A 72,089-nucleotide genomic window follows, 5' to 3' on the forward strand; every position below is an offset into this window, starting at 1 on the left:
TATTAGCCTTTCATTTGTGGTATGAGACCTTTGCGAATAAAAAATTTATCTTACACGTTGACAATAAAGAACTTGTTCATATCTGGAATTCTAAAACGTCTAGATCAAGAAGGGTAATGCATGTCGTCCTTTAGTCTTAAAAGCTATGGTTTATAATATTCAGTTCAAAGCAATGCATATTACATCAAACAAAAACTGTATTGCGGATGCAATTTCTCGTCAACAGTGGCCATGGTTTCGTCGCATGTCTCCAGAGGCTCTACAAGAACCAGAAAAGGTCCCACAGTTTCATTTTACAAGTGATCTCAAATTTGAATGCAACAAGTTGTTAACGGCGTCAATCTAACCAAACACAAGTGACACTTATGAAACTGCTGTCAGGTCATTTGATCAATTTAGATCTTCACACGGACATGCCACTGTTTGGCCACCCTCACTTATTGTTATCTGTAACTTTATAGCATATTTATTTGTGCGAGGTTATGCTTCGTCTACTGTCAAGTCTTATATTTTTGGTATAGCCTTAAAATGTAAAATGTTATATATTACTGATAACACTCAAAATTTTACAATTAAGAAAATGTTAATTGGAATGGAAAGGCTTGACAAACGAGCGGATTCAAGATTGCCAATTACGCCACAGATTTTAGATAAATTGATTTCACTATTACCATCTGTATGTCTCTCACAGTATGAGACCTTATTGTTTTCGGGGTTGTTTTGTCGTTAGATGATTTTTGTTTTTCGGAAAAAAACGTTTCTATCAACCTTAAATTTTTTAAAACTGATCAGTTAGGCAAAGGTAGTTTAATAATTATACCTTCAATTATTTCTGATGTATGTCTTGTTTATTTATTAAAGAAACATTTTATTGCCAGGCCCAAAAGTATTGGTCCTGCATTCATACACTTCGGTGGAAACTATGTTACACGTTATCAGTTTAACGCTGTTCTAAAGAAAGCTCTGAATGTGGCGAATATTACATCGGATAATTCTCAAAGTCATAGTTTTAGGATCGGAGCTGCATCTCAGTCTTCGAAAATGGCGTTTCCTGATGATAAAATTCAGGATCTTGGTCGTTGGGAATCGAAAGCTTATAAAAGATATATCAGAATATCAACGCTAAAGTTAGCAAGTCAAACTTAATATGTGTCATCATTTATTTGTTTGTATATATCATGATATATTGTACATTATTAATTTAAAATTTGAATACTCGCCTGATCGTCACTTTAAGACTTTCCGGTCAACAAAAGAGTGTTTGGTTGGTGGGTTCTTCAATCATCAAACATGCATTTGCACATGCTAGAAGGTCTGTCGATGGTGTAAATTTAGGTTTGGAACGAATAAAAACTACGGTATACATACAATATGGTGGCATGGAAAAAGTGGAATGAGGATTTCTGAGATAATACCCAAAGTCAAACATTTGCTTACATTTGAAGAACCACCGCAAGTATTAGCATTTCACTGTGGTGGAAATGATATCGGACAAAAAGTGTCATGTGTATTAGGACACGATATTTTAAAAGTAAATGATTGCCTTCGGGTCTTACTGCCACAGTCAAAATTTGTTTGGTCTCAAATTTTACCCAGATTGAAATGCAGGAATGAGATTGTACACAGATATTTAAACAGAACTAGAGTTAGATAAAATAGTTTAGCAGCTACATATATCATCAAACATGGCGGTGCTTATATTAGATATCCAGAAATATCCGAAGACAACCCAGATTTATTTTTAGACGGTATTCATTTATCAGATATCGGAAATGATTTGTTTTTGTATAGGTGACAGCAAGGTTTATTTGACATTATAAAATTTTCACATACAATTTGTCAACAAAACGGCAAAGTAGGTCCATGGCTTCGGGAATCTGTTAGCTTGTAGTTACGGCGGTCAGATTCCTTAACATACAGGTTTTTTTATTTCACCTTCATAGTACTGGTTGGCGGTAACAATTTTCGAAACATTCTGTTATGACAGAAAATTTCGAATTTGTTTAGTAGCGGACTTTATAGGCTGCACCAGTACCGATAAACTTGATTTATTATTATCTAATTTAGAACATCAATCCATGTAATCTTCATTTACACTTAAAACGTAGTTTCTCATGTTGATTTAGACATCTGTTGCCAGGGTTCAATTCAGCAAACTATCAATTCATAATTGCATTACATTTTAGTTTTATTTCAATTTTAATTATCTATTCTATTTTAAACATTTTAATTTACGGTTACCAAAGGCCCTTTGTTCATGGGTTGTTAACCGACAGAAGCCGTGATCGTACTTCGCCAATAAATATATATTATTCTTAACATGTGTTATCTCTTATAATTCGATTTAAAGGGCTCGACCATTTAATCGCGTTATCAGAGGAAGACCAGCAATAGTTCATTAGCAGGTCAAAGCAGACGCGCATGTCTAAATTTATTACACTACATATAAATTAACTGCTCTTGCACTCCTCATCACAAATTTTGCAAACGCTATCGTCAAGGATTTATATTGATTTTAGGTCAGATTTTTGAGTTAATTTAGTATACACATGATTACTTGATACCCACCCAGCCTCTCCCTTTATTTTCGATACTGCTGTTTTTGTTTTTATTTTACAGATTTATGTGTGTTGTCTGTACATATACTTCAACATTAAAGAAAACCTGTTCAATTCCGCACACTATTAATTCATTATTTCATTACATTTTAGTTTTATTTCAATTTTAATTATCTATTTTATTTTAAAGATTTTAATTTACGGTTACCCAAATACCCTTTGTTGATGGGTTGGTAACCGATAGAAGCCGTGATCTTACTTCGCCAATAAATAAATATTATTCTTCTTGCAATGCCTTCTTGAAAATTTACAGATCAAGCATTTTCTAGAAAATTGAAAGCATTTGTTAACAGAGAATGGACAAAACTAACTAATGGTTTTTATCTGTACTTGACTGTAGATGACTTTAAAGACCCCTGTATGCACATAATTGAATGACAGAACAATTTTGCAATTCAAACTATTCTGTTATTCTACTTATTTTTTTATCATCTTTAACACTGCAAAATGTATCGTACTGATCAATTTAAATTTCTGTAGTCGATCAATTATATTCGTTAGCTAAAGATTGCCTTTGATCTAAACGATATTAATAGCTTTGTAAAACGTCCATTGCCTACTATCAGCCAATTTACTCGGTATCATTAACCTTTTATTTATCCACAATGTATTCACAGTTATGAAATATGATTAATGTTATAAAAATTAGAGACAACCAAGCATATCTTATAAGGTCACACACGGAAAAATATACTATTGATATTGTAGCTAGCATAAATCGGACAAAAAGTTCAGATTAACATTATCTTATAATTCTTCTCTGTTTATTGAGTGCATTGTGTTACTATATTTCAACTATTAAATTGACTGCTGCAGAAAAAAAATAACATGTAAATTGTCTATTAATCGGAATTAATTGAGATCTTTGTGTTTGTACTTACCATCATACACTAAGACCACTTGAACTGTCTATGCTACTATCTGTATTCCATTACGATAGTGAAGAACTCAAATACAGCTACGTAGATTTGGTTTAACTTTTATGGAATTTCTTTCAATATAATTTAATTCTTAACTGGAGAAGCGGGTGATAATTATTCACTATGTATGAGTATGCTGATGTTACACCAAAAGACAGGAACAATAAAAAATATTTCAACTGCAATTGCAAAACAGGTTCTTCAGCAAAAAATAGGCGTCTTTTTTTCCAGTCTTAAAATATTCCGGGTCTGAAGAGTTAAACATCTCATAAATATCAGTAATTACCAAAAATTATAAAATTATAAAAAAAAGCTATAATGGATATATAAATACTGGACTGTAGAAAATGATACACCACAATATGTAGTACACCACTTTAGACATTGACGTTACCAATTTAAATTTAAAATCTTTTTTGTCTTTTGCAAAAAGTAAAATCACAAAAATACTGAACTCTGAGGAAAATTCAAAAAGAAAGCCTCCAATCAAATGGCTAAATCAAAAGTTCAAACACATCAAACGAATGGATAACAACTGTCGTATTTCTGACTTGGTACTGGCATTTTCTTATGTAGAAAATGGTGGATTGAACCTTGTATTATAGCTAGTTAAACTTCTCACTTGTATGACAGTCGCATCAAATTCCATTATATTGACAACGATGCGTGAACAGACAGACACAATAGGTAAAAATGTCAAACATAGGGGTACAGCAGTCAACATTGTGTTATCATCTTAATCACTATAAAAACAAACAAATGTAACGAAGAAGCACAAAAAGGCATACATCAAATTTAACATCCTTATTTTGCTTATATTATACGATTTTATTTATCTATGTAAAATCAACCCATAAAGGATGGAAGGTTTTAAGTACTGGCGTAAAATCGCGCGTTTGAAATTCGCACAGGTAGACATAAAAATAATTTTGTCGTTCAAAGTATGACGGGATACATAAATACAGAGTCACGTAACATAGTAATCACAAAAAAACAGACTTAACAGTAAAAGTAATATTAATAAATAAAATAATTGTGTGGTACAAAGTATGACGGCATACATAAGTACAGAGTCACGTCAAATGTATATCACAAAAAACAGACTTAACAGTAAAAGTAATATTGATAAATAAAATAATTTTGTCGTTCAAAGTATGACGGGATACATAAGCACAGAGTCACGTCAAATGAATATCTCAAAAAAATTTGTAGATTATCACTTTCCACTGCAATGGAAATAAAATCACCTTATCTCATCAGGTGTGGCTTTATGTATATGATTTTATCTTTAGAACACTTTAAAATCCTTGTTTAAAGACTAATGTTATAAGGAAGAAAATGTGTCTTTTTAAAAGATATGTGGATCAATATAATTAGTGTATTTAGAAATAGTATATCAATAAGAGAAACAAAAATCTTCCTGTTAAAATCAAGTTTTAAAGATATCGTCTTTGCGCTTTTTGATCGATGTAAAACGAAAAAAAATAAGAGTAAAAGAACAAAATCCTATTACAATGTATACATCAGAAAATTAAATCACAGCTGTTGATAAAATTCCGGCATTTTCTTTATAGTTTGAATGTATTTCAAGTAATTCAATTTCAACAAAACAAAAGTGCGATTTTTACGTTTATGAATATCAGAACATGTATCGCATTAGTAGAAAATAATAGTTGTGGAAATGAAAATGGAACAAATAAAAAAATTACAAAATACTTAACTCCCGCTAACCAATATTTGAGGCTCATTTATCAGAGCAAATGATTTGCATTTACATAATGGTTTCCTCCACTTCTTGAATAACAAGAATGACTTGCACGTATTTTGCTTGCTAATTAAAATTTACGTATCCAGAGATTCATCATGTGGTTTTTCTTTCTATTTTTGGTCTGATATTTGAAAACTATCGCAACTCAAGAAAAGGCGTTTAAATTTTACAAGAGAACACAAGGTGAAATGTCGCCTGCTTTACTGATCATGATTGAATTTCTGTTGGAAGTCTAAGATGAAGGTTTTACTTCAAGTATCACGTCAACATTATCAATCATCCATGTACATGTAAATGAGGTCAAGGTCAGATGGATTCTCCCAGACGGAAATATACACCATACAATAATAGCATACAACAAATATAGTTAACCTATTGCTTATTACACATAACCATACATGTTTAGTATCTGAGAAAAAGACCTAACCATGGACACTGAGGTCAAGGTTAAATGAACTTAAAAGACAGATATATATATATATAACATACAAACATTCCATATATCAAATACTTTTGACCTAAAGCTTTATTATCTAAGAAAAGGGACCTAACAATAAAAAAAACTTAGCATGAACCAATGAACCATGGACATGTAGTCAAAGTTTGCTTAACCATAAATATGAAGTCAAGGACAACATATTACAGACGGAAAGCTTGTAACAGAAGGCATCCGAATACAAGGTATAACACATTTAGGTCTTCTACCTTCTGAAATATAAAGCTATATTATTCCAATTTGTCACCACCTTGCAAATAAGCAAATATTTTACATCCATATCAGTAGTGTCAGTCTATTACAAAGGAGGGCTTATATATTCAAGTTTCAATCATGGTATGCATGTGATATTTGCGACTGGATGTAATACACCACTCTATCCATCAATGGCATCTTGTCTACCTTGATAGAAGAAGTATTCCTTACAGAAATGATATAAAGATTGTCTTGGATACTGTTTTCCTACATAACCAAGTTAAAAATAAGGACCTATGTGTGGTATGAGACAACAATCCATATGGTCTAAAGGACGAAGATGTGAACTATAAAAACATACAGGTTGTCGTACAGTATTTTACAATAAGCAAAAAAAAAAACAAAATAATTCGCAACAAAAACAACATTTCATTGAGTTGTATGTTAGATTCAGTTAAATGTTTTGTAACTACCAGAAACCATTTATTTTAGATCAAAACCAAATATATCATCTTAATTGAAATATACAGATTCTTTGAATTTTTCCATGATATAGTAACCTTTATCATACAAGAACCTCTCTACGTACCGTAAAAGTGATTTAAAGCTTATCTTGTCAAATTTATTTATACAGTCATATACTACTGTTTAAAAACAAAATAAATATTTAAGAACTGGAAATTTTGTTGAGAGAATTAATCACTAAAGTCTTTTAACACTATACAAGTCAATATATGGATATGATTTATTGATTGCTCCCTTAGTGTCCAGGGGCTAATATGTCATGCAAATTCTGGAGCCCGTACAAAGATGGGATCAAAAGGGATCAAGGGTTTCAAAGTAAGAGTGACTGATGAAAAAAGTATATCGTAAAAGAATAAAGTTAAACTTTAGCCCATATCCCAAGGTCCTCTTAAAAGTCCTTCCTTTCTCCTCGTGGTATACGGATGCCAAACAAAAACAAAAACTAAATAAAAAAAAATCCAATAACGGCTATCCTCAATTCAATAAGATATGTACTTTTTTTGTTTATGCATTTTTATTGAAATCAACAATTTCGGATTTGGGCATGTTCGAAATTCAACTATAACATCGTTTGGTTTTTAACAAGAGGTGAGCAATGCAATGCACTTTAATTCTTCTCTAAAGATTTGTGTCTAATTAGTCCTGCCAGATGTACTTTTATTAAACATAACCGGGTTAATAACCTCGGAGTACAATGAGTAACCACAAGCGATCCTTTATGAAATGAGATTGTCCTGTGTATTGTAGATCATAATTTTTCATTGGAATACAGGTAATAATTGCACGACATGATTTGTAACTAGTGATAATTCACATACCGCTAATAGTACACCCGGAAGAAAAGTACGCTCATATAAAACCATTGTTTTGTTGAAATGAAAAGTTAATAATTTCCTTTAACAGGTTTCATTAGCCAAAAAAAAAAAAAAAAAAAATGGCAGAAATGGAAGTAAACGTTTGTTTTTGTTTATTTGTTTTAAATCAATGCAGTCTACTGGCATCATGTAAGTAATATTTCGTAGTGTATGATATAGAAATTAAAACAAATTTGTAAAAGGGCTGTGTTCTTTAAGATTTTCGGATTAAAACCACATCATTTAGACATTGGTGGATAGTTGTCTCATCGGCAATCATACCACATTTTCTTATTTTATATTTAAGGAATCTCGAAGATAAATTATTAAATTGAGTATAAGTACGTACACTTTATAATAGATGGATATTTTGAAACGCCTTTATAAAGTACAGATTCAATTGACGTTTTACAATCATTTGTATATGTCTTGAATATTTTCCTTATTTTTGGGGGAACATCTTTTATATTGAATCAATCTACAAAACATGTATGCGTAACGAGGATGACCATTGTCTGTACTAGAGGGTCATATTAAAAAAGATTTTTTTTAATTTCGAATATGTATCGATGTTTGACCACGGAGATTGTGACATAATGAAAATAACTGACCGCATTGGAACACAGTCTACCAAGTATAAAGATAGTTCGAAGGCTTGAATTTTGAATCGGTCTGCGCAGATTTTTGCGCAATGATATCGTAAGTTATGCTTATTGTCGAAATAAGCCATTACAGTTAATTTTGATAATTTTAAATGATCGATGTTATCTAAATACATATAGGAAGAGGTGAATAATTGAAAACTGCAATTTCATAACTGTATAAAGTTTATTGTTGCAATTTTCATTGTTTCAAATGCACTTTTGTTTTGGAAAAAAGGAGCATTTTCTCGAAGTCTGGGAAGACACAAAGATATTGATAACTCATAATAAACGAACACGATAGCTGCTTTTCATGAATTCTGTAATGCAGATCCAAACCTATAGATAGCGATCTTCATTCTGTTAGGAAATGAAGCAGTTTAGTCCTTGTTATACATTAGAAAAGGGCTTGCAAATATGCGAAAGAGGCATGTGAACAAAATAGGAAATATTGTAAAGTAAGCAGTTTACATCGTCTGCTAATGAACAAGTGCTCATCAGAGCGATACAAGATAACAAAGACAATCATTTGCTAGTGTAACATTTGCAGAAATGATTTCACAGCAAAATCTGAGAACAAAATGTATACAGCCATAGCTCATGGTATTTCACTACATTGTACTTGTGATAAATGTTTTTTTTGACAGTTTGTGGACCTTACAGCCCAGGTGCGTTGTCTAAATTTTCATAAAGGAAAGACACTTTGTTTTTCTGGGGGAAAAGTTAGGTAATTTATTTTTTGGCAACCCGAATGATCATTTCCCTTGTTATTGGCCTCGAATAATTGAATTCTAGTCATTTAGCCCTGACTCTCGTTGTTACATCAGTTTGTTTCGTTAAAAGTTTTTTTTTGTTTTGCACCGCTTCCTGTTTGAGCTGTGTCATTTCATCAAAATCTTATATTATAAAATAAAATATGTATGTTGTTTGAACACAAACATGTCATTTTTCATTAAAATCTTAAACACATTTCAAGGACTTTTTTTTATATGCACCGTTTATTCAAGCCATTTTTGGTTAAGCATGTGCACTGTTATAGACTAGAATTTATTTCCTTATATAGGCTGTACAATTTGGTTTGAAATTAAATCTTTTACAAAGCTACCTTCCATTCCATGTCTGCTCGTCTGAATAAAATGGAAAAGAAGCGGTGGGGGGGGGGGGGGGGGGGGGGGAGGGGGGGGCAGCGGCGGCGAGGTATGGGGTGTTCTTAACTTTTTCATTCTTATATTTTTTTTCAGATCATTTTTTTGCTATTCACTATTTCACTTTTCAATCATTTTTTTTTATTTATAAATTAACACCCCAATAATCTTTTTTTTTGTTTTGTCTATTCTTGTCTATTCTTTATTGATTTTTTCCCATTAAATATGTTTTTATCTAATATGTAAACCCAATACAAACCTTCCTATCTATTCCCGCAGAATCTTAAGGAAAGAAACAAAAACTTTTTGACAGGAACATTTGTCTTTTCATAAAATTTATATCAATTTGTATGGCTTATATTGCCTCTTTTGATGAGATTGCTACTGACTGATCAGAATTGTCATGGCTTGTTCCACATGTAAAGTTTCATATTCATTATGATAAATTTTAAACAATTTGATATTGATTAGAATTGTATTCACTTTGCAGAATTGATTATAACTACTAAAATTATACCGGTATGCGTTTTACTAGCACAGTTTACTTTTCATGGACAGAATTAAAAAGTCTGCAATGAAGAATAATTCTAATCTTGCTAACAGTTCAGATTGACAAATAGTTCTTACATAATAAAAATTATATGATTACCCTATTGGCAAAATATAAAATGCTTTTCATGTTATTTGGTGCAATTATTTCTTCATCACGTAATGAATGTACATTTAACATTAAATATAACTTATTTTGGGCTTAAAGAACCAAAGAAAATACGTGGTATACCAGCGAAGAAAGGCCATTATACAGAAGGCATACACATGTTGAAAATACATATAAACATACAATCCTAAATACAACCGAAATAAATAATCATGGAAAGTGAAAATTTGTGATCCCTCTTTAGCTCTACATTTATATGCCCACAGGCATGTACAACGGATCTGCATACTAGAGAATATACATGTATAAGGCACTAATTTAGCCAAAAACACAGTATGGAACACAACATAGCTTTCTATTTTGATAGTTAAATGTTTATATTAATAAGATACCAGTAAAAGTAGTTTTGTAAAGTTTAACCGGACATGTTGACAGAAATATCTTAATGAGTTGACCTACATGTCTGATATGTCCACTAAATTGTAAGAAGTTTTGAAAATTTCGTTTTGTTTTAAACTTATTTTTATATCTCTCTAAACGAAAGTATACATGCCTAGTAACATAAAAAAAAAAATGTTTTATTCTGTGAAGGGAAGAAGACAGATTTTGCTTTTACATTTACTATAATTGTTTATAGAAAACTGTTTGATCAATTTCCATTGCTGTTTATTAAATTGAGCACATCTAACATATGTTAAGGCAATGACAAACTACTACTGCAAAATAAGGTCTTACAACATGTACAATGAGAAGACAAAAATATATCTTCTCTTTATATTGATCACTGATATCTAGACAAACATATATGTATATCTGCACTGGTAAACAATGACAAAAACATTGTTAGCATGCAAAGACATATAACGTATCAAGTGTGACTTTGGTTAGTGATGGATCAAAGAATATAAAAAAGAAGATATGGTATGATTGCCGATGAGACAATTTCTCACCAGAGACCACATGACGTAGATGTAAGCAACATATGTGTTAAAATGACATAAATCTTCCATCTAGAATACCTTAAAAAAAATATATACATATAAGTCATTATCAGTGATTGGTCAAGGATGGTAGCAACACATTGGTCTTGCCAACCATTCACATACTTACAGATTTATAAACGGTGAACTTAATTATCTCATAATTTTAGTGAATGTCATAAACATTGAAAGTGAGTTCTCTTTTAAGGTCACTTTTAATCGTATGGCTCTCAACGTGTTTGAGTTCACATCAATCCTTGACTTTCAATTTGTTTGTAGTTTGATCATTTATGACGGAGATTAATCCAGAAAACGCACTGGAAGCATAACTTTCAAAAGCTTTATTTGCATTTAAAAAAGGAAATGTTAACATACTTGTCTTAAAGCGACCACAGATGATTGAATGTAGTCAATAATTGACACGTACTAAACACTAACAACTGATACAAGGCCACTTCGCAATACCAGAGGTTCTAAGACGCAAGCTCTTTTTCTGGTTAATTTTGTAAAGCTTCACACAATTGTTTTGTGTAAAATAGACATCTTGTGGGATCTTGCAGATCATTTTTTAATAGTTCCTATCTTTCTATTATAATTAGAAAAAAAAATAAAAAAACACGTAATGACGAAAATCGATGCACTACTATTGTATATAGTTGATTAACGATTTCACAAATTTTTTTTCATGATTCTTTATTGTTTCTTTATTTCAATGTTCAAAGAACAATACGCTTAATTGGTTCAAGGACGGTTCGAAGTTGTCATTTAAGGATAGTAAAGACCACTCGACGACAACAATAATTATGACTATGCTGCAGTTATGTGAAACTGCATTTTGTACTTCAGGCTTTTGTTTTCCAGGAGGTTATTTGGTCGAAAACATGATTTATAGAACTTGACATATAAAGATTATACAGACCATATTGTCAAAGGAAGTTTTATATTTTTGTGTTTCTTTCAAACGAAATTTCCGCATTTTGTATTTACGTTCATATGAAAATTGTCCTGTACTCTTTACATAGACGATAGTTAGCCCAATTATTAAGTCATTTTATGTTATAATGACAGATGTTTTGATTTTATATTTTCAATATACTTTCTTTGCATTCACACCTCTTGATTCAAAAACAAAAATGTATTTATAATAATTTGGATCATATTTGTACAACAAACAGTGTTAGGTGAAGTGGGGACATTTTACTTGAATGTTTTTAAACTACAAGCATTTTTTTTCTGAAGAGAACGATTAATGGAAAATCATTTATTTAAGAGCAAGCCTACACTATATTTCAATATATATAAAACCATGGAAATATTGATATATGTAAACCGAAACAAATATGACTTCTGTTGTCAAGATTTGTGTAAAACTTTTTAAAACGTCCGTTTTCTTTATTATGAGCCCTCTCCGTATAGCTAAGACACCTCGTCCCATTGTGGTGATTACTGACTAAAAATCAGTATTAAATCCTGAAAATATATAGTGCAAGACTGTGCATGTGTTTTCTTTATACATAATCAGATGTTAAAATGTGTATGAAAAGGAAGAAAACAAGATCCATAATTAGTTGATCTATAATTAGAGCCCTAAGCTGGATTAAGGAGTGGGGCGTCCCCGATGTGTCTTCTCGGAAAACATATTTCTAGCATCCTATTCTTAATCTCCGCTTTGGTCTATTGTTTGCACAAATTTAACAGAAACAGATACATTTTAACCATCCACAAAACCTAAGTTTTCCAAGTTTTTGTTCAGTATTACTTGGTGCCTGTTTGTCTTTGTTTTTTTTTTTTTTTTTTTTTTTTTTTTTGCTATTTAATGCTTGTTATACAGTGTGGAATATGCAACGTCCATATTGAACTATATTTGAATTGATGTTCATAATCATCTATTTGCATGTTGGCTATTGTCTCGTGGCCATTCATTGTTCATCTAACTGCTAGTTTGCGACAAACAGTTTGGGATGAAAAAAACGTATCACTGTGCAAAACAGAAATCTGACCGATATCTTTCTCTCCAATTCCTATAGTTATTTGACATTTTAAAACGCAAAACAGTACCGGGGCATACACTATTTGAACAACTTTTAGCAAGTATATTTACTGTTAAAAGAATGTTAAAAGACTAGTGCTCTAACTCTTCAGTAATTCCGTAATGACCCCATAAGAACATACATTTAGGTCTTTCACACAGCTTTTGTCCAATCGCCTAGTTATGTTGTCACAGCAAGCTTTGCAATGACTGATTTAATACAAACAAGTTATGTCCAGACTCTTGTTGTGAGATTTGTAATATGTGTGCTATACATGCATCGATGAAAAGCTTACAATGAATCGAACACATGGCAAAATCGTCTGATATAATTTGTAATATGGCTTGTCCATTCTTTAGGCTGCATTTTGTAAATTCAGCTAATTCACAAAACACCCCTCTTTTTGGATATATTTTTAAAATTCATAGATATTTTGTTTTGTTTTCCTACTGGCTCTCATTTATTTTTAACTGATGTTTATAGTTTGTTCTTATGTTGTACTGTTACTCCACAGTCCCAGGTTAGGAGAGGGTTGGCGCGCCTTCAAACTAGTTTAACCCGCCATATTTTGTATGTGTCTGTCCCAAGTCAGGAGCCTGTAACTCAGTGTTTGTCGTTTGTTCCTGTATATAATATTTGTTTTTGTTTCTTATTTCTTATTAAATACACGTCATCTGGATTATTGTGGATAGTTGAATCATTTATAATCATTTCACATTTTCTTATTTTATGATAAAGGAATCTTGAAGGTAAGTTAGTTATGAGTACGTGTTATTTATAATAGGTGTATATTGAGATACGATTTTGTCAAATTCAGAATGTACGGTTAATATGCCCTCATTATGTATGCATGTTTTGTTATAGTGATTCGATATAAAAGATGTCTAAAAAAAGACAGGGAAAACTTCCAAGACACATACAAACATGAACGCATAATGAGGTTTTACATAACCATATTGATCTTATTACATGTGGTCGAACACGCATTGGCAGATGATACAAAAACATTTTACATACAGGTTGTTAATCTAAAAGCTACTTTTCTGATTTGAACGAACAATGGATTATCGTCAATTTCACATTATCCAACTTATAAATATTAACAAAAAATAATCTTGTTCAACAGAAGAGTGTTACAGATTAGACGAGTGACATTAACCATGAAGTCAGTTTCTAACGGATATTATACGGAATTTGTTGAATTGTCTTTATTCTCCATTCTCCATTTTTAACAGTAACATACTTATGATCATCATTTTAAAAAAGGGCAAAATCTTCTTTGTGCATGTTTTGTTAAAGGTTTATTGTTGTTATATAACGCATCAAGTACTACATGAATTCATACAATCTTGGCTTATTTTGTTTTTGAGCGGTCCTGATGGCCTTAGTGGCCTTGCGCTGTTAACTGTTTTTTGCTATTGGTCAGTTTGTTGTCTCTTTGACACATTCTGCGTTTCCATTCTCAATTTTATTTTATTTTTAAGCAACTATATGCACAGGATTTTTTGTTTATACACCATTTTGATTTAGAAGAAAACCGAAATTGTTAGATAATACAAATTATAACACCATTACAAACACAATTCCATTGTAATATTCTTGTCATGGTTAGAAAATGCATAGAATAACACCATTACAAACTCAATCCCAATTCAATATTGTTGTACGTGTCTATAAATAAAACAAATCTATTTTATTTTTAGAAATTTACCTGTGATTATATAAATGTCATATAAAATACGTCACTTTTTTTAGGTTGATCCATTCATATGACGCGCAGTTTATTTTTCGTTTCTGGTGTCCTGGTGTACTGTCGTAAAATCATTGGAGGAGTCCGTTGTTATTCTGCGGTTTACATGTTGTAATGTACTATTACAGTATTTATTTATGTGTTTCTCTGTGCGGAGTGTTCTTGGGTTTGTTTGTACTGTATTCCTGTCACTAAGTGTTGTCATGTTAGCGGTATTTTTAACACTGCCATATTAGCGGGAGGTTTTGGCTAGCCATAAGACCAGGTTCAACCCTCTACTTTTTCTTAAAATGTCCCTTACAAAGTCAAGAATATTGTAGTTGTTATCTGCAGTCCGTTTCTATGTATGTTGACGGTTGCTTTTGTTATAGTTCTCTGTTTCTGTTGTTGTTTTCCTCTTATAGTTGATGTGTTTCCCTCGGTTCTAGTTTGTTTTCCGGATTTGTTTTTGCTTAATAGAATTTGACTATTAAACAGCGGTTTACTACTGTTGTCTTTATTTATTATGATAAACAAAAGCTTCGGACTGTCATAATGTATGCAGTGTATGAATCTTGAAGATAACGATGAGGTTTTTTTTTTTAACAATTACTGCTACTTAAGGATTTTCATTTATTTTTCGAATTGTTTTATTATTCAAGCCTTTTGATAGCAAACACACAATTAATACTTTCATTTTACCCTGACGAAAGTCAATGTAGTTGTATATACATGTTTTGGATGATTTTGAGATTCCTCGAAATTACGATGTTGCCATGGAAACTGATCATAAAAACAAAATTTTCAAAGTTCTCTAAACTTTATGAAACTTTACACAAATGTTGACTGGCAATTGTAGATGTGGAATTTAACTTTGCAATTTCCAAAATGGCTGCCGTTACCATGGAAACAAGGCGAAAATTTTCAAAATGCTCGAATCTTAATAAAACTTTACAGAAATGTTAAACACCATACGTCGATGTGTCATTTGACTTTTGAATTTTCAAAATGACCACCGTTTGCCATGGAAACAGCAATATTGTTTATAATTGAAAAACGCGCCTTACGATATCAAAACTAACAGACAGATCTGTTGTCATGCATATATCTGCATTCACTGTTTGAAAATTTCAAAATGGCTGCCATTTAGTATCAATTGGCAGACCAGGGTGACATCTGCTATTGCTTGCATTGGCAATTCTAGTTATATTTATATTTGGTGGTCATCCTATGTTTACCTGTTGTACATTAATAGTCTTAATGCTGATTGGATCTTAAAAAAAGAATATTGACTATTCTATCTTAGCAAGTTTTTCCAACGGAATATGGTACACTTACGTGTACACATGTAGAATATTCATATACTTACATGTACACTTACACATGTAGAATATTCACCCCTCTTTTAAAAACAACGTCAGGAATAAACACACTAGTTATAATTCATTCCTAGAGTTTCGGATAAAGCGAATCCCCTTTCATCCATGCGTTAATACAGATACGATGCATATCGTCATTACGGAATATTACTGTCCTAAAGTATCTATATTAACTAAGGATGTTAAATATTCCATGAAATAACGAGAACCTACTGTAGTGTTTTTATCGCATATTTGTTTTCTTCTGTTGTGAATTAAAGTAATGACTTCGCTTTATTAAAAATTCTAGACACCATTTGTTTACGATTTAGATAAGATAGAATGATCGCGACTATGTAAAACTGTAGGCTATTGTCATGGCTTTACCCCGTTTAGTGTATTGTAGTATAGCTTTTAATGAAATAACTATGACAATTATCGTAACATTTTTTTCAGCTTTTTCAGGAAAACTTTTGTATTCAAATGACACTTCAATTATGGAATTTGATATTGATACACGCAATTTGACTGTACTGGTTGAGCAGGGAAGTAGTGTGTATGGCATGGACTATGATTACAAAAACAGATTCATTTATTTTCCAAGATACAATATCTATGACATCGCTCGGTATGTAAACGTTTATTCTGGTACGTCAATATGAAGGGTAACATCGAATGAAAGTGGTAACATCACGTATAAAGATAAAAACAACATTTCTATCAAATATTTTAAGACTTCTTCCGATGTTACATATGGGCATCTCCCTTCTCATCTAACCCAAAAAAGAACGAACAATGTTACCTCAAAATAGGAGACAATTTTAGATCAATCTGTAAAATTCTACATACAATTCTAAAAAATTGTAAATTAATTCGATTCAATTAGTGATACAGATTTTATCAGTCTTATGTCATGAAAGATTTCTTTTAAAAACATCAAAAACCATTGCTAATAGAATTATTAATATCACATATTTCTGACATTTGAACGTATCATTGAAACATTGTTTGGCTTTCAGTAGCTTCAATCAGAGTTTGTCTACAGATCCCGAAGGGGTTTGTATAGAAACTACATCATCTTTTGTTCATGTTTTGTAATCATATTTCAAACACGATTTTACATAAATAAGCTTGTGCTATATTCTTTATAAACATTCTGCAAAAAGGTAAGCTTGAGAATGCTCCAAACGCAATTTGCTATAAAATTAATATTTTCAAGGGCATATGTCTTACACATACACATGTACAAGTATAATATAATTCAGCGGATGAAAGCAAAGTTTAAATACAAGAATATTTCTTAAAACAAGTACACAGTGTAGATCAAAGCTGTATTGGATACAAATGCAGAAACAAAAAACCGAAGAATATTTTAGTGAACAATTGGTTACCCGTAAGATACTAAACTAAATGATTAAACAAGATTTATTATGAAAAAAAAAATGTTTTTATTTAACCATGTGCATATAGAACAAAAGGAAAAACGTTAATTTCGTAGTAGTCATTTATTGTTACAATATCGCAATTGAGCAGTAACAAAACGATTATACATTTTTGAATATAATCGTAAATTTTGATATCAAGTTTTAAAAAGGACATCTGTAAATGTTTAAGGTGAATGTAGAACAATATAATTGTTTACAGGTTTACTGTATGTCTACATGTATTGTTCAACATAGCCGTAGCGTGTTGTTTAGTTTGGTTTTTTAGAAAGTTAAATTGTCATTCACAATTTTTCTGTCGCACAACTACTCTGCAATGCAATAGTTAATTACAATCAAAATATTCCTCAAAGTTACTTTTTTTCTATAAATCGAACAGATTACATGAAATATTGTGATAAAAAACTTTAAAACTGTATTTTTGTAGTATCATTTAGTTGTATTAAAAGAAATGACATAATGAAATATTCGCGACTGCAGCAGATACAGTATCATCCGGATTTATCAAAATGTCTTTTTATAAAATCGGACACATTAAACTTTGAGAATACGTAATTTGTAGTTAAAAGAGTGATAATCATATCTGTAAACGGAGCCTTTTTTCAAAGTAACTTTGATTATCCAGCACATTCAAAAGATTTCTTTATCTTAAAATACCACTATCATTATCAACATCATGCGGATTTAAATATGATAGGTTTCTTCTTTTATTTAAAAGTTGGAACCTCATAGTGTCCAGAGGCATTAGCCAACTCACATTTGTTTATCATTTTATTATAGGTCTGACGACAATGAAGACGTTGTTGGCTATTTTGTAACCAAAAAAAAAATACAAACCACTTTCCGACGATATTTAACATGTTTTTTAAGTCCAGACATCGTTTAAATAGAGATTTTTCATAAAGTTACATTTTAAATATTTCACGTTTTTTTTTGAAATAAAACAAGTAGACTGTACATGACAGCTATCCCATTTAACTTGAAAAAAGTCTCAGCGCATACATTTAGGTATGTTTGATATCTCAACCTACAACTGACAGACAGGGTGTGTTGCAAAACTGAAAATCTTCACAAAAGAAATGACTTCTAGTTTATCATTATTACCTGTTATAATGTAGTGTTCAAGTTTGCAATTCGATATAATTAATGCATAAAGGAAGCTACCGAACGAAGAGGCTATTCAATTGATCTCGTAACTTCATTATCTAATTAATCTTTTGCATTCTTTGTCTGGTTTTGTGCAGTAATTTTAATTTAACATCGGCATGCTTTACTATGGTGTTGTTTGTCTTTTTTTAATTATAGGTTCTGATTTTCTTGGGTATCTTATCATTTATCAAGGCGTCTGACTACGTGTTTAGACATTACTAATGTTATAAAATTTTCAGGAAAAATACATGTTTTTTTTTAAATCCTTGAAGCACAAATATCAGGCTTGCGACATTGCGACATTGCCAATTGTAGCAAAGATTTGTATAGATTATGTTTTTCATTGCAACAATTGGAAATTCATGGGGAAAAGGACTAACACATTTATAAATACTAGTACGTTAGTTTATTAATGTCTTATTTTAGAAAACTTGATCCGTTAATCTATTGTTTACATTGTACCTTTCCGGAGCATCTAAAATCACCTCCGGTTTTTTGGATGGGTCGAGTTGCTTAGTCTGTAGTTTTAGATGTTGTGCTTTGTATGCAGACTGTCTTTTGGTAATTTTATGTCATGGCATTTTTAGTTTGTTTTTCGACTTTTGAGTTTGAATATCACTTTAGTATCTTTCTCCTCTCTTTCACTGTGTATTAACAATTTGTCGTCATGTATCAAATGTTTAGGGTATTGGGTTATCCACGAATTTCATTGTCCAACAAAATATGTTTCCTCTAGACTTTACGCTTTGTGTAATATGTCTAAAGCAATAAATCAATTGTCAACTTAATTTTTATTTTTCAATCATACGACAATAACAATCCACAGTCAGATATCTTTCATACCGATATATATTGATCAGCATTTTCCGAACAGCATCGTTCTTATTTCTTGTTGAGCTTTTGTAGCATTTGATGGAAACAAATATTATCTGTATGCAGTGGTACGACTGCAACTGATGTTACAGTTGGGTGCAGACCAAGCATAACATAAAGTAAAAGCACGTTAACGCCGCGTGCACATATTTCATCTGTCAACTCCAATTTTCGCGTTTACCAGTAAACGCGCGTTTTCTACAATTGCGTTAACGCGGTCAAAATGAAAATATCAAATGTCTACTCGAGTAAACGCGCGTTTACTCTGTGTCCGTTTAGTCAGTAGTAAACGGGCGTTTAGTACAGATTTTACATCTTTACCTGTACGTGTACTTACAAAACACGCGTTTACTATTCCCGTTAACTATTTGTGGAAATTATAAATATACTTTTTTTCTGGCTTATTCATAAATTGCAAATGATATATAAATAAAGTATCTCTAACCAAATATTTTCAGAAATTATTTGGATAAGCAGATACTGCAAAACATAAAAAAAAGTTTTATATGCTAACAACAATATTCATTACGGTAGATTTAGCTAGGCAATGTTTAAAGACTTGAAATAAAACAGACGACACCAAATGATCTATAATGTTTTGTTTTCATACAATACACTTATTTTAAAATATTTGCCGTAGTTCATGGTTTACTGAATTTAAAAATGATTTACTTGATCGACATTTATACGATGTATAATGTCAATTTTATTAAATCAGTTCATCCCTGCAGACATAAGGAATTGTTTTTAAAAACAAAAAATCGTCGAAATAATTCCCTCCCTTTTATGTCATACAATCCATCCAAAGGTACAAAAAGAGAATTCTTCCTGCCAGTACAACGGTACAAGCTTTAATTATATATATAAAAAAAAAATTGCAATTTTTATTTTTGTAAACGCGGAAATAAACGCCAATTTACTATGAACAAAATTAGAAGACGCGCCTTTTTCACGTTAATGCGGAAGTAAACGTGAAAGTAAACGCCCGTTTACTTTTTATGTTTACTAAAATTTTGGAGTAAACGCAGACTTAACGCGGCGTATACATAAAATGCACGCGAGTAAACGCTGCGTTAACTTTTTTCTGCGCGTCTACATGTTATGCTTGGTCTGCACCCAACTTTAAGTTTGATCCGTATGAAAAAATATGTAAGTAGAACTCAAATAGAACACATGTATTTTAATTCCAAATACGTTTATCTGATTAATCTATTGTAAAGTATTGTTTACATGTCTTTAATCAGTAAGTTAACATTTTATAAGAATTGTTTTGAAGTTTGTCATGTTGATATATATATATATATCTATATATATGTTTTATTTAGTCACCAAACAATGATTTTGATTTGCAGACTTTTAGGGAATATTCATACAAAATCGGTCATTTAACAGTATTGAAAATTATTATAAGTTTTAAAACTTTGTCACCCAATAATGACAACAGTTCATAAAACATAACAAAAAATAAACTCGAAATAATACTTGCTCTTTTCTTGTTGTTGTACTTTTACATTTTAGACATCTATTGGATATTGTCCTAACCAATTTAGGGTCAAACTCTCCTTGTATCTGTTTTAAATGACCATCAATTCGCCATTGAATATTATTTACATTGTTCCCTAATATGACGAAACAGATTTGATACATTTTGTATGTAAAATACTACATCAGTATAGTTTATGAAACTATGTAATTTCGGAAACTTTTATAATTTATATAGATTTCCGTATCCCTCAGAGAACAGAACATTACAGACAATTGTCCAGACAGAGCAATATCCAATAGGAATAGCTGTCGATTCAGCAAATGGTCATATCTACTGGACTGATATTAGTACACATGAACTCTCAAGATGCGTTCTAGACGGAACCAATGTGACTATCATATCTACTATAAGTAATTCTTGGGCGATACGACTTGACGTTACAAAGGGGTAATATGTTTTAGCTATAAAGTGAGCAAGAAAATAATATTTTTGTAAACCGAACCAACTTTGTTGTTTTTCCAGTTACATGTCAAGAAAGCAATTTATGCACTATTCCTAACTATATGTGTGAAAGGTTATATATTTTTTGTAAATCATTTACAAATTATGTAACCACAAAGTTTGTCATTGAAATGCATTAACAATTATTCATTTCTGTCGGAAGTTACTGAACACGAATCACCCATTCTTACAGGTATAACAAGCCTCATTCACGGTATATCGACAACCTAAACTGTATGTTCTTAGGATATTTGTCGATTTGCAAGGGTTGAAAGATGGCACGATTTTATGTTTCATTAAAAGACGACGAAATGGCATATATTGCGTTGTTTTGAATAAGGCCGTTATGACAACAACTGATCTACAGGCTCATAGCTTGGGACGGGCAAATACAAATTGTGGATGGATTTGTGAACTTTCAACCCTCCCTTAGCCTAGTTCTGTTGATTTTAGTAGGTCAATATAATAGTTTAAAGTTTCCTTAGTGTTTATTTTATTTTTGTTTTGTGTAACATTAAGGACTTTCTTTTTTTGTAAAAAGTATTGCACTTTTCTGTATGAATTTTTTTTTTATAATTGTTTTTTGTGTTCTTTTGTTTTTGGTTGTTTTGTGTCTACAGTTGTTTGGTATATGTTGTACTTACATTATGCAGTTTTAAGTTCAAATCAATTATGAAGTGGAGGAGCATTTGATAACAAATAAATCATTATGTGCGAAATATTGCCATCTACAATCGATACCATTGGGTAGAAAACATAAAAATGAAGATGTAAAAATAATTTCTTTTATCGATGCATTCGAATTTTAATGTCCTAGTATATACTACTAGATGAATTTAAAACCAACAGATGTTAGGCGAATATTAGTGAATCATATATCAGTGGAACTACAAGCATATTTTGATATGTGCAACAAGTTTTACTTGGACCTTTGAACTTCTTGTATTTTGAATACTAAAGACAAAAAACCCAAACATTACGAATTGATCTATTTTTGAAAATGATGATTTTGGATGTTAATATCGGTCATTTAGATTATTTACGTTGTTCTAATTGATACGTATGCTTGCACTATATACCATTTGTTCCCTTAAACCAATGATATTCACTCGACATTTACGTATATCAAAATAATCGTATATGATAAGCCATTTTAGTTTTAACATGCATATAATTATATGTATATTGGTGGAAACAGTGACATCTCCAATGACGTGTGTGCACTGAAATGACCATACTGTATTTGTCAAATCATGATAAAAAAAAACAAGGATGGACTGAGATATGCAAACATGGTCTTGATGATTTATACATGTTGCATTTGACAGTAAAACTTGTGCCTCAGAGCATCGTCTGTTTTGTTGTGCAGTATGTATAAACTAGCATTCTAATATGACGTGCTGCTTTCGCTTCAGAATTGTATATTTTAATGGCTGTTACTATTTACCCCCTACGCAAATCAAAAGATTCGTAACCTATGTACAAACACTATGTGGATTTCGAAGTGTTCAAATTGAAATTGAAAAAAGAAACTACAAAACCGCAATTCCTATTCTAGCAAAACAATAAGAATTAATGCATAAGATCTAAAAAAATGTATAAAATAAAAATTTAAATTAAATTCTGCGAAATTTCATGAATGATCTTGGTGCATTCACGACTTGTCAAAACATGACGTCATACGAATGAAAATTCTTAATTTGAAGATTATTCCGTTACGTCTACGCTCTAAATTCAGATAATATCGCATTAACATGGAGTTTTGAGGTAGGTGTTGTTTCATTTTGTATTCGATAGCATCATTCGCCCATTCATGGATTTCAGCAAGTCAACATGGCAGCCCATTCCTTAGTTATGACATGTCAACTATGGATTTGACAGTAAATAGTAGCCAACGTTTGGGTTAAGAATTATAAGGATTGAACACATTTTTCTAGTGGTTATGTAAGAAATAATTAATGCAAGCCTTAGATTTATTTGAAATTATTACCTTTTATCATACAGGGGGTACAATAGAACAGCCATACACACGGCAATCTTATCTTTTTCAAATTACCGTATTTGTCTCATTAGAATCGAAAATATTAATGCAAGCCATAGATTTGTTATCATTTTAACATGGCCTGTGCCGTAATATTTGTTAATCTTACCCCTCGCTAACGCTCGAGATAAAATTCGAATACAACGGCCCAGGCCATGTGAAAACTTCCAAAAAAATTATGGCTTGCATGAATTATGTCTTAAATTACAACCGATATGAATATGATGCTGAAATACAATGTCTTTTTACGGGAGAGTGTCACGCTTCTGTTGACCATGAACCATTGCAACATCCACTTTAGAGGTCAATAGGTTCATCGTTGCAAAGAAAACAAACCATTAAGTCTAATTCAGTATAGCATTTAGGTTGAAACACTTCAAATATACAGCCGTTTATCCCAGTCGACCCACAACAATAACCTATCTATTGGTTTATTTTAAATATGTTTACGTGCACAAAATACTGGGTTTTTTTAACACAAAATGAAAACAACAATCAATCATCCTTGAAATTGACAAATTTAAGGAACCAACAAAGGCATACATCTCCATCTTCATGGAGGAGCGGTAGCCGCTCTCTTAATTGTTTATTAATAAAGTAGGGACGCATGCATACACATAAACACACTCAACCTGAAACTTTAATTTCCTAAATTTGTAATACTTTCATTTTTTATCAGGTGGATGTATATTGCTGAATACAATTTAGGAATATTTAAGTCCAGATTCAATTTAGAGGAAAAACAGACGATAGTTAGCTTTACATCAGGAGGTGCTTATTGCATGGATATAGGTACGTTGTCAATAGTTATTTATTTTTTTTTGTAATGTTGTTAAAAATGTCACTCTTTGTCATTTTTTAATTTACAAAATACTATAGCTATATTCTTAATTTTGGATAACTATGTGCCAACACTGTAATGATAAGACTTCCTATTTGTACAAAGACGGAAAACAGGAGAGAATACAACAGAAGGTGTAATACCACCAAATCATAGTACGTCACATCCGGTTGCATACGAAAATAGGTCGAAAAAAAATATTCCCTTGAATTTGACAGTTGTAGGTAATTGATCCTACATTTCATTGCAGTAAAACATTTCTGAGTCATAAACATATATCTTGGGTATTTCAAAGCACCATTATTTCTTTATTTGGGGTTTCTATAGAATATTTTGGAAACTTGAGGTTACATGGTTACTAAAGCTTGTACACAGGTTAAAAAAGGGGGAAAATTTGATTGGTTAACTTCCAGTGATGGTTATTTTCTTATATGCAATGAAATGTTATGTGAATTTTTTTCTATAGTACTGGACAGGATAAAACTTTACTCATGCCAAGTATTTCTTTATTTGAAACAAAGATAAATTCTGCACAATTTTTTGAAAAGTGCAAATTTAACAAAGACTAATAGGGGAAAATCAATGGTGGTATTACACCTAATATGGGAAGCTGAACATGCACTTTTGACCTTGTGAGTACTCTCATGTGTTAAAATTTCTTGCTATTTAAGTGAAATATTACAAATAATGAAATATTCTGAGTGGATTGAGTCTCCAAAATACATTTTATGAGAAAATTTCCTTGAAATAGGACTTTGCGATGAATATTAGTTGACAGAACAAGCCATACTTAGAGTCTTGGGGAGCTTTTTCTCCTTATTTCTTATATTCTGCTATACTAGAAAATTTTTCCTAAGAAATACTTTAATAAATATATAGTTTTAAGTAAATGAAATTATTTTTAAAGCAGTAACAACAAATTATTCACCAAAAGAGAAGTTTTTTATGTCCCTCTCTGGAACGCAGCATAAATTTAAGTTTTACGCAAGGACTTATTGAAACCTCCTTGGAGACAGTAAACTTTTATACGGATAGTTCAAGCAGCTTGAATACTTCAATTAATCATTTATAATAACATTTCTATCATAAATGAGTGAAAGTTACCCCAAAATTTTTATTTATTGGCCTAAAAAGTAGAAATTTTGAGGAAATGAGAGGTATAAATGGACCAAAAGAGACTTTATAAGGAAGAATAAGAGGTCCATTAGTAGTATTTATCATCCTAAAGTCATCTTTTGTATCATATTCAACTGTTTGTAGGCAGATGAGATAAATATTTGATCATTTATTGGTCCACACTATATTCTATCATGATGCGGCTTGGTTTGAATTTTTCGAAGAAATTTTGCTCGAATCGCTGTAGATGTCGTCTTACATTATACTAGATTTTTCTCAAACTATTGAACTGATTATGACAAAACTTGACAGGAATGCTTGAAATAACCAGTATTACAAAGGAAAAAAGTCACATTCAGTTTATTCAACAAAAAAGTCTTCTTTAGGTGTAATACCACCAAATCATAGTACGTCACATCCGGTTGCATACGAAAATAGGTCGAAAAAAAATATTCCCTTGAATTTGACAGTTGTAGGTAATTGATCCTACATTGCATTGCAGTAAAACATTTCTGAGTCATAAACATATATCTTGGGTATTTCAAAGCACCATTATTTCTTTATTTGGGGTTTCTATAGAATATTTTGGAAACTTGAGGTTACATGGTTACTAAAGCTTGTACACAGGTTAAAAAAGGGGGAAAATTTGATTGGTTAACTTCCAGTGATGGTTATTTTCTTATATGCAATGAAATGTTATGTGAAATTTTTTCTATAGTACTGGACAGGATAAAACTTTACTCATGCCAAGTATTTCTTTATTTGAAACAAAGATAAATTCTGCACAATTTTTTGAAAAGTGCAAATTTAACAAAGACTAATAGGGGAAAATCAATGGTGGTATTACACCAGAAGGACATACAGCTGTTCTTATGATTAAAACCTTGTCAGCTATCTAGAAATTTATTTTTGTAAGAAGATATCATTATAAACAGTTCAGTAAGATGACAATCAACAACCCAAAGTAATGTATGAGGGTTTCTTAGAAAGAAATAGCATTTCTATTGTATTGGGTAGTAAGGGTTATGTCGTCTTAACTAATAAAAAAGATCGTTTTTTAATTAGAATATATATTTGCCGTAATCCACAGATATTTTTTCCTGTAGATCAGAATTCATATAAGCCTAAAACATTGGAAACTTTTCGTAGATCTTGCGTTAAGGTTTGAAACTTTAGAAAAAAAAAATGGACTAATACAATGTATAAGAAACTATAAATATTCTAAAAAAAAATTCTCAGACAAAAATGTCAGATTTATCTTAATCATGTTAAATTGCACATTTTTAGGTTGTTATTATAGGCTTTCAAATGTGATATTAAATGGTCCATTTGAAAAGGCTAAAATATAGGCCTCAAAACTTAGCTTATGTTAATATGTCCAAATACCTGTCAATGTATTTTTTGTTGTTTGCATGCATATGATTCTTCAGTAATATATTTATTGACCACATGCATCAAAGTCAAAGTAGCAAGTAGGCTACCTGTATGAACTGCATTATAATATTGAGTGGTGAAAAGCAATTAAACATGTTTTCACACATTGAAACTTAACTCTTTTGGAATGCTCATAGCATGACAGCTCTGGCGATGACGATATCTATGTATCAATTCTTGTAACCACTATCCCGTCCTCGTTTTCTCGATTGAGACCTACCAAATTTTGACTTATTACATGGTTTGTACTTACACGAACAACATGAACTGTGCCAAATGTAGAGCAGGATCTGCTTACCCTTCCGGGGCACCCGATATCACGCCTGGTTTGTTAAGAGATATGTGTTACTCAGTAATTAGTTGTCCATGTTTTGTGTACTGATGTTGTCGATTTTAGTTTTTTTGCCATGGCATTCCCCAGTTGTCAGTTTGATTTCGACTAATGCGTTTGAATACCCCTTTGGTATTTTTCGCCTTTCTGATAAAGCAGAATATATTCTGATCAAAAAGGAAAACATTAAAAGGCTTTAGTCGTTAGTCTGCATCTTGAGCATAATGTACATGTCATGTATAATAAGCGTTTTGTCAATTTGGTAGGGTCCTTTTTAACGTTATTGCTTTACGATAGTGGTGAACTTTGTAAAAAAGGGGTAGAATGAACTTCAACAATATGATTACGTCAGCATTATAACCAGTCACAATAAATGTACACCATATGAAGCAAATAATGAGCTTTGTAGTTATATCAATATTCCACTAATGAATCCTTGATTCCTTAGTAAATATAGGTCCGACAATAGTAGTACTCTAAGCAACCTTGGGGGGGGGGGAATGCTAGTAATTATTACTGCAGTCCCATTGTTTGTCGGCTACTTACCTGTTGATAGACAGAGGGAGATGCATACCGGTAGAGAACAGATGTTCTAAAAGCATATAATATAATTTTCCCATATTTTTTTTTTTAATTCTCTATCATAAATAATTAACTATTTACCAAAAATGATATATTTTTTTTGGCGAATAAACAATGCAAATAATGCAATTTTATGCAACTTGCAGCATCAAAAATAGCAAGGTGACCCATACTTCATTTTCTTTTTATATATATTTAACAAAAGAATGGTAAACTTTATATTTTGGCAAAGTATAAGAAAATGTTATCTAAGGAAATACTTAGGGATGATCCACCTTAAAACCATTTCATCAAGGTTTTCTCCCTTTTTGTGCGCTTGTTGCATATAACTTATTAAGGTGTGTTGACTATATTTTGTCTCTATGAGAACATTGTGTAGTCACAGAAAAAAAAAAACATTGTCATATTAGTAAACGATCAGATATTTCAAATGCTGTGTCGTACATTAATGAACTTGGATGTATGCCTTCAACGTCACTAGACAAACTTTTTGAAGAAGTATGGTCTTGGTGTTAAAATGACTAATTTTCAAGGATAAGTATATTCCTGGTACAGAACATTCGAACTGAAGATCAGATGTGATTACTGGTTTCTAAGATTGGAAATTAAAACAATTAATAACATTTGAAATCATTTCTTTGTTCGTGATATTTATATGTTTGCTTCACGGTTTACCAGAATCGATCAGTCGTAAAGTATACACAAGATTTGTAAACAAATAACTGCAATACACTCGTATATTACTAATGTAAGAACGAATTATTATTGTTCCACCATTAGTTTCTCAAAATTGTAGACACTGATGGAAACAGACTGTATTGGATTAATGTCGATGGTGACATGAACTCAGCAAAAGTCGATGGCTCTGATGTTAAAACAATCCTTTCAACAAATGTTCATAGCAACTACTACGCTATCGGGGTTTTTGGTAGTCAAATATATTATGCCAATGAGTACCATCAGTTGTTATTGGTAACTAAAATACCAGGATCCAACCCGACTGTTCTTTATAACGATACCAGCGAAGTCCACAGTATATTTGTGTTTAATCAAGCAGGTATGCACATTATCAATTAAAATAAGTTGTTACGATAAGCAATTACAAAAAAACGACTTTGATTTACATTTTTTGTTATTCAATGTAGTAATATATTCAAGTATTATACAAACATGTTCAGAACTGTATTCATTTATTAATTGTCTGATGTGTTACCTTATATTTGAACAAAAAGGAAGCATTATAAATGGGTGTATACGTCGAAGGTCATCAATAATCTCGATTTTCAAAAAAAAAAAATAAAATATTCGTATTTAACTTTCACTTTCAAAATAAACCTTGTGAACTTTCTTTTAATGAGAATAAGTCTTTACGATTTACGCATTATGTAATTTAGTATAAAACAGATGCTAACATTTAAAAAAAAACCACCTCACTGGTATGTTTTGTGACAAGTAAGAAAATAAAATGTTGAACACACATTCTCATTAAATTGAAATATCCATGTATATTATTCGTTACTATATCATTGCAAAGACGTATACTACACAATTTATAAAAATTCTGAGTTTAAAGTCACTAAACGCGTAAATTAAAGCATACATGTTTTGGGTGTTTTGAAGATGTGTCAATTAATGGGATGAACGTCTATGAAAGCAATCCAGCATCACGCTTGACGTAAAAAAACAATCATTTCCAAGACCTTTCTCCTTTGCAATCATTTGTGAAGTGTCATTGCTAAAACACCAGTATTTAGAATTATAATTAAAGTCAATCCTGCAAATATTTCATTTTATTGCATTACATTTTGTTTTCCAATTTCTAAAGTCAGTTGATGATGCATCATTGTCCTAAAATGGTAGTTGTTGTTTATTTCGAATTGCTTTGCATTATTTCATATTCAGCTTTTACTTAGTACATAAATAGCTTGTTGTTCTAATCCACCAAGTGTACCCGTTTATTTTTTTCCTAACGTTACCTTCATTGTGTTGCATGTATTTTGTGAATGTTACCATTTTATTATATATATTTACATTGTCTTCACAGATAAACACATTTTAGCAAAGACATTTTTGTTTATCTGAATACATAAATTTGTTTTATTTTTTTACATGTTTTCAACCTTATTTCATTATTACTAAATATATGTTTTTTAATAAAAAAAACCTGTGTAATACATGTTACTATTGTATCACCGTTTGATTATTATAATACAGTGATTTTTATGTTTAAGACATATATTCCTATTAATGAATTTATACGAAACAAAACACGAGGTAAGTAATTTAGCTTTTAAATCTAAATCAATGAACTGTACTATTTAGCCCTATTTGTATGAATATAAAAAAGATGTGGTATGATTGTGAAAGAGTTTATGATTTGAACTTTCTGCTAAAAAACAAATGACGAAGAAGTTACTCTTTTCTAACTGTAATATTATTTTGTTTTTGAAACTAATTTAACTCACCTAATTCCGTTGTTATTATCATTTTATTTCCTTCTATTTACAAATATACTTTCTAAAGTCGTGTACCACGCGTACAATTTAAAAACTGAACAAAACTCTGAGAGATACATCAATACTGTTTGTTTTCCATAGAAAATAGAACTCACCTGAGTATGATCCATCGACGGCAATACAGGACGGACTTAAAGAGGCAGCGAGTAAATATGGGTAAATTGTTTTATAATACGGAGTTGTACCACCTACATTTTTGTTAATTTTTTCATCACGCTACCACCTCTGATAAACTACTATAATTGTAGTTTATTTGTTCTTTTAATCAATGAAAACAAATGGAGATTGATAAGGTAAAACACAAATGACTTACTAAATCAATAGTGAAATGTGAATAAATGAAATGAATGCGCATGTTCCGAGCAAACTAATTTAGCACTTATAAACAAAGAGTGGTCAACACAATACAACTGAAAAGAAACCTTTTGAAAAACGCAAGACATCGACATTTAGCATGTCGAAGTCTTGGTGCTGTCATCAGTAAATGGTACATATATACAGACTTTATTTAAAGACCGCCTGATTTATAAATTCAAATAAAGCAAAAACAAATGATAATTTTAATTATTTGGCAACAATTCAATTGTTTGTGACAAATAGGACTTAATGATCGGTAAAGCACCAATTTTATTTATTCAGCTTTTGGCTCCTATATGTTGTCGGTTTTTTTCTTTATCTTAAAACTGACATTATGACATGTAACAGTAATTATTGTACTGTATGTACATAACTTCAGGTATTTAAGTAAGAATTTCATTTCTCTTGAGGTCTTTTTTCTGTCTGAAACATGTCAAATTATGTACAGATATATTCTGGGCATTATAGAAGATGGTGTAATCATGACTTGTTATAGTTGTTCACAGTTATTTGGATTTTTTTTGTTCATCAACCATGTTAACATATTTTGAAAAGTGACTTGTTTTTTTGTTTTTTTTTTTTGTTGGTTTAGTGCATATGTTGCTCAAATGTTTGTTTCCGAGCAGACTTACAAAAATGCAAATGTTAATAACAGCCAACCTTCAAAATCTACATTGGATATATTTAGCACTTTTATTTGCCTATGTATGTAAAAACACTCATAATTTGTTCGCAATATGCATAACATAGATAACATATAGCGTGTGTTGATTAAAATGGATGTATACTTTTTTTTTCCACTTACAGGTGAACTATAGGTAGAATGATGCATTTAATTCAAATGACAAGCAACACTCAAATTATTGATTAAAAGGTAAATATTACTGTTGATTGAATATTGTTAACACGTAGTACATGTACAGCTGACATTCAAGTGGTTTGCTAAATGCAATAAACCAAGATATATGCACAGGAATATGTATGCCTGCTATATGTTGAATTAATACACATACAAGGCATACATTTGTCAAGTTTGTGTAAATATTTTGATATTATATTTCAATGTATGATTTATGAACATTATAGATTCGCAAAATGCATCTTTCTAGATTAACATTCATTAATGTTAATAAAGACATCCTTGATCATGTTCAGTTCAGTGCATTACATAATTTGAATACAACTATGCATGTCAATTACATATATTTCGTTTTGAATGCGTGTCACTATATTTAAGGATGCTTGACTGATCGTATACATTGTTGGTAATGTTTTGATGCCGATATTTATCTATTGGAACATGGTCAGAATTTTGTCAAACTTTACATCGTAAGTTCATATCAACAGTAATATTGTTATCATTGTAATCAGCCCAGATTCACTTAACTTTAACAATTGAAATGCATACTATCACCAAGTCTTGTATAGTTGGACAGTATCTCCAAAGCAATCATTATCGTTTGAAATATACTATATTTCAGGGATAGTTTACGTAATCGAGTGATCGTTTTGTTTCTTTGCATATAAACTCGTTGCACTGAATATTTTACAGTCCCTAACAACTGTTGAATCATGTCAACTTCGAGCAATACAACCAACTAACAGTGTGTGAAATACATTTATTAATCGTTGAAATAAAAGGAGAAAAAAACCAGGTCATTGTTTGATAACAACTAGATTTAAATTGCATAAATTCTCTGTATTACAAATGCATACCCCTCTATACCGAAATGAAACACGATGTAAACATGTATGTTGCAATTGCCAATTTGTCATACTTAAATCAATTTTGATTTTTTTATGTACTTTGGATTCATTATTATTCGTTGGATACCAATTTTCGTGGGTTTCGTGGGTACAGGTGAACCACGAATATACATATTCAACGAAATACAAATTTCTATAAATTTGTATCCAGACTTTGGCAGAACCACGAAATCACATATCCACGAAAATGCAAGGTTTCCGCAATCCATGAAAATTGGTGTCCACGAAAATAAATGAATCCACAGTATATAAAATGTCATAAAAATCGGCAAATCCGAATTCCGCATATTATATTTATTCCTGGCATATAGACTTTTGATATAGTCGATAATCGTGAAAATATTTGTTGTCATAATGTTTCAATTTATTCATGTTTGAGAAATTTACATTATCATTGTTACTCAATATAAATTTCTCGAGGACTTTTGACAAATACTAGAGATTGACAGTGATATTGTACATACAGTCCGTTTTTTTTTCAGATGAAGCTGAATGGTCAAAATAATGCAAAAAAGAGTTGCTGACTCCCTTAAGTTATACTATGTCAACGAAAGACAGTTTTAAACATTTTGATTGCCTTGAATTATATTGCAGAAAAAAATTAAGTGGGAATATAACATGCATATGGGGAAAAATAGCATATCTGAAAGTACTTGAAATAATAATAGGATAAGGCGTTATCGTAACTGCGTAAGTCGCAATCAAGGGTGAACTGAATATATATGAATTATACAATCATCTACAGTGTAGATAATATACCCCTGCAATTTCAGAAAACAACAATACATTTCCTTAGAATTAACCATTCCGGTAGTTTAATTGCATGTCCTATAGTAGAAAAAAACAACAACATGGATGATATGTCGCCCAGGATAACACAAAATCGATGGGATGTTGTAAAGGAAACATCAACTCCGAAAGAAATAATTGACCCTACGTTCAATTTGAGAGATGTCATGACAAACGAACATGTTTCAGTCTTCGGGTTGCTCTTTGTGCTACAAAAACTCAGACAAGTTTATTTATAGTCGGCCCTTGTACTGTATAACTTTCAGATCAATTAGAATTAGACATGCATTAAATCTGTCATACTATAAAATTAATTTTGCTGGAATATTTATATTTGAAATAGCAAATGAACGGATTATCATTTCACTTAAATAGTAAATGAAATTATCTATCAATATTCCCGATGATCTTGGATACTTATATTTAATATAGCGAGATAGAAGGCTGTCATTTTTCACTGAAGTAGTAAATAGAATTATTAAATTACCATGTACTTTTGAAAATCATTTGAACACGAAAATCATGTTTGTTTCCACACAGATACACGTTAACAATAGCACGTGTTTTTTTAATCTTTATAAAACAAATCATATCTGCAATTTGTAACACCAAGATGCATTATGCAAGTAAAACTAAAACTGTAAACATTTCGAAAATATCAACTGGCATTGCTGCAACAAGTCAATTTTAGTTGAAAATATCTTGAACTTTAAAGGCATTTAGAGAATATCAACAATCACAGATTAATACATTTTGATAAAATACAATTCCAAAAGTTGTTTGAGCGGTTTTAAGTCTGTTATTTAAAACTCAATTTTGTTATTTTAATCACACATAGCGCATAGATGAATGGCAGTTTTGGCGTCTGCAAAGTTCTTCTTTGGTTGAAAAATGATAGAACTATTTTAGACATATTGCACTTCTATGGCAATAATGCACATTATCAGAATAATATGAAACTGCACATGAAAGCAAAAAAGGTGCTACTCCTACCGTCGTTTTCCTATTCATGTTTGCAAGATTAAACACAACAACATTAGTCCTATTAATCTAATTTCAAATTCACATTCATGTATACGTTGTATACAGTTTTAATATGAGTTTTTACGTTTATTGTAATTAATCGTCTAAACTATAACGGTGTTGCTTTTTTTTTTTTTTTATCTTTTTGTCACATTTGATTAGATTATAACTTGTGTTTAGGTTATACATCGTAAGTTTGATTAATACATTTCTAAACAGCATATTTTGTTTATTTTAAAGTAATGGAAATCGTTATCTCACTACGTAATGTGTTTTTCATAGCTTTGTCGAACACTTTCGGTATATCTTTTGATAAGTGCATGTATCTACCTCATCCATAGCTCTGATTGAATTCCTAATTTGGATATACTATTGTCTCTTTTGATTCTATGAGCTGTTTGTAAAAGCCTTTGGACTTCAATAACGAGCAATACCCATAGAACTACAAAAGTCCGCGACATGAAAAAAATGCTAAACAACTCAATTGAAAAACAACGGCTTGATTTATGAGAAAAAAATCAACCACAAATAAATATGACAGCAACTTACCAACATACCACTAAATTACAGCCTCTTGACTTTCGGCATAAATATATAGAATGTTACGGGTTTAACATGCTTGAGACAATAAATATCAAACCTCAACTGAAAGGATATTAATAGCTCTATGTAATCGGAAGACCTTCAACAATAATTAAAACCAAAATTGTGTATAGTCAGCTTTAAGTCTCCGAAATGACATATATGAAAACATTCAAACAAGAAAGCTAACGGCCCGCTTAATGACAAACACATGATAAATATAACTCACAGCTAGAAACGACACTGCAAAATGGTCATGACATTTAACAAACACATAACGAATATAGCGAGGTTAATCATGATTGTGAGCACGCAATCCTTCATCTAATCTGGGACGGTCGTAAATCACCACAAATTTAGAACAAGCTGTTCAAATCTGTAGGATATAGCTTAACATGCCAAGTTGATACGCAGCACAACAAAAAATATACTCAACTAACATTAAAACAATAGAAAAACAGTACCGACCTAAGAGTTATTGCAGTTACTGACAACGAGTTAACAGTAACAACATATATTCTCCATGAATTAAGCATTAATCTGACAAAATATAAGTACATAGTATTCGTAAGTGATAATAAGTTCATATGCCCTTATTTGCATTAATACGATTCCTACATAACTGTTTCTCTCAGTCAAAAATTATGAATCTAACACTTAACATTTTGTATTTGATTTGATAACATTTAAAAAAATGTCAATGGCGTCATAGTTTTCAATTCATACGACGATATGTTGCTGTGGTTAAATGGAAGTATTTAAACGTTTTAGAAACATCGTATTTCCCTGTGATATGCAATTGATCCGACATAACTTCCGTGTTGTATCTGCCTTAGTTTGATGTACAGTACATTTAAATAGAGAATATTTTAATAATACACCGTCGTTTGGCAATCTAGTTATGTGAATTGAAATAATACTCAAAATTGATCTTTAAAGAAATTTAACAAGATATTCTTGTCACGATAAAGATTAGTTCTTTTTGTAATGAAGATAAATGATTTAATATTTTTACAATATATTGATGACATTTAAAATAAAATTTCCTGTAGCGAAAAAAAAAAAAAACAAAAAAAAAACAAATAAAAAAATACTGCAATATCATAAATTGTTACATAAAATATATCTTTGAAATATGCGTTGAACTCATTATTGTTTTAAGGTAATACATTTCTTGTATTTCGATCGTAAAGATGAATCTGAACATAAGTCTTTAGCACATTAACTCATCTAGCTACCAAGTTTAATTATTTTACTCCAGACGCGCGTTTCGTCTACAAAAAACTCATCAGTGCGCTCAAATAAAAAAAGGTATAAAGGCAAAAGAAAAACTACTAAGTTAAAGAGCATAAAGGACCAAACACTCCGAAAAATTTGTCAACTACTGATACGGTTATCTGTTCCGGGGGTGAAATATCTTTAGTATTTTGAAAAAGACTGAGCAACACGAACCCCACCAAAAACCAGGGGTTATCTCATGCAGGTGTATAATAAACAGTTAAGTCATAATCTTGACCATCTCAACGATAATTCATGTCAACACAGAAGTGCTGACTACTTGACAAAATACGAGTTTCCTTTAAACATTTTGGCAGAATTTGACAAATTATAAGAAAAACATTAAAAAAAATGTTACCAATTTATGTAACGCACAAAGATAATTGTGAACAGTACGTGTTTTTATGCATTTTGAAAGTCAAGGACGATAACTACTTGAAAGCGTGAGGAGCTTCATGACCAAAATGGACCCAAAAATAGCTACCTGCATTAATGGTAACCTTTGGTTGAGGGAGTATGAACCTAAGTTCTTTGAACATATTTTATACAAGAAAAGTATGTTATAAATAACATATTTGAACCACATTAACATGTCAGAAAATCATGTTCTTATTTTCATTTCAATCATTCACAGTAGACGTACTTTGAAATAACGGAATATACTTGAACCAATTGTTGAACAATTTGGTACATATATGTAACATATAACACCGATTAGGTAATTGAGCATGTAGTAAACTGTTTCCTTTGCCTATAACTAGTTCTGACATGATCAACACGAGTGTCACTTATTTATTAAGGACACTCTCACAGCTATTACGTTTTGATTTAATTTATTGATTTTTGATTTCTCAACGTTCAGTGGCCAATAGTTCATGAATGTTCATGACAAGAACAAATAAGCATTCAATACAATATAGACAGGTTCTGCAATGTGGGACGATATTCATGGTAATCTGGGTGTCAATCTTCAGATTTAGTGTATGATGGATGGGACATAACTTTTGACTACTGACCCCTCGGAGAGTTGATGCAAGGTTTCTTTAACGTTCAAAAAGAGAAGCATTTCTCTCAATAAGACACTTTATTTAATGTCACCATTACGAACAGACTTGGTTGCTTATCTATCCCACAGTGCCAAACGGACGCCAGACTTTGCAAGCATTGCCGGACTCGAGAGATCAAGGTGATCAAATGCAATGCCCGATTAGACACTTTTAGACGTGCTTGTGTATCTCTGGCATCTGTTTAATGTTGAAGGAACAACTGTTGTTTTGTGTTTATTTGTATTTTGCGTATGTTTTTGATCGAGTGTTTTGTATATAAAAGTAAGATATCTCCTAATCTCTCTAACCGAAGACACACATTTGCGCTATCAATATCTGCAGTCTTTCGAGATATCTATAGAGATTTTTTTTTTCATGACTACCCATTCACCAGTTATCGTGCTTAATATGTAAAATGTTTTTCTACATGAATAGAAATTGATTAAATGAATTGAAAAAAAAATCTCTAATGGCTTTAGCTATATATTCTGATAGCTTTTCAAGGTTTTTGTCTGTCTTACATGCTTTCTGTTTAAAAAACTTTTGACATTCGTTAATAAATCAGAAAACACAAAAAAAAGTATCGTTTTGTTCTTTTTTTGTTCAAGTTTAATATGTTACAGTTGCAAGCGAATTTATATTAAAATCATGACATGATCCGTTTACTATACAACAAAAATAGAGAAGAGACAAAGGAGGAAGTCGAAACACATTCAGTCTAATTTTAATGAACAACATTATGATCAAAAATTAAAAACGACGACATTACAAATAACAATTTTCTCCGAAAACTAAAGATTGAGCATCACGAACCATACCAAAACATGTGGTTGAACAAGGTGTTAGAAATGGCCAGACATTCCTGCTCCATATGTGACACATGTCATGTTAATCTTGTTAAAATAGGATAATAAGACATATCAAGTTATTAGCAATATTGACGGATAGAACCTTAGACATCGACAATACAAACAACCATCTATACATGTAAGACATCTAACCTTAGAGTTTACTAAATGTTAACACGACCTCAATATGAAAACGACATATAACATAGAACTGCTTGAAAGTTCACAACATTTTGGTCGTGCACATACAAACTTTGTAACAGTGATGACTCACAAAACTGAAAATCAACTTATTATTTAAACACTATCCTGTTTGTTGCTTAATAAAGTCCTGATGTTGTACTTAGTGTTTATGTTAAGTTCTTTTGATGTAAAAAAAAATGAACTAAATGTTCCTTATTTTTGGAATCAGAGACATATTTCCCCGCCCCCTTACAAAAATCTAAATCACTAGTAACCAGAATTTAGCTTAAACGGCCAAATAGGTATTAACCATCTTAAAAAAAGATAACTGGAAAATTAAATCAGATTAACAAAAAATAAAAACGGTTTTCTATCTTATTCAATTCATTTTAAACTATTTTAATAACAGTCAAATAGATTCCCTTGTGGTCATTCAAGTTGTTAGAAGACCCGGTTTACCTCCGTCAAACTAATAAGCCACGCCCCCGTTTAACTAATTCAAACTGATGGTAAGTCCTTTTAAACTTTAAAACGTCCGCCTCCTTGTAAGGTAAATCACTCAAGCAGAAAAGTAACCCCGATAGATATATGTTTATCTTCAATCCATTCCTTACTTTATCGATTTTCTTAACAAATATCCACAATTAAACGACTTAGTGACAAATACATAAGAAAATAAGTAACTTAAAGTTATTGATCTAAGATATGTTTTTAAAATGCAGCAAGAAAAGTGAACCAGTTGAAAATAGAAATTTCCCGTAAATAATATGATTTTAATATGTCCACATGCAGTAGTTCTTTATCTGAAAAGTGTTGATAACTAATATGAAAACTCGAGTTATCTCAGTATTTGAGGTCTCTAAACAATAATTTCTAAAAAAAAAATAAATAGAAATAAATTAAATACAATAAATTTGTCAGTCTGTTACTCTGTATGGTGATGACTTTTATTAATATTTCTGTTAATTTGTCGTATTCCCGTATATTTACCTTTTCTCTTCGTCTGTAACCTATCGGGTATTCCTTACGGAGTATCAATAAAGGGACACATGTAAAAAGAAAAGACAATAGTCATTGTTTACATAAATGAAATGGATAAAAGTAGGTATCCTTAAGGTTACTAAAAACCTTTTACAATTACCGACAAATAAAACAATATGTATTAAAAGTATTATTAAAATTAATGAAACCTTTGATTGTGAAAATGTTGATATTGACTTTTTTTCCGTAAACAGTATAGTCTTGTTGAAACTTATTAATACATTAACAAATTAATCTACTTTTAACTCTGTACTAAAGGTGTAATATTTGTCACTGGTGCAAACAAAAAAACATTCACAGCGGAAAAGGCTGAAAAAATCAGAATGAAACTAAAAAAAAACAATAAAGCACCGCTTTACAATTGTGTTTAGTAAATATCGTGCAATTCAGTCCTCATCAAACCCTCTTATAAGTACCGTACATCGCTGTAACTCGCAAATAACTCTATTTACCGGAATTTAATGTACATGAAACAGTCATTCTGGGACTATTGCATTTTGCCTCAACAATAGAAAATTTGTCAAGCTGTAAATTGTCCACCCCTTAAAAAGGTTATGTATGCACAGTGGTTTTTAAACGAAAGAGCAATTTAAAACAGGGGCGTAGAAATGATTACTAGTATACAAATGAGGGGGTGGGGTTCTACATGCTCTTCCGAGTGTGATTAATGGAATAGTTTTTTTTAATCGATAAATCCTCTGTAATACACAGTCCTGCAGAAGGGGTTTTAAACATTACGATCCAAAATAATAAGTCATTGCAGAGCAAAAAAAAATTATACATTGAATATACAATGTACATACAAAATTAAAATAGTATGATGAACTTAAACATGCATATGTTAAACTTAAATTTAATCTAGATTCGTAGAATGATAGTTGTGTATGCTTGCCATTTGAAATATTTCCGTACATTTTTTAATATGTTTTTTGTTTATCTGTTCGTACTTAACGATGTTCCTTTCTTTCCAAATTAAAAAGTCCCCTGTTAACTAAACCGTATCGAAAATTACATCCTATATGTATGATTCATTTGCAATACACAGAAAAATAAATTCCTCCAATTTGTTTTTAAGTTTTGCTTTGATTGTTGTTGGTTTTTTTTATGTCTAAAATGAATTTATCTGGTTAAAAACACCTAATATACATGATTTGTTATTTATCCAGTACGCGAGAATATGCACTTGATTTTCTTAACCATTCCTACGAAAGTAACAAATCCCATTAAACTGCTGGATTTATTTATTATCTTTTCTTCAGTATATACAATATTATAAATTTGTTCCATTGTAATTGGCAAGCTTATCTAGTTGCAACATTATTTTGTTGATTTTTACTTATATCACAAAAAAAATATTTTTAATTGATGATGTATAATTAATTTTACTTCACACGAGGACCACACATCGTTACAGAACATCATGTTCCTTTTAATTCCTTTCGATGGATTGCCCGCAATAATACAGCAATCCATCAAAGATTCAAAGGTAAGGATGGAAACTATATACTACATGAAACCGTTACTTTATATGTTTGCATCTTATATGTCTTCTAGAATGTGCGTATGATAAAATCCTCTAAAAATCCTCTTAACTTGGGAATTTTTTTTTAAAAAATCGTTTAGTTTTCGTCGACTGGGTACCAGATAATCATGTTTTTTAAGTATAATATAAATATCGTTAATCAATATTTTTAACTGCTAATATTTGAATAGACATGTGTATACAACACAATATTAATCTGGCTTAAAGAAGTTGCAAACATTCTAACGTCCAGGAATTATTATCAAATACTTTTGAAAATGAGTGCACAAAAATTGAGGGCACATGACACCAGTAAAATTTAATCAACAAAGTCGTCAGTACTGGTGATAAAAAGTTTTGTGATCATGACAAAATCGAGACGAATACACCTTATCAATAAAAGGAGATGTGATAGATACTTCGAGACATCAACAACTCAACAACACAAATAACTTAAATCCGTCAACAATTGACTGTCTACAAAATACGTTAAACTTGAACAATGGTCCTACAGTCGTATTTAGCACAAATACTTTGAATGTTTGGGAAGTGTGTACAGGGTACGGTTTCATTTAGAACTGGGTAAAACTGATTAAGGATGAATTACACAACATCGGACTAGGTGAATTGTGGCTACGCCAGTCTGAACTAACATTTGAAAACGCCTTTTCACTTATAAAACAGCGCCTACTAGATATAAAAACACAAGAACTATATTCGTTGTTGGAAAACAGTAGCTATTAATTGTGCTAGTTACAAAAATATAATCACAAACCTAGATTTACAATATTACTTGACTAAATATATCCCTACTCTTTACCGAAAGCCCGGAAAGGCTATTACAAAAATAAGACTCTCTGCACATTCGTTAAATATTGAGACTGGTCGTTTTCTTAATGTTCCCGTAATGATATCGTTTATGCAAAGATGTAGTCAATGTATTGAGGACGAGTTCCACTTTATTCTTGTGTGTTCGGTATATAGAGACTTGCGTGCAAAGTTTATAAACCAATACTGCTGGTATAGACCGAGCGTATATAAACGGATACAGTTGTTAACTTTACAAAAAGTTAAGCAGTTGACTTTTTTTAGGAAAATTTATTATCCTGGCTTTTAAAAGGAGGGACAGTATTTTACAAAATAATTAACATTCTCTGTCTACATGTTTTATTTCAATTATAATTTATTATTTCTTGTTTACACCGATGAGCTGTAAAGCTTAATGTAGTAAAGTATATATTATATTGTATTTTCAGAAGACCTATTTTATAACCGTCCTATAATACAGCTATGTGTGTGTATGTTTCTTGTTTCAATTATCATGTATGAGGGTATGAATGGGTTACCACCATGAATGAGGGTATACGTATGGATGAGGTTTACAGATTAGAAAATTATGGTCAAAAAGAAAAGATTAAAGGATTAGAAGAAAGAAATGGACCCACAAAAGTATAGAAAACAAATTAAAAGTGTGACGAAATATAAAGACTAGAGAATAATTGGCAGAAAATCAAAGAGAAGAAATAGTCCACATATGAAAATCTACCCCCAACCCCCACTCTTTTCCACCACCAAATCACCACAACCACAACCATTCCCAACACACTTTCGCATATTTACATATCTATACAAATATTCAATTTTGATTGCATGTTGCCCAAACCCCCAACCCCACGTTATATTTACATGTAGTCCGTGATACTTGGTAAAAATTTGTCAAATAGGTGACTTCTAGATCCAATAGGCCGGTTGTAACGTTGACTATACAAACCATCTTGTACTTTAGTGTCATTTTTATTTTATACATGTTCAAAAGTTAATATTTCTAACAAATAACTTTCTTACTTTCTAGCAAACCAGAGTATGACATTGTCTCTGAGCAAAACAACTTGAGAAAAACCACCCTTTTTGTTGCTCTAATCATAACTGAAAATTGACTTCTTAAAAAAAGAAGTTATACTTTATTCTAATTGATACAAAATAAAATAATGGCACTGTTTATAAAGTTTTTTTTTTCAATTATTCTTTCATCGAACTACTATCAACCAAGGATAGTTAATCTATACAAATCCTTGTATCAACTAATCAATTGTTTATTGCACAAGGTTAATTGAACATGATGCGTGGGAATTTTTACTTAGTCGTGTGTCAAAACACAAAAAAAAAAAAAACACAAGACTTAGTTCTAAAAAAGTTCTTTATCAAAACTCTAAATTCGTGATACAGGCTCCAAAAACCAGCACATAATTAATTAGTGATTGAAAAAATATGATGGCTTTGTGCCTTGTTTGGACACAAAAACACGAATAACTCTAAAAAAATAAACAAATGTATTCTTGCTGTCAGATCAAAACTCAGAGATGCAATGTATACTCCACTGAATTTATCATATCGATAATTTTACATTTGTTCTTATATTAAAGTTTTACAAACAAATTTAAAAATCTGAATATATAAAAAAAAGATGATGACTATGATTAAATTGACGTACAATAAGCTTATAAATTATTGCCTGTATTAAAAATTTTAACTGATAAAAATATTTGCGTTAAAGAATAGTTATAAATTCTGATTAAAATATATACTATGAAAATAACTTTCTTCGAATAAAAAACTTATGTAATACTTTACACAAATAGTGTTGGATATTTGAACAGTTCATGATTTGTATAAATTTATCGTCCATATTAAGATTGTTAAAGTGATCATTATACTTAGAGCATTCGGAAAATAAACTATAGCGTAAGTCACTATAAAGTTCGCATTCAAGAAGGAAGTGTTTTTCATTTTCTACACAGCCAAGATTGCAAAAAAACACAGAGTCTTTATTCAATCAGATGAGGCGGCCTGGAGTACCTGCCAATCTCGTAGGCCAAGGGTAGTGCACCGGACCGAAACAGAGCTATAGTTCGTCTTTCGGGCCTGGCCATATTTAGGCAAACATATGGTTCAGTTTTTACATTGTTTTTAAACAGTCTATATGTGCGTAATTTATTACCATTTTGTATATTGCGCCTATCATTAAAAAGTTCTCTGTACCACTCTGTATTGTCGAGTTCTACCAATTTTTCAATAACAGTTCTCATAACAGTTTTTGTGGAATAAGACAAGTCGTATATAATATCTCTAATGTTTAAACTATTTACAATTTTGTCAACTTCAAAAGCCCAGCCCGTTTTCTTCCTAGATGTCCATTTTAATATTTTATATGATGTTCTATTTTGTTCGGTGCGAAAAAGTCTGCACAATAGCCTACAGTAATGTATTCGTTGTTTTGTGTGACAAGATGTCCATCCCATATCACCGCAAGTAGCTACATTCGAGGTAAGCTTTCCAACGGATAGAACATATTTACAGGCTCTGTTTTGTACAGCTGAAATAGCACTAAACGATTAAGTGCTCCAAATGCCACTACCGTAAAGTAATATCGGTTCCACTTTTGTCATTAAACTGCCCAGAGCACGACTGGATGCTTTAGCTAATTCTATTGAGTTTTTCGTAAATTTAAGATGTTCACCCATCCAAACACCAATACCAATATTAAATGCATTAAATGCATTCAATAATTCTTCTTTCACGAAAGCACCAACCCCTGCTGACCCTCGCGTGGCTTTTTTGGTGTATATATTTTCTATTAATACCATAAAATCTAAAACCATCAACACTTTAAAACTCATCTACACGTAAAAATGTTTCACATATACATAAAATATCACAATTCGAATAATTTAGCAGTTTCTTGCGGAATATTAAGTTATCATTCGTTTTGGTGGACCATCCCCTGCAATTCCAAACTCCATACCGCAGTATATCCTATGTTTCTTTAGGTAACAGTCGATTTCCTACGAACTTGAAATTCTTTTCCTTGCCCATGTCTTTAAGAAAAGTCCTAACGGTACTTTGAAAGTTCCTCGTTTCTGGCGCATGTCGTTCTCAATGTAGACATTCGCATAAAGTCTATTGTTTTTCAGCTTAGCTTTGCTCTTCATAATATCCTTTTACTATCGAACGAATCAGTTTCCACAATAATAAAGCCATGGTACTTTCCTCTACTTTCTTTTCTGGAGACAGTTTTTAGCTTAACAATCTTTCAATACACCTTGTACTTTATGTTTCGTCAGTTCTGGGTCAGTTTTTTCACGATCATCAAATTCAAGATTCTTGATAACGCAACGAATCTTTATTTGTACTGTTAGTTTTATTCTTAGATACCTATTTTTCTTAATTCTCTGTTTTGGATTTCATACCATCAAGTTCATGTTCAACTTCTGTTTTAACTTCGATTAGTTTTTCTTTCATTTTACTGTCTATCATTACAGAAATTTTTTCAGAGAGCTTCTCTGAAACCCTTTCCTAAAAAATTGTTTCTAATTCGCTAATTCTCTTATCTAATTTTTCACTCATATTTGAAAAGTTTGATGATACCTGTAAAATCAATGCCTAAACTCTATTTGTATTTTCAAACATGGGTGCACTCAATACGCTAGAATCACACTTCGCTTTTTTGTGCTCTGTTCCAGGTTCAGTAGTATAATTTGACATTTGATCTGACAGCTGACGTTTTCTTTCAGACGAAGATGCTACTGAATAGTTATAAGTACTTATAGGTACAAGTCATATTCATCATTGAGTTGTTAACAAATTGACCACTTCCGCCATTTGTATACATAGAAAAGTTCATATATTGATCCATATTTAAGTTATCTGAACGAATATCCAATCAAGCACACAAATAATCACGTATTAACGCAGATTGAAGTCTTTTGCAACTACTGACAATAATCTTTATCGTAAAAAAAACCTTTTAAATCCAGCAAAAAGTAAGTTTTTTTTTACCTGACAAACTGCTTGTTTACACTTTAGTCACGTGATCTATACAGCCCTTGCACGGTCGGTAATCTAGGTAAGGTTTGACAGCGGGTGGTATATATAGTTAAGTGTGTGTCATCTTCAATTATTCATCTGACGATGACATTCTGTTTTAGGGCAATTTAGTGTAAAGGTACACGTTATAAAGGTCGTTCGCAAAATTGATGAAAATATTAACACACATCAAATTTCATGCCATTCAATTCTAATATTTAAATTTGTACAAATAAGAGTTTAATGTCTTGCATAAATTATAGCGAATGGGTTTTGTCTGCAAATATATGTACGTTAATCAAAAACTTGACATCTTCTAGACATTCATTAATTCGTTATACTCACTGTACTGATACGACAAAACTTCTAATATAATAATCCCCCGCAATTTTTCCATTCCCAATTTAACTAATTTCTTAAGTCTAAAACAAGAACTCTAATCATGGAAGTATTATAGATTCAATATTTTATTATACAGTATCATAAATAGTGCAATAAGAAATCCTTTATGGAATTTCTATACACCTGGTTTCCATGGACTATATATATATATATATATATATATATATATATAATGTAGATAATTAGAGTTCCGTCTGAGATTCTGTTTTTCTTAAAATTGAGGAATAGCTAATTTACTAGCAATAATTTCATAGAAGTTTTCGATCGTTGCATACTTAAATACACAGTTCCAAGTAACTGTAAAGATTTCTCACTTGAAATGTCTTACATAATAATTATATTATTTTGGTTTTTTTTATAGCTGACTATGCGTTATGGGTTTATATGTAATACTCAAAATATTTACACGCCATTTTTTCTTCATAATATCCAGCTTGCAAAGAATTTTTCGAATTAGCGGCATGTCTAACCGCTACATTGTAATTAGATTTTCTATTAAAAAATCATTTTGTAATACAAATCTTGACAGAGTGTTAGCAAATACTTTCCTCTCAGTCAAATATTAATAGTTTACAACGCGTCAATCTTTTTCGAGTATCAGATTCAGCAACCGACGGCAACTCCACTAAATAAATGCCTTTACAAAGAGAACTGCAGAAGCTATCGTTTGTTAGCGTGGATATACCATACGGATAATTCCCTACCCCTCCCCGCAAAAAAAAAATGCATTTGGAATAAAAGGAAGGTCAAAAGTATACCAAATCATCATAGAATAGCGGCATCATCAGTCGATGTTTAGCAACTGCCGTCGTCAAAGTTTTACTTTAATATCAATAATTTCCAAAACGTGACAATACAAATCATTGAAATGGCTAAACTGTTTTAATATCTAAATATTCAGTTATATAATAAGAAATTAGAATAATACAACTCTTTATTCTGTTGGTTCTTACGAATATTTGGTATGTATTTCTCATTGTTGCAGACCGCGGAAGGAGACCGACATAAAATCTGGTGATCTTATCTCATTGGCAATCATTCCATGACTGCAGAACCCCCCCCCCCCCCCCCCCCACCCCCCTTTCCCCAGGTAAGTCTAAAAAACCGCCCAGGACCTCATGAGTGCAAGTAGTATAGTACTAATCCTTGAGTGCACTCAGGACATACAAAGTGCATTCAGGACATGTACTAGATGTTTTAGTGAGCGTTGAGGGTATGCATTCGATAGATAATTTAATTTTTGATCTTATAATTATTGTCCAAATAAAATCAATTCAATATTTAACAAGTAATTGCAGTTTTAATCGGCACCCCCCGTTTCCTTGGATATGTCATGCATGACCGATGATTATACTGAATATAAATTATCATGGTTGATTAGGTCCTTTGATCTTTAATACTTAGAAGTGACTAGTGATGCCAATAACCACAAACAAGTAAGCTTTGCAAACAAACAAACAAACAGTTTTCTTGGGAAAACAAAAATAATAAAGATTTATTGTTTTATCTAAAATGTTTAATAACTTTTCGTTTTGTTTGTAATAGTTGAAGCCAGTTGAAAATTTTAAGAAATCTACACACATGTCTTGTCTTGTCTATAGTCTGGAAATTTTCCATTCAATTAATGAAAACGTTAAAATTGATCTTTTTCATTGCAAACCGTGGCTTCCTTTGGATTTGGAATAAAATCCCTGTTTCAGCTACGATGAAAGTCCTATAATAAAAAACTTCGTAGGTATAGTTCAGCATTGATAGTAAAAAAAAACGGATAATGCATCAATAGAGCGCCTAATACATAAAAAAATACCGAAATATATGTATATAAATATCATTTTATTATGTGTGTGTTTCGTTCTAACTTCTTGTAGATGAAGATCCATTTAAATGAATAACGTTTTGACTATTGAAAGTGAATCCACATATTTACAAGACACTGTTGTTTGGCATTTTCATTTTTTTTTTAACTTAATTTCTTTAAACTCCTCATACATGTATTATAGGTTAATATTATTCATAGACAGCTTTTGTATGCAAATTTTGTTTGAAAAAAAACAAACATTTTTCGCCATTTAAACTCATCCTCGTCCAGTAATACATTTCTTTAACGAGTAAAGCTGTCAATTTTTTTTTCTAAGCTTTTATCTTTATTGCGTAAAAAAACGTACGATACGTGTATGGTTTCAAACTTTATTGAGTAAGATGTATTCCCCCATTTACACTCGTTCTTTTCCAGTAATAAATTCATCAAACTAAATTGAATAGGGTCTAAACGAATTTCAATATGAAAATAATTTCTGAAAAATGAATTTGACTCCGTTTTACTGTCAGTTTTTTTGTCCCGATCACGATCCCCTTTCAAAAACGATTTAAAATAATGCTACCGTACATTGAAATCCCGTCATTCATCATATTTGGGTATTTGTTCTTTACAAGTAGTAATTGAGATTTTTGGTTTTACATCGAGCTCATGGGAAATTATGAACTTTTGGTCTTACAGAAAACATGTTATTTCACATCAATTTTGGTTTTTGCAAGCCTCAAAAACAGCGAAAAAGACTATTTCGAAAACTGTTGAATGTTACTCAGTCCGTTCATACAACAACTAAGACCTCGTGCACAGATTTTGAATTAAGAAAAAACCTAGTAACTTGCCCGTTAGCCAAACCAAAGAAAGCACGTACTCTGCCAAGATATTAGACTTAGCAAACAAACAAAAAATAACACGTGTTTGCCTTTATATGTTAAACTTTATATACGATAAAATCTGATGTTCGTTTATTCAGTTGATGTCATTGAAAAACAAAAACGAACTTGTAATAGGCAAACTATAAAACAAAATCAATTGTTATTTATTTTACTTGAGAACTGCAGAACGTACAATAACAAAATTAATTTAGCTGTCCTCATTCCACATAAACTACTTATTAAAATACATTGAATGAGACTTTTGATTTTTGTCTCCATTATATTAAAATTCACTACACATAATGAAAATTTCATTATATAAAGCAATTCCGAAATAACTTTAAAATATTGCATAATTAAATTTAATTTACACTGTTCTAATAACATGATATTCATAAGCAATAAGGATAATCCAATCAATTTTGTTGAATGCATTTTTCAAGGCTGACTTGTTGTTTGGTAATCAGTGACACGTGGCCTCATAATTTTGTATTCTCTATTTCAAATGGTAAAGTTGGATGTATCCCGGTTTAACGGAATCTTTGTTTTTTTAAATGGATTCGTGTTCTTAACAAACTTTTTAAAATAGATTTCGGAAGCATATTAAAGTGTAAAGTGCGATTTTTTAAATTGTTTTTTGTAGTTTCGTAAACGCGGGGAATCATGATAGATGAATGTAGGATTTTGGGGTTTCGAATGATCCTTCTCGGCTTTCGTTTAAAAGATGTCAAGACAGTACGTTTCAAAGTTGATATGGAAAACATGAACCTGGAAACCTGAACAATTGAAAAAAAAAAAAACGTTTTTAAGTGCCGGCTGCATGGACAATAAATTCATTAATAAAGATAATTAGAGAACACATGATAATCAATACATGAATTAAAATTCAAATTTTTTATGTGGCAGTTTGTTTGTTTGAGAATCTTCAAATGTGTTTATATAGTACGAAGTTTTATCATGTGATGACTTTTTAGATTGCTAATCTATTAACTAAACTCGTACCATTTCCTGTGTATTAGAACAGGTCCAAATACATATTCACAATTGTCGGTTTGAGGAATTGATACGGTATAATCTTAACTGTTGCGCGTTTACATGGAAATATCTTGATGAATAAATTAAAACGATATGATTTGGCTTTACTGTGTTAGATATTCATGCGAAATAATTAGTTTATATTAAGCAACATGATTACTAGTAATGTGAAAAGCTATACAGATTTTGTCTTTATAAATTAAAAAAAAAAAAATCAAAACGCATATTTTGATATGAAGTTCTAAAAGTTCGAAACTGATTATTTTTTAAACTGGTCCATTGCAATTACATGGAGGATCCTGTTTTGGTAAAGCGCTTGATTTGAATTTATCTATGGTAATGTAACGTCCAGTGGCAATTATATATATTTATCTAGCATATTCAGATCGTATAAAAATCAAGTCTAACATTTGTTTCATAGGTCACGTTAGTGAAGTTAATGGTTCGACCGAAATGAAAGGTTAAATATCAAATTGACACATACAGAGAGAAATTCTGAATCGTTTGGAAAATACTGAAAATATTCAATTATAAGTTACTTAATATACTTATACTACATGTGGACAAAATAAAATAACTTGAATGACCGCAAGGGAATCTATTTGACTGGTATTAAAATAGTTTAAAATGGATTGAATAAGATAGAAAACCGTTTTTAAATTTTGTTAATCTGATTCAATATTCCAGTAATCTTTTTTAAAAGATGGTTAATACCTATTTGGCCGTTTAAGCTTAATTCTGGTAACTAGTGAATATTACTGTTAACATTTAAATGTTGAAATTGTTTAAAAAAATGTCAAATATCTACAATATTTAAAGAGGGGTGTCGCTTCCCCGTTTTTCAGATTAACCCTATCAATAATGCTCATTACCATAAGGGTAGAATGTTTTCTGTAGTTGCACTCCCCAAAGGTTATTGATAATGAATGTTTTGGGGGAATAATTCGGGGAAAAACATGATTTGCGAATGTCCTTTCCATCATTACCCCTATTTCGGTTTTTATGTCATTTAATTTCTTCATGGGATATTTTTACCCAGCCTTGGAGCATACACTTCAAAACGGTAACAAATTGAATCACGTGCACAATTAAGGAATCCAAAGTAAGCAGCATACCGAGCCTCCACCATAACAGTCACACATACTATACTTCCAATTAACAGATACATACAATCAGTTGCAGATAAAAGACGACGGCGGAAACACAAAGTGTTTATTATATAACTCATTTGTTACTGTAGGTGTAATAATACAAGGCCGTATGGTTGCCTATAATTGCTAGCATCAAGTTTATTTGAACTTAGTTGGATAGTTGCCACATTGGCAAGCATTTCACATTTCTTTATTTCTATAAGGAATTATTAATTATATACAGAAATATCCATAATAAAAAAAAAAAAAATTCTTTAGAAGCTAAGTGGATAACAAGTGGAAACCACCAAAATAAATAAAACAGACACAAATGGGTGCTCCAGAAGGATTAGCGATTTTTCTTCCACTCTTGCACCGTCTAGTTGCTCACGATAAAAGTCTGATAGTGAAACGCCAAGCAATAAAACAAGGAATGGTAATTGATTTACGAAATTGAGGTTGATAATAAATATGACAAACAGCAACAAATGACAGCCACTGAATAAGAGGCTCCCGACTTTGGTCAGACACATACATAATGTAACCAGGTTAAACATGTTTCTGAGCGTTCAACCCTTCCTCTAACCACTGGTGTAGCAGTACAACATACAACCTAAAAATCGGTTGGAAATGGTTTGACTCATTAAGTTGGACCAACGTTCAAATAACATAAAGACAATAGAAACTAAATGCCATTGACGTGATCTTGCAGTTACTGAAAGCTATTTCAAAGCCAATAACAACAATTTGAAAGACATATTTTCTCAGATTAATAAGTGTAAAGACGTCATGAACATTTTTAAAAAAAAACATGACCTTGTGTAATGTCAAACTATAAGTACATAGAATCGACAATTTGGTACCTTAAAATTTGACCTTAGATCAAATATTCGGTTTTGAACATTCCTGATGAAGGTAAATCCAAAAAAGCGCTTCCAACGCATGCAATTTATAAAGTGTTGTTTTTTTTCCAGTCTGTATGGATCTTAAGAATTAGGATAAAAGAAGTTGACATGACTGTAAGTGCATTATTTCTTTTCCTAGATAACTGTTACTCTCAGTCAAATATTATGGAATTAGCACTTACAACAATATATTTGATTTAATAACAATGAGTGTAAGTGGAGTCATAACTTTTAAATTCACACAACGATATGTAGCTGTGGTGCTGTTTAATTGAAGTATCTATTCGTGTCAGAAACCTCGGTACTACTACTTCCTTTTTCTTAAGGTTTTTCCCTCCAGTTTAGGAGCATACACAGCAAGTTCTGTTTTTGATACGGTAAATAATAATATCATATGAAAATAACAACAATTAGCAAGAAAACACTCTAATAGAACTCCAGACAAAAATTGATTCACCAGAAAGATAGGCGCTTTGGCATTGTACAATTTGCTTACGATAACAGGCAGATAATTAAAAACCAGGAAAGAAAAATAAGGACGGGTTCAGACAAATAGGTATTGTAAGCAGATAAAACCGTCGAGGTAATTCTCTACGTGACTTCATCACAAGACAATACGAATACGTGTGTTCTAGCGATATTGGAAGTAACAAGGCATTGATTTTCAATTCATTTCATCCCTACTGTGTATTAAAATCATATTGTTGACATATCCTGATTGCACATTCCTTTGTTGGCAATTACACATGTTATCTGTAAATGTTTTTACACTTTATTGAAAACCTCCTTGCTGGTTTTCTTCCTCATTCAATTTCAACATATTGAGGATCATGGACGTACGAATTTGGATTATAATATGTTTGATACTTGATTATATCACAGTTGCAGAATGTAAGTTGATTTTTTTTTTTCGCTTAAAGACTATAAACAAGTTTTAATTGTAATACGATTCTGAGACTTTAGCTTGTGAATGATAAAATCGATTCTTACCCTAGTAGCAAATTTTTTGATTACATGATTGTACTGACTAGCTTAAGAGCAGCTTAAGAGCAGCTGTCATAGTTCTCATATGACTACTTTTTTGCTATCTGATATACATGGTGTGTTTATGTTCTTTGTTTTGCTCTTGAAGGGGATTCTTTGTTATCAACGGCGCTGGTATCAATTCGTTTGAGTTTCGTTCGATTAAAACATCTGTTTGATAGACAAGTACCTGACCTTTTGATATTATGTAGTATCTTTGTTTTTTTTTTTATTCATATTTACCACATGATTTTGCCTTTAATAATGAATTTAAAAAGGTATTTTTGACTTATTTTTAGAGTTATCTCTCAAAATCAACTAATTACTGTTAATTCAGAAATTATTTTATTAATGCGAATAATGCGATTTGGTGGGTATAGCAATAATAAGAACTCGCATTTTGATATATTATGCATATATATGTATTCATATTTTTCCGAAATCGCAATGATTATTCTTGCAGTCTTGTCTTTTTTCAAATATCGCAATATTAAATGAACGCCATTATTTCTAAATTGACAGTAATCAACTTTCCCTCTTTATAAGGATCACCAAGAATAAGAATAATACAATAATACAATATATTATTTGTTTATTTTACTCTACTTGAGCATTGGTCATTGATATAGCTGTATTGCCTTCAGAAACATGCGTCAAGGCATTTACAAGAACAACGGATAATGCACATTATAAACTATAGACATTTAAATTGCTCTCGTGTGTTTTTATCAGAGCACCCCATTGCCTTTTATCCCGGTTAGGGATGCTCTTATAAATTTGGTGTGCCTTTCTTGATTAACCTTCACCAGTAAGGCTCCAACACCAAATTGTGAATGCGAAGGATGTGTAAAGACCCGAAACCATGATCAATAGGAACGAACAATTTTGTCGTGGGTTATAATCTGTTTTATTTTGACTAATTTGGAGCATTCCTTGTTCGTAATTTTTAAAACTTAAAGCATATGGGTTTGGATGTCTCACTCTATTCTAGCCAACATGCGTTGTCCTTTCAACCATTTAATCAAGTATAATAAGTTATTACCAGCCGTACGACACCCTCGTGGGTAGTCAAGGTCGTTAAACATCCCCTAGTAGTAATTACAGTACACACGAGACTTAAAATCTTTGACTTCACGCAATATCGATGTTTTTGTCAGTTTGATTTTTACATAAAAGTAAGTATAATAATCTAAACGACTTTTTCAGCTTATCATGGAAAACTTTTGTTTTCAAATCACACTTCAATCATGGAATTTGACGTGCATACACTCAATGTTACTGTACTGGTGGAGACAGTAGGAAGTCTGGTGTATGCCTTGGATTACGATTACAGAAACAGATACGTTTATTTTCCAAGATACAGTAAAAATGATATCGTTCGGTATGTAAACGTTTATTCTGATGACATCAATACTAAGGGAAACTTAATGAAATGTTAAAATCAAGTATAAAGCAAAGCAAAACAACGCCTTTAACAAATTTAATAATGCCTATTAACATGATTAAGGTGAACTAAATGGACATCTCCATTCTTATTCACCACACAGTTAAACGTAGAAAATTACTACCTCAAAGCGGAAGACAAGGTTGAGACTTTTGCTCAACATTGCAAAAGTACAACAAAATATGAAATAATCATTAATAATATAATTCTAAATATCACATATATCTGTCACTGACAATTTCATTGTACATCTAGACAAATCGTATGACTATCATTAGCTTTAAACGAGTTTCGGGGAATGGGGTTTGTGAAGTAACTACACCATTCTTCGTTTATCTTTTGCAATGTTTAATCCGTTGTCATATGGTCAACACTTTATTAAAATTGGTAGTAAACTAAAATCATTTCAGAATACTGTTATAGAAGACAAGGCGTATTGTTATTCTTAGTCTCTTTTGTCTTTTAATTATTTGTTTTTTCAACTTTTGTTGTCCACCTTATATCTCGGAATTGCATAGACCCATTACAATGAAACTACACAATAATGTTAACCATCATGTGCAGATGTACAATCGGAGTATGTCATTTCCAAGATGGCTGTCACTGCCATGGAAACTGCAAAAATATGAAAAAAATCAAAATCCTAATATTTTAGTATAAGAGCCAACTAGATGAAACTGTAAGGAAATGTTACCTGTTATGCCTAGATGTGCAAACGTCATTTTGAAATTCCAAAATGGCTGTTATTGCCATAGAAATAGGTGCACATTGACCCTCAGGTAAAATACCAGAGATTTCTTAAAGAATATAACATCAAACTCAATGAAAATGTATTGAATTGTAACATTTTATAGATCAATTTTGTATCTGTTGTTAGAAGTTTGAAAATGGCTACCGTTACCATAGAAACAACGAAAATGTCAAACATTTCAAAGTGTACTAAACTTTCCGAAACTTTACAGAAATGGTATTTGCCATGTGAAGGGTTGATATTTGACTTTGAATATTTTTTAAAGCGCCCTTTTACAATGGAAACCTCAAAAAAATAAAAAATTCAAAAATGCATTTAAAAATTTAAAGAAATGTGTAACGTTATACATTTATGTCCATTGACTGTTTAACATTTTCAAAATGGTTTTGAGTTAGTGCCTATTGTTCCACTAGAGTGTCATCCGCTATTGCTCGCAATGACATAGATAGTTTTTAAACATTTTTATTGTAATAAATCGATTTTTTTATATTGCTTCATTCTTGGAAACATCCTGATGAAATATAAGTTGACGGTTCCTGATTGAGGTGTTGTTTTACATGTTTTATCATTACATGTGCTATTCTCTGTAGCGTGTTGTAACTTACCTTTAATGATGGTCTTCTGCTTATAATGTACAGGATTACCACCATTTCTTCTTTCTTTACTGTTTTATTTTGAGAAAAATGTATATAGCTTTTGTTGCACGAAAATTTTGGCTGTAACTCTTACTAATGAAGTGGAAAAAGTATCGATTATCGACAGGCTGATACATATTATACATTACATGTGAATATGAACGTCACTTTTGCGCATGACGTTTATTGTGAGAAAATCTAAAAATGCGATATTGTTTACTAAATTCCTTTCATCGCTTAATTAAGTGAAAGCATTTCAAGAGGGAACATGTCAATGGTAAACTTAAAAACAATGGATTACTCAGAAAGCTTTCTTGTTCTCTTAGTCTCTTAATAACATTGAGACTGGAAACTGGGAATGCGTCAAAGACACAACTAACCGACCAAAGAGCAGAACACTCTTAAATATGTTTATAGCCATATAGCTTGCTGTTCGGTGTGAACCAAGGCTCCGTGTTGAAGGCCGTACTTTGATCTATAATTGTTAACTTTTTTATACATTAAGACTTGGATGAAGAGTTGTCTCATTGGCACTCATACCACATCTTCTTATTTATATTTATGTTCACCTGGCCAAACGACAAACAAAATGAAAGACTATCGCTGATTTCAAAACTCACCCAAGACGACCTGTGATCTACATTTCATAAATATCCTGCAAGTAATAAAGGTGTCAGACTGCTTAAAATGTAATTTTGCATATTATTAGTATTTCAAAGGGTTTAAATCTTTGAATTTTCGATGATTTTAAAACTTATTCAAAACATTGCTGGTAAAGTATAAAAATAAGAAGATATGGTAGAATTGCCGAGAGATACAGCTCTCCACCATATACCAAATGACACAGAAGTTAACAACTATAGGTCACCGTACAGCCTTCAATGGTGATCAAAACAAAACCACGTATGCAGCTATAACATAAACTTTGTATATAATTCCATATATAGCTGGCAAGTATCGTACACTTTAGAGCGCGTATAATGCAGTTTTCTAAATAATCTAAATTTCTAAGAGACATCTGTAAACATAATTAATTAGCGCTGATTTTCTTAGTCGACATTGCTGATTTACTGCGAATCCGACCCATAATGTAAAAAGTAAAACAAAAACATGATTCTCGACGGAGCCTTAAAAAAGAAACACCAAACAGTAAAGTCAAAAACCTAAAGACAATGTTTACACCTTAAAAATTAAAAACGTCTTTATAAAAGTCAAGAACAAACATAACAATTGTAAGTGCAGTCACATTGTAATGATGTCTTCAATGCTTAACCTACCTATTGCATTTTTACCAGCTCATTCTTGATGTATGATGTGGCTAGACTAGTTGTACTGAGTTCCTTTAGTAATACCAATAATAAATATTAACGAAATCTCTGATTAAACATATCGTAGACTTAAGATCATTAACTTGTAAGGCAACTTAAAACTTAATGAATGCCATCAAGATTATTCTAAACAGTAGGCAAAAACGTGACAAAGAAGACGTGGATACCAAATACAATGTGTTTTTATCTGACGGGAAATAGAGACTTTTACCCTCAAATACAATTTAGTTAATGTCATTTTTTTAAATGTTTCAGTAAATACTTGTAATTAAATCCATTGAACATACAAATAATTTTAATACAGTTGAATTAATCGTTTACTAAGTGAATTATTTTGTACTAATAAACTCCGATGATGCCTTTTTATATCATTCCTGTCTAAGAATATTGCACGGCGGGCTTTCAATAGAATTGACTTCCATTTTTTCAACAGTTCTGACAAACTGGTTTTCAGGTTTTTTTTTTTTAATAAATTTTAGGTTTCGAGTATCTCTAAAGACACACGAACAAGATACACAACGTCCAGTGACAAATATTTCATGCATTATTTGAACAACATCATGTTAACAATAAATAGTGTAGATAGGTTCCATTATCATACCAGGAATTTGTGATTGGGCCTAAATTTTTACGGTTATCATAGTCGAGATTAACACTAGTTAAGAGCGAGTAAAGACCGACTTTAGTAAGACACTACTTCAATATCCGTTATGTAATAGAGGCCGTTTTAAATAAAGGTTAACCGCCACTAGACAAAAATTAATCAGGACAAAAATGTTGCCTTCCGAAATACAACTGATGGCACCGTCAACGAGTTGTTAGAAAGGTTTTAATCTGCAGAGAAAGGGACATTCTCCCTACACGAGGTATCTGATTGAATATCCACAATTTAACTGAGCGTGGCTGCTTACATTTACATCAGACATAGCTGAACGGACGCCCCACTTTAACCCAGGTTATACTGCCGTTTTAAAAAAGACCTAAAATACTTTATTTCTATTTTTTAATAATAAATAGTAAAATGAGTACACGTTAATGAAATAGCAATAACCAAATAACGGAAGTATTTATAATATGGACAAGAATGATCGTTCAGTAAAAGAAAAACATTAAGCTTGATATAGACACGTTTGAAGGATTGGGCACGTTTGTGTTTTTATTAAAAAATAGACACATTTGGGCGTTCATACAAATGACACACTTCATGTGGACACGTTTGGGGGAATCGGACACGTTTTGGGGGTTGGACACGTTTCTGAGTGTTACATATATGTCTCAACAATGGTTAGTGGCACATTCTCCTGGTATCCGTTTTAAATTAACATCAATTCGTAATTGTATATCATTTGCAGTATTCCTCTATCATTATGTAATGTGTTTGTACTATGAATCAGACAGTGGATATTTTTAGAATAAAATACAAGATCAGTATAGTTAATGAATCTATTTTATATCAATAACTTTTTATAATTTATATAGATTTGCATATCCGTCAAAGAACAGAACATTACAAACTGTTGTCCAGTCAGTGTCAGATACAGTAGGAATAGCTGTTGATTCAGCCAATGATTATCTCTACTGGGTTGATAATGGTTTACACAGACTCTCAGGATGCAATCTAGACGGAAGCAATGTGACTGTTTTATCAACTCTAAGTAACCCTTGGTTGATACGACTTGATGTTTCACACAGGTATTACGTTTTTTGTAGGAATTGAGCAAGTATGACTACATTTGTTAACCGAACTATACAAATGTTTTATCAGACAGGTCTCGCATAAGAAAGCAATAACATAATGTATTCTACATTAGATGTGTGAATGGTTATAATATTTAAATTCGTGCTATGTTATCATGGTTATCGAACCATTTAAAAATAATCTGCCCCCGTGATAAGTTTTAATTTCTTTTCGAAAACTGTAATCGAAAAGTATGAACCATATTTTATTTTTGACGGCTGCTACTGAACAGAAATCATCCAACCTTAACAGGTAATACTTACCTAGCCCGAGTTATACGCAAGACTGTAAGTATCTAGAGTCTTTGTTTTTTCATCGAGTTTTAATCGTCGAAAGATGGCACACTTGTATGCTTGTTACATAACGACAAAAAGGCATAGAAAGCATATTGATCCAATGCAACTATTTAACATTGAACGTACACTGTTAATATAATATAAGATTAGTACAATGTAAATCAAATATATTATTAAAGGTAGATATGTTCATAAAATGAGCCGCACGGTATAGTCATCACTCAAAGTCATATGGTTATGAAGACACGATCAGTTAAATTTCAAATGTTTGACCATAAGGAAATACCTACGAAGGATTGGGAACAGCTAAATTGGGCAAGGTTTATGATAGTGAGTAGGTAGCTTTTGAATAAAGATCAAGGATAAGACCACGTCATTGGGAGCTTGACACATGTAGAAGCAGCAAAGTGCCTAAATAAAATCATCATAGGCACCAGTATTAAAATTAAACGCGCTTTTCGCGTAAGAAATTTTAATTCTGGTATTTATGATGAGTTTTTTTGTACGTCAGATGCGCGTGTCGTCTACAAAGAAAGCATTAATGACGCTCTAATAAAAAAAAGTTAAACAAAGGAAGTAAAGAGGGCTTATAAATACAAAATATGCAGGCGTAACTGTCAACTGAGCTATAGCCACTCGTAAGTGGTCTATAATATATTTAAACATTGTCCCAAAGCAGCTCGTAAAGAAGTGATGAGGAAACTGTAAGCAGTTTCTTTTAGTAAATACAGACCAATTCGTGCATCAATAACGTCCAATATTAGATCATCACAGGTAAGCAAAAGACTCCTTTTTCATTAAGCATAACCATAACTGCAAATACGGACATCCCTTGATGGAGGATGATTACGTTAAATGTGTACGACTGAAACATATCTGTTATGATTTGTTTATGTTGATTAACTTAAAAACGGAATACTTATGGTATGTATCTCGAGCCGATGTTATCGTTTAGTGAAGAATTCAACCGTTACAACATTTTAACTTTCACTTTGTAACTATAATATGTTTAAATAGGGACACACATTTTGACGGGTCATTAACAGATGCGTCGACTAGTTGTTGCAAGACGGTAACATGCAGAGAGCGAAACTATATCCCTGAATGAGGCATTGGATATAACGACCCCAATCAGACCGGGCGTGGTTGCGTTGTGATACATCCAAATAAATTTGCTTCTTGTAAAGTGCAATAATCAACGATATTTATAGGATGTATTTGTCGAATAAAGCAAAAATAAACTGTAATAAAAGCATTTCTATATAAAAAAAAAAATATTCAAATTTTATTTGTTACAAGGAACCTTTTATGTGAATCGTTCTTACAGGTAATTTCAAACTTTTCTTAACCTGAGCATGTCAATTCCGTCTATTAAAAAAGTAAAAAACGATCATACAATACGTCGTTTATCACACACTATATAACGAATATAAACTAGTATTACTGCGTTGATTAACATAGGTAAACAGTCAGAATGCAATTTGGATTAGATAATAATTTTTTTATCACTTATGAGCTGATCTCAGAGAAAACCATGCAAAATTTGAAAAATTGTCCAGAAGCAACTATTGAGATATGGTTTTTTGTGTTGTTTGTTGGAAGGTCCAATGACTCAGCATCACTTTGAAAGTGTTTCAAATTATACCTGTTTGTGCTATTTTCAGTAACACGTGTTTCTATTTTTAGCAAATGGGAAATCCGTAAATCTTGGAAATTTCATCGAAATCGCACAATTTTTGAACTTAGAAAAAAATTATTCTGTCATTATATAATGATATATTCTATGATAGAATCACAAAATAATTAATGAAAACTCATTTTTTTGTCTGTTGTGTGAAAATTGGAACTCTGCCAATATTTAGAAGTTGTGTCAGTTTAGAAAAATACATACCAGAGGTGTTTTCTAAGACTTGTAACTGTTAAAATAACGCTTAAAATTTCAATATTTTTGGCTAGAAGGGGTTATTATGTGATAAATTATTGATGTTTAATAGCTTTTGCTGGTGATTTGATTATAGGCTGTATTTTGTACAGTCAAAGTTACAAGGGAATTGATGGGAAATATATTAATACATGAAATGTAAAGGATTTTTTTTAACACATTCTATGATATTCGCTTAATTTCTTTTAGCCATATGTTTCAGAATGTTTCAAAATATAATCCCATAAACATTTCACCAAGGAAAAATTGAATTTTTTATCAGAAAAAAAAAATAAAGAAAAAAATTGCTATTAAAATTTTACGGTTTGTGGTAAAAACACATTTTCATCAAATTAATTAAATCTTCTCAATAGAATTGTTAAATGACAATGAATTGTGTAAAGGTTTCATTGTTTATTTTGATACTTGCCTCAAGGTCAACCCTTTAATAAAGATATCAAAACTACATGGTGAATCTTTTAGAGAAGCTTCTCTTAGAGTTATCTCCCCTAATACGACTTCTTCAAAAAAGAAGTAACGTAAAGCAGACTAGTTGAGAATGCCAAAGTTATCACATACAGTTGATGAAATTATATACATTTGCATATAACGAGAGACGAGTTACACAGTCAAAGAATAGATAATGGTACTATACTAATATGTCACAACAATGTTCCTTCAAAAATAATTCTCCTTGTGGTAGCTCCCACTATTATGCTTCATCTGAGGAGGTCATACACCTTTTGAAATGTGAGAAGCCAATATCACAGCATCTACGTGGGTTATCCTGTGATACAGATTTACAGATACCAGAGGGCCTTCTTATTTTGTATAGATATGGGAATTTTTCACTGGATTCCTCTACTCTAGAGAAGTATATTTGTCCAAAGCATAGGGACAATCTGGGGATTTATTGAAGAAGACAACAAAGAAGATGCCAGTCAACATTCCATCCAACAAATAGCAATGCTAAAGTTGAAAGAGGTATCCAGGCACAAATAGCAAAAGAAATATGGATGGACAGTGGAGTGTGTATTCCTGTTGGTGCAGGTAAGGATGAGTAGTTTCGTGTTATGAACATCAGTATACATGTATGATCATGTACATGTATGTCTCTACACATGAATGCATGCAAAATTTACATGTACATATATTATACATGTATTTCTCTATTATATATAAATAGCATGCAAAATATACATGTACATGAATATATAGACTAAACACAAAAAGTATAGAATGTCATGTGTAAAGACTTCCTCCCAGAGTGTGTGAGGGTGATTTTCTTTCTTCTTTTGCTGTTTTATTAATTATGTAGAGTGTAACAAGTGAATTGACAGCTCTACACTCATGTCATGCTAAAAATGCTAAAAAAAAGCTAAATTGCTATAAACATGATATATAAAAGGTTCAAACAATAAAAGAATATGTAGGCCTATGAGGCATAATTACTTGTATAACATAATAGATTTGAAATGTAAAAGTTTTTTTTAATGTGATTTGTGAATAGTATACTGTCAAATATAAGTAATAACTATAAGTACAACCTTGCAAATTTTATAGGCTAGCTCTGTATTTATCATAATTATTATTTATAAGTGGGGTTTACATGTATATTTTGTAGTGGTGAGTTAGATACATTGCAGTTGTGTATTTATTTACATGTCCTGGACAGAACACAATAAACATGAATATCATTGTTTCCCAAATGACCTGGCCCTGGTAAAAAGCTTTATAAAAATCAGTTACAATTGATTGACATGGTTGATAATTACAACAATAAACATCACAATATACATGTACATATACATGTTACATATATTTAGTATATACATGTATTATCATTGGTCAGAATCAGAGCCAGTAAAAGTAATATATAACAGTTAAAACTGTACATGCTATTTTGATATTTTATGAAGAAATTAAACTGAATACATACATGGATCTATATTTATGAATACATGTAGGTGTAGAATTTTATGGCAGTGCCCCTGGACCTTGACTTAGAAATAATATAAGTGTACTTGTATCATCCATGTTTGTTCATAATTATTTTATATTTTCAATATATATGTGTATGATAACACAAAAGAGAAGACCACTTTAGGATCTTGACCTTGTATTGGCCATGGGGTTTAGGAGGGATTGGCATTGAGTGAAGGGGTATATTTTATGAAAAGTAATATTCCTTTTTAATATTCCTGCTTATGTACATGTATTTCAAGTGGCAATGCCAACCACAAATTTTTTCCATGCTTGTTACAAGCTTGCTTCCCTAATTTTATTTGAATGAATAGTCCCCCCTCCCCATTATTATTATTATACAAATGTATTTATTAGAAAATCTATGATATGGTGGTGTTTAGATTAATTCTGATGATTGCTATAACCTGTTTAAACAAATATTGTACATAAAAAATACACATATTTATCATATTCATAAACAACAACAAAAATAATTTTTGTAATCTTTTTCAGGAATTTGTAATGCATGCAGGCGAAAGCATTTACCAACATCTGAAGAAAGCAAAAAATTCATACAGAGAGATATAGGTTAGTTTTTTGATTGATTATTGCAACAGAATTTTATATTTATATTCAAACCTATACTGTAGGTAGGAATATGTCTATAGCTAATGTTGAATATAAACATTAAAGAAGATGTGGTATGATTGCCAGTCAGACAACTATCCACCAACGACCAAATGACGTAACGGTAAAAGTTAACATCTATAGGTCACTGTACGGCCTTCAACAATGGGTAAAACCCATATTACATAGTATTTAGTTTAAAGATGTAAAAGGTCCAGGAAAGGACATATGTAAAACAATTCAACAGAGAAACTCTACTGACCTGATTTAGGTAAAAAAAACATGAAAACTGCATGTCTTCTGTTTGTGTCATTAGGTTGCTGTCTTATTGTCGTTATAATACTTGTATCCCTTTTGGTTTGGTGATTTATGAATGAAAGGGGACTTGAGTTGGGATCAGGTTAAAATATTCATGTATGCCTCATATAAAGTTTCTAGTTTCATTGATAAACAAAAGTATAAAATAATTGATAACAGTGACCCAAAAATGAGTATTTCCAAAATATCTTCAAAGATAAGTTTGCTAGTTTTCTTTCATGATTTGAAAAAAATGTACTTTTACACACTGGTCTCTTCAACACTTTAATATTTTCACTTGTCTTGGCCAGTGAACTGATGGTTGATCTTGAAAATAACCATTTTCAAACTTACTAATCAGGCTTATCCAGTCATCACTTTGTCTTATGCAAATTGTGTTTCCTTACCAATCCTATTATTATGTTTCAATATGCCTATCCTGATTTTTTAAATAGACCCTTTTGATTGCAATTTTGAGAGTTTCCAAAACTCTCAAAGTTGCAAATTTCTAAATGCAATCAAGATTAAAAGTACCACAATACAGAACAGTTTGAATTTTACTTACATTCTGTACAGAAAATATATTGTAATTGGTAAAAAGTTTCTGAGGTATAGACCAAACTGAATAAATGTAGTGACTAAATGTGCTCTATATTTTGTTTTTTATCTTTTTTTTTTAGATCAGTTCATGAGATTTTCAGCATGCAGCAACACCTACTCATTGCAGGAAGATTCATTTCCACAGACTTCAAATGGTAATTTGTTTATAACAATAAATAACAATAGGGACAGTTTATACATTCTAATTCAAAAAAGTAGAATAAGGCAACATTTTCTGTACACAATTTACATGTTCTAACTAGTACCAACACTGCCTTCAGAAATAGGGAAACACTGAACTTCCAATTTTTTTCATTACTAATTTAATTTTCTTTGAAAGATGCAAGCATAAATACTATATATAAACAAAAGAGAGCCTCATAAAACAGGAAGAAGTTATGGTTACATAACCATGATTAATGTAATATATCTTTAAAAATGAGTGATTGTCAATTAGGCTATGCTATGGTTATATTTTGACTTTTACAATAAAATCTATATTTTAATATTCACAGATGTTTATTTATATCAATGAGTAATAAATATGAAAAATTTAGTAGTGCACAACAATTTATATAATAAATATATACATAAAAGGTCTTAGCCAATTTGAAACAACTTTTTCTGGATTAATTTATGGATCACATGGCAAAAATTGGCTGACAGCAAGGAACATTTTTTTCCATTTGATCAAGTTTTATAAAAATTTAACGAAAAACACCACATTTAATGTTTTGAACCTTAATAAGGTTGATAATATGGTATTTTTATGCCCCCCCCCCCCCCTCCCGTAGCGGTGAGGGCATTAAGTTTTACCCTTGTCCATCTGTACATCTGCACCCCAAAATTGGTTTCCGTTCCCTAACTTGAGTTTGCCTCAGCCAAATGTTATGACACTTATTCACAATGCTTATTACTACAAAGCACAGATCAAGTTTGAATTTTGGTGGTGTCACTTTAACCGTTCTAGAGTTATGCCCCTTTATAAATTGAAAAATTGCAAAATTTTTATTTTCATCTAAATATCAAGTAATTCTTAAAAATTGGAGTTATCTTCCTTTGTCCATGATTATAATTGTATCAACTACAATCAATGCTTTATACAATGCAATGTTTAATTTTGACTTCCACTGATAAAACACAGATCAAGTTGAATTTGGGAAGTGTCACTTTAACCATTATTGAGTTATGCCCCTTTATAAATCGAAAGATTTCAAAATTTTTAGTTTCCATTCTGTAACTTAAGTTTGCCCCAACCAAACATTATGAAACCTATACACAATATTCATTACCACAAAACTAAGATCAAGTACAAATTTTTTGTTTCCGTTTTCTATCTTTGTTTGCCTCAACCAAATGTTATGAAACTTATAAACAATGCTTATTACTACATAATACAGATTAAGTACGAAATTTGGTGGCGACACTTTTACCATTCTTGAGTTATGTCCCTTTATAGACATAAAAATTGCTGAATTTTTCGTTTCTGTTCTCTAACTTTAGTTTGTCTCAACCAAATGTTATAAAACTTATACACAACTGTTCTAGAGTTATGCGTGTTTACAAATAGAAAAATTGCTGAATTTTTAGTTTCTGTTCTCTACTTAAGTTAGCCTCAACCAAATGTTATGAGACTTACACACAATGCTTATTACCACAAAACTCAGATCAAGTTCAAATTTGGGTATCGTCACTTTTACCGTTCGTCAGTTATGTCCCTTTATAACTATATGATATGCAAGCGGGGGCATCATCTGTGTCCACATGTGTACACTATCCACATTTATTTTTTATTATTTCAGGCCAAGAAATAAATTCCCAAAACATATGCAGTATGGATACAGATGAAAGTCAAAGTGACAAATTTTCTAGTATTGCAGGTACAGTACTCAACAATTACATGTATAAAATAAGGAGATGTGGTTATTAAATAGCCAATTACACATCTATCCACCTTGAATTTAATCAACTATTTGCCAATGTAGACTTTGCTATAATGACAACCACCTCAGTGGTCTTGTGATAGCCTATTGTCTCAAGTGCAGAAGGTCGTGGATTTGAACCCCGGTCGGGTCAAATAGAAAACATTAAAAGTGGTATTGGCTGTTTTTCGCTATTAGCACACCACATTAAGGAGTAAAAGTAAAGACTGGTCGGCTTGGAGTTAGAATATTGTGTGTAGGTCATATGACATGTCTTTTTGTGGACTGTTACCTTTTGAACTAGCACGTTTAAAATCAGACTCAGCTTGTTAGTCTAGTACAAAGCAGAGTAATATTCATATTACATAAACATGTTCCTGTCCTGAATATATATGCATATTAATTTGCCACTGGACATTTGAGTTATGCCTCTTTATAAACATAAAAATTGCTGAATTTTTCATTTCTGTTCTCTAACTTTAGTTTGCATCAACCAAATGTTATGAAACATATACACAATGCTTATTACCACAAAACTCAGATCAAGTTCAAATTTTGGTAGCATCACTTCTAGCATCTTCAGTTATGTCCCTTTATAACATTATATGATATGCAAGCATTCCCCATTTATTTAAAAATTAAACAAGACAACTTCTAAACTTATACCCAGTAATATGCTCAAAATTCAATATTTGCATAACACTATCAATATTGCTAATAGATAAGACAAAACAAATATCTTAGTGCATTGTATATTGAATATTGCTTTGCAGGATTCAAGCAAACTAAAGCAACACACTTTCCATTCACTAGTTCATATCATATTCTGTTTAGAGTGATACAAAATATCTCTTTATATGGTGAATAGATACAAGTTACAGGCCACATCAACATTTAAAGAAAACCATATAAAAATTTTGGGCAATGACAGAGTGATCTAAGTAGTTCATATACTAGTGTATTACTTAAAAAATAAGAAGATGTGGTATGATTGCAAATGCGATTACTATCCCCCACATTTCAAATTTGTGTATACATATATAAGAAATTACAAGTCATCATACTAATGATATTGCCCTCAGCAATAAGAAATAACTCTTTGACTCAAATCTGAATGTCTATGATTATTAGTTGTATTATCAAAGGTCAACAGACTTTGTTCTCTCTAGAAACTCCAGATTTCTCTACCAATAAAAATGACCCAACAATAAAGCTAATAGTGCTGATAAGTGGTCTAAATCACCAACAATCAATCAATCATATATCAATGTAAAAACAAGACTGGTAGTGACTTTACAAATATGGATATCCTAATAAACCTATATTTTGAAATTTTAATTACAGGTAATACTCAGAACAGTAGTCAGGATTGGTATGAGTTACAGAAAACACCAAGAGAAAAATTGAATTCAGCTATGAAAATACTTTCAGAATCTTTTGAACCCATCACCAGCCAGTTAACAAAAAAGTGGGAAAATACAAGTAAGAGTGCAAGATCCTACTATACAAGAAAAGCTCGGGAATGTATTGAACTTGTTCTAAGTATCATGGCACCCTGCCAGGAAGACATTTTATTGGAGAAAAAACAAATAAATTCTACACAAGAAATCAAGAAAGATAACATGACAGCTAGCGTGATGGAAGCGTTTCAAAACACTTCTGATAGTAGAACCCAAACCCAAATTCTTTCCATAATTGTAAACAATCACACAAAGTCAGAGCTGCAAACCTTGATTCCAGGACTAACCATCAACAAGATAGATAGTGCTAGAAAACATGCACTTGTTAGTGGACCTGGAACTGTCCTAAATCAACCTAAAATTTATAGGATGAAATTATCAAAGCCAAAAGTGAGTCACTTTGTTGAATTTATTCTCAATCCAATTTATTCTAACATTGTTGGATTTGGAGAGACAATACTTAAACTATCTTCTAAAGAAAAGATTAAGGTTCCTAAGGTCATAAGAAATGTCATAAATGCTAGACTCATTGAAACTTACCTGAGTTACTGCAAAGACAGCGGATTTGTAATTTTAGCAGGGCTTCTTTGTATAGAATTTTAAATGTTTGTCATGCTTCCAAACAGAAATCATTACAAGGCCTGGATAATATTACTGCATTAGGAATGGGGGCAGTTGATACCTTACTGAAACTGCTTACCAAATTAGAGACTTTTGGAGTCTCGTATCCTGAATCAAAGGAATTGACAAACATTTTGCATATGGTAAACACATTTATAAAATTTGAATACAAAACTCACTTACAAAAACTGGATGGCTGTGAAGATCATTGTACAGTGTTTGCTCTCAGTGACCCTGTTGATGCAAAATTTGCTGCTGCTTGTGAACATTCACATGAAACTTCATGCCAGAAGTGCTCATTGGTTGAGAGCTGTGTGCCTCAGATAAGAATAAAACCTAATGATATAAGTACAAACATTCCAGACCAAATTGTTGAAGAATTGACATATGAATTAGACAATTCAGAGAAGAATCTTGTTGATTGGAAAAATCACATTCTTAGAACAATACAGCAAGATCAAGCTAGAACAAATGTCTTGAAAAACCTTCATGTTGACCAAGGTCTGGTTATTTTAGACTGGGCAATGAAATTCCTGCCTTATCAGTTCCGTGAAACACAATCTGATTTCGTTGGTAAGAAGGGTATCAGCTGGCATATATCTTGTCTTGTCACTAAGTCTGATAACGAAGAGTTCGATCTTTAGTGTTATGTTCATATCCTTGAGAATGGGTCACAGGGTTGGTTTTCTGTGGCAAATATCAAACTGCACCTGTTAACAAACATAAAATCTACAAGACCAACACTAAAAGAGGTGTTTTTGAAAAGTGATAACACAGCTTGTTACCACTGTACAAATCTTCTTGCCTTTATTCACCAGAACAATGGGCAGTTTCCCATCAAAGTGGCAGAATACAACTTCAGTGAGGCCCAATCAGGCAAAGGTTTATGTGACAGTAAGACTGGATCTTGTCGCATGCACATTTATAAATATGCAAATGAAGGTCACGATGTTTTAAACCCAAGAAGTATGAAATTAGCACTGGACAGTTATGGTGGAGTAAAGGGGACTCAAGCATGTATTGTTTCAGTAAATGCAGAGGATGAACCTAAAACAAAGATCAGAATGCCAGGGATAAGCACTTACAACAACTTTAATTTTGAAAATGATGGTATTATAGCAAGAAAAGCTTATAAAGTTGGTGAGGGGCATGTTATAAAGACCAGTACCCAGTGTAGTGAAACAATTTCAGTAGAGAGAGTATATAAACTGGAGGTAAGATACATGTAGGATTTAAACATCAGAAGCTCGCAATCTAAAATTATTAAAAAATTATTTATAGGACTAAAAAAAGATTAGATGTGAGGTATATGCCAATGAGACAGTAATATATAAAAAAAAAAACAATTGATCTATCATCATTTTCTTTCAAGTGGCATTTTCAAACAATGTTTGTATTTATACAGAAGGTTAAATTTATGTCAACAATGTTTAAAAGGAGTTTGAAAATCAGAGCTGATAAGCTATTTTTGGAAATAGTTTTCCAGGATATGGCCCAAACTGATTAGTAATAATGGGCAAAAAAGGGGCTAAACAAATCTGGTTTCTGGACAATAACTTGAGTCTGTGACTGTGAACTCCAATGAAATTGTACCACAGGGTTCCACACTGAATGAGGAAGTCGGAGATTTATTTATAGTGTAATTACATTGTATCCCTACTGTTTAGGAAATTCCGAATAAGGGACCACAAATGGACCACCTCCGGCTGCGGGATTTTCTTGCTGCATTGAAGACCCATTGGTGGCCTTCGGCTGTTGTCTGCTCTTTGGTCGGGTTGTTGGCTCTTTGACATATTCTCCATATCCATTCTCAATTTTATTTTAAAAAACAATACCTTTCTGATAATTTGTATAATTGCTTTTTTTCCCCAATTTCAATGTAGTTTAATTCAAAGTCTTGAATTCTGAGATGAATCTTACCGTGTTTGAAGATTTTGGAATTAAGGCCCTGTTTTTTAATTGGCCCAAATGGTCCAAAATTAAGCTATGGTTGATTTCATGAAAAAATGAATTATTGGGGTTCTTTGATATGCCGAATCTACCAGTAACTGTGTTTTCAGATTTTCGGAAAATTGAAATGTAAGTGGTCTCATGCCTACATTCAAGAATGATATTTACGAATACTTTTTAAAAAACAATAAAACAAATTATAATACCTCCAATCATATATTACGATAATGTTGTCTATCTGTCGTCTGTTCGTCGGCAAATGTTTATTTTGCACCTTCTCCAGGTCATAATGAACTATTACAAAACAAATGGTTTGTCAGTAGACGAAAAACATTTCTGGCATGCTAAATTGAAAGATTTGTATCTTTCCTCTTTAAATGAATTTACCACTCAATAAAATAGTGCAGATTCATACTCTATTTTGTACAATTAATCAATCATACTCAAATTAATCACACAATAATATTTTTCCATAATTTCAGGTTCTGGATCCTTTCTCAAAAGATCAACCTATCAGTGGCAAACTTCACAAATTTGCAGATAACAGAATTGAAGATACCCATGATCAGCAGCCTTGCTTAGAGGAGAATCAACCTATTGCAGAAAACAGCATGAATATTCCTTCATGTTCTACATCTAGTGCATATTTCTGTTGCCCTGACTTTTCATGTGATAAAGTGTTCACTACATCCAATAACCTTGACCGTCATTTACTCATAGGAAATCATAATTACAGGAAAAATACCATATCTTCTATGGATACAGCAGTACAGATATACTCTTCCTCATGTATTGATTTGCAAAAGTACCATGAAAATATCATTCAGGAAGCAAGTCATGACGTTGAAATTTCAGTAAATTTGAATGACAAGTCAAGAAAAGGTTGGGGCTTGAAATCAAAGAGAGCAAATGTACGATTTTCAGATAAAGTGAAAACTTACTTGCAAGAAATTTGTGCATCATGTGATAAAACTGGCTTACGTCCTGATTTTATTGCTTTGTCAGAAGAGTTAAGGAAGGCAACAGATGAAAATGGCCACAAGCTTTTTACAAAACAGGAATGGCTTAACCCATCGCAAATTAAAGGATATATTGCAAACATTATTTCAAAATCTAAGTCTTCTTTGGCAGTAAAGAAACCACGAGCAGATCTTCAGGAGGTTAATATAGATGATGATGAAAAACTCTCATAAGTTGTTGCTATGTTAGAGATGAATGATTTTAATGCAAATGCTGTTGGTATTGTAAACGAGGTTTTTTCTGCTGTCAATATCTAAAAAGTGCTGCTATTGTTACTGTCGATGAAGTTTTGATAACACCATAAAATTCTTTTGTTAGCATGCTTAGCTAGTTGTAAAGTCACAACCAATGAAGACAAAAAAGTATTGGTAGATTCCCATTTGATTTTGACAATTTTGATATTTGTGTTTCTAGCTGTCTAACAGAATTTTATTTATAAAATGATATATTGGAATTTAATTTAACATCAGTTATGATTATGAATAAGGGTAGATCTGATATGCTAGGCAGTACTCACACACATGTTTATTGGAAATATGTAGTAGTTATATATGATAAATTTCATTGATAGATCATATATATATTTCAATTTTGTAACTTGTCCTGAGCATGCATGAAATATTTGCTACTGGACGTTAAGCAACCAACAATCAATCAATCAATTGTGTATCCAAATACTTGTGCCAACTAGTCTTTAATTTACACTGTTATTAGGGGTTACCACACTAAGCAAAGTGGACGACTTTATCTGTTATAACAACTATTGCCCTAGAAACGGTGATAATTTATCATAAACACCACAGCTT

At 31.5% G+C, this 72,089-nt stretch overlaps 1 protein-coding gene and 1 long non-coding RNA gene across 2 annotated transcripts; both read left to right on the forward strand.

Moving 5' to 3' along the window:
- Positions 1-7,360: 7,360 nt before the first annotated feature.
- Positions 7,361-29,672, forward strand: LOC127706904 (low-density lipoprotein receptor-related protein 6-like). Its single transcript, XM_052211633.1, has 5 exons — positions 7,361-7,526; positions 16,374-16,545; positions 21,102-21,314; positions 24,089-24,201; positions 28,510-29,672. The coding sequence occupies exons 1-5, from the start codon at positions 7,457-7,459 to the stop codon at positions 28,788-28,790; spliced, it is 849 nt and encodes a 282-aa protein (XP_052067593.1). The 5' UTR covers positions 7,361-7,456; the 3' UTR covers positions 28,791-29,672.
- Positions 29,673-29,677: 5 nt separating this feature from the next.
- On the forward strand, positions 29,678-34,386 carry LOC127706921 (uncharacterized). Its single transcript, XR_007984636.1, has 4 exons — positions 29,678-30,385; positions 31,394-31,460; positions 31,824-31,915; positions 32,836-34,386. It is a non-coding gene; the product is annotated as an uncharacterized LOC127706921 (long non-coding RNA).
- The last annotated feature ends 37,703 nt before the right edge of the window (positions 34,387-72,089 follow it).

The sequence above is a fragment of the Mytilus californianus genome, unplaced genomic scaffold (assembly GCF_021869535.1).
Source record: "Mytilus californianus isolate M0D057914Y unplaced genomic scaffold, xbMytCali1.0.p SCAF_6, whole genome shotgun sequence".
Classification (NCBI taxonomy): domain Eukaryota; kingdom Metazoa; phylum Mollusca; class Bivalvia; order Mytilida; family Mytilidae; genus Mytilus; species Mytilus californianus.

Bases quoted from the DNA above. Each gene is read 5' to 3' on its own strand.
- LOC127706904 (XM_052211633.1), top strand. From the start codon at position 7,457: ATGGCAGAAATGGAAGTAAACGTTTGTTTTTGTTTATTTGTTTTAAAT. The intron at 16,546-21,101 runs GTATGTAAACGT...TAATTTATATAG, and splicing joins AATATCTATGACATCGCTCG to ATTTCCGTATCCCTCAGAGA. The intron at 24,202-28,509 runs GTACGTTGTCAA...TCAAAATTGTAG, and splicing joins TGCTTATTGCATGGATATAG to ACACTGATGGAAACAGACTG.